The sequence below is a fragment of the Aquarana catesbeiana genome, linkage group LG04, assembly GCF_042186555.1.
Source record: "Aquarana catesbeiana isolate 2022-GZ linkage group LG04, ASM4218655v1, whole genome shotgun sequence".
In the NCBI taxonomy this organism is placed as follows: domain Eukaryota; kingdom Metazoa; phylum Chordata; class Amphibia; order Anura; family Ranidae; genus Aquarana; species Aquarana catesbeiana.
The window spans coordinates 15,586,363-15,658,039 of record NC_133327.1 but is presented as its reverse complement, the minus strand read 5'-3'; the positions used below and the strand labels follow the sequence as shown (position 1 = coordinate 15,658,039).

Genomic DNA, 71,677 nt, shown 5'->3' with positions numbered 1-71,677 from the left:
AATCTGGTAGGTTGGCAGCACTGCACAGTGATCACATGTCAAATGTACACAATGGCTTATAGTCATAGCCAATCATTGTGTACTGTTGTGATCTCTGTGATTGGTCCCTGTGATCACATGGTACAGACAGGGCTAATCACAGCACACCTGTACCATGTGATAGCCAATCACAGCTATTGCAATAATACATAATGACACATGAATTGATGCCATTCATAAAAAATAAGCGAGTACACCCCTCACATTTTGTAAATATTTTATTATCTTTTCATGTGACAACACTGAAGAAATGACACATTGCTACAATGTAAAGTAGTGAGTGTACAGCTTGTATAACAGTGTAAATTTGCTGTCCCCTCAAAATAACTCAACACACAGCCATTAATGTCTAAACCGCTGGCAACAAAAGTGAGTACACCCCTGAAAATTGTGAAAAAGTGAAAATGTCCAAATTGGTCCCAAAGTGTCAATATTTTGTGTGGCCACCATTATTTTCCAGCACTGCCTTAACCCTCTTGGGCATGGAGTTCACCAGAGCTTCACAGGTTGCCACTGGAGTTCTCTTCCCCTCCTCCATGACGACATCACAGAGCTGGTGGATGTTGGAGACCTTGCACTCCTCCACCTTCCGTTTGAGGATGCCCCACAGATGCTCAATAGGGTTTAGGTCTGGAGACATGCTTGGCCAGTCCATCACCTTTACCCTCAGCTTCTTTAGCAAAGCAGTGGTCGTCATGGAGGTGTGTTTGGGGTCGTTATCATGTTGGAATACTGCCCTGCGGCTCAGTCTCTGAAGGGAGGGGATCATGCTCGACTTCAGTATGTGACAGTACATTTTGGCATTCATGGTTCCCTCAATGAACTGTAGCTCCCCAGTGCTGGCAGCACTCATGCAGCCCCAGACCATGACACTCCCACCACCATGCTTGACTGTAGGCAAAAAACACTTGTCTTTGTACTCCTCACCTGGTACCACCACACAGGCTTGACACCATCTGAACCAAGTAAGTTTATTTTGGTCTCATCCCCAAAAATGGGGATATTTATTACAGCAAAAAGTACAAAATATTGTTTTTTTTTCAAAATTGTCGCTCTTTTTTTGTTTATAGCGCAAAAAATAAAAACCGCAGAGGTGATCAAATACCACCAAAAGAAAGCTCTATTTGTGGGGAAAAAAGGACGTCAATTTTGTTTGGGTGCAACGTCGCACGACCGCGCAATTGTCAATTAAAATGACGCAGTGCCGAATCGCAAAAAATGGCCTGGTCATTCAGCAGCCAAATCTTCCAGGGCTGAAGTGGTTAACCACTTGTTTACTGGGCACTTAAACCCCCCTCCAGACCAATTTTCAGCTTTCAGCGCTGTCGCACTTTGAATGACCATTGCGCGGTCATACAACACTGTACCCAAATTAAATTTTTATCATTTTTTCCCACAAATAGAGGTTTCTTTTGATGGCATTCGATCACCTCTGCGGTTTTTATTTTTTGTTAAAAAAATTTAAAAAGACTGAATTTAAAAAAAAATATATATTTTTTTTATATTTTGTTATAAAATGTTGCAAACAGGTAATTTTTCTCCTTCATTGATGTACGCTGATGAGGCTGCACTGATGGTCACCAATAGGCTGCACTGATAGGCACCGATGGGCTGCACTGATGGGCACCGATAGGGCGGCACTGGTGGGCACTGAGAGGTGACACTGAGAGGTGGCACTGAAGGGCATTGATAGGTGGCATTGGTGGGCACTGAGAAGTGGCACTGATAGGTGGCACTGATAACTGGCAGTGATGGGCACTGATAGGTTACACTGAAAGGCAGCACTGCTAGGTGGCACTGATTGGCACCACTGGTGGGCATTGATAGGTGGCACTTGTGGGAATTGACAGGTGGCACTGGCAGGTGGCACTGGCAAGCACAGAGGAGGAGGCAGATGTGCCTCCTTCCTCTTCGGGACCGATGTCCCTTGAACATAAGCCGGTGATCAGCTTTTTTTTCTCCTCACACTGTCAGCGTGAGGAGATAAAAAAAACAATTACCGAGCTTTTGTTTACACACGTGATCAGATGTCATTGGCTGACAGCTGATTACGTGGTAAGGGGCCGCGATCGGCCCCTTACTCGGATCGGTGATCACCCGAGTCTCGGTTAATCACGCCGCGCGTGCCCTGCAGGGGGAGCGCTGGGAGCGCGCAAAGGGGAGGACGTCCTATGATGGCCTCCCAGAAATTCAGGTCAACGCTGGGGCCATCATTCGGCTACAGCACGGACCTCAAGTGGTTAAAGTATAACTAAAGGCAAAACTTTTGTTTTTTGTTTTTTTTTTTTTAGATAGAGGGCAGAGAGATTAGAACACCTGTCAATTTTGATTGCTGTCTCTGCCCCCATTATGGAGATTCTCCCTCTGTTTGTCCTGTTTACCATTATCATTGAAAAGGAAAAAAAAAAGGAGATCCCACATTTTTGGATTGTCCCCTGAAAAGTAATAGAGGGGGAAATCTTCCAATGGGGCATGAGTTCTGGTGACCTGGGGGTCCCCAAGGGATTCCCCTCATTTTCTGGTATTTCCTCTCACTTCCTTTTTTGGCTATGGGACAGGAAGTGAAGGGAAGTCTCCCTGCATTGGGACACAAATGGTGAAAAAAAAAAAAAATCTGACAGGGGTTATCATAGTTGCCAAGATTGTAAAAAAAAAAAAAGTGGAACACTTTTGTGGCTGTAGGCGGAGCCGTACAATAATTAGGGGGAGAGGGGGAAAGGGGAAGAGGGAAATGACGCGACAGCAGCCCCAGATCCTACACAATAAAAATATGTGTATTCTAGAAAGTTTAACAATCAGCAGATAAAGTCACTCCAAAGACATGTTGGTAGGTTAATTGGATCCTGTCTAAAATTGTCCCTAGTATGTATGAATGTGAGTTAGGGACCTTAGATTGTAAGCTCCTTGAGGGTAGGGACTGATGTGAATGTACAATGTATATGTAAAGCGCTGCGTAAATTGACGGCGCTATATAAGTACCTGAAATAAAATAAATAAATAAATAAATAAAGTTACTCCAAACACCTGGTGTTAGCACTTCAATCATCCCGGCACCATGGTTGTTATGGTGTCAGGATGATTAAAGAGCCCCCACCTCACACCAGGAGTCCCCGGCGGAGCCCCCCCTCACACCAGGAGTCCCCGGCGGAGCCCCCCCTCACACCAGAAGTCCCCGGCGGAGCCCCCCCTCACACCAGGAGTCCCCGGCGGAGCCCCCCCTCACACCAGGAGTCCCCGGCGGAGCCCCCCCTCACACCAGAAGTCCCCGGCGGAGCCCCCCCTCACACCAGAAGTCCCCGGCGGAGCCCCCCCTCACACCAGGAGTCCCCGGCGGAGCCCCCCCTCACACCAGGAGTCCCCGGCGGAGCCCCCCCTCACACCAGAAGTCCCCGGCGGAGCCCCCCCTCACACCAGGAGTCCACGGTGGAGCTCCCCCTCGCATCAGGAGTCCTCGGCGGAGCCCCCCCTCGCATCAGGAGTCCCCGGCGGAGCTCCCCCTCGCATCAGGAGTCCCCAGGGAAGCCCCCCCTCGCATCAGGAGTCCCCGGCGGAGCTCCCCCTCGCATCAGGAGTCCCCGGCGGAGGCCCCCCCTCGCATCACGAGTCCCCGGCGGAGCCCCCCCTCGCATCAGGAGTCCCCGGCGGAGCTCCACCTCGCATCAGGAGTCCCCGGCGAAGCCCCCCCTCGCATCAGGAGTCCCCGGCGGAGCCCCCCTCGCATCAGGAGTCCCCGGCGGAGCCCCCCTCGCATCAGGAGTCCCCGGCGGAGCCCCCCCTCGCATCAGAAGTCTCCGGCGGAGCCCCCCCTCGCATCAGGAGTCCCCGGCGGAGCCCCCCCTCGCATCAGGAGTCCCCGGCGAAGCCCCCCCTCGCATCAGGAGTCCCCGGCGGAGCTCCCCCTCGCATCAGGAGTCCCCAGGGAAGCCCCCCCTCGCATCAGGAGTCCCCGGCGGAGCTCCCCCTCGCATCAGGAGTCCCCGGCGGAGGCCCCCCTCGCATCAGGAGTCCCCGGCGGAGCCCCCCCTCGCATCAGGAGCCCCCGGCGGAGCCCCCCTCGCATCAGGAGTCCCCGGCGGAGCCCCCCCTCGCATCAGAAGTCTCCGGCGGAGCCCCCCCTCGCATCAGGAGTCCCCGGCGGAGCCCCCGCTCGCATCAGGTGTCCCCAGTGGAGCCCCCCTTACGATTCCCAGAGCTTTTCTTCCAATAATAATAATCCAAAAAGTGACAAAAAAAACAAACGAAACTCCATATTAAGTGTAACTAATGAATCCATAGAACCACTGTGCAAATAGAATATAAAAAAGCAATAAATACGACACTCTAAAATAAGTAATGGTAGTGCAACTAGGTGATCTGTGCAATAATAATATAGAATAAATATATATAAATAATGACAGATAAAAATCCACACAAGTGCAATAAATAATAATTAAGTCCAATGGTATCAAAAAGGTGCTTAGATCAGTGAAGAAACGTGCCCTTGGTAAAAAGGTCCCATAGACGATACAATCAAAATTGATAAAACAGCTCCACGATCCTCCTCAAAATGACTCTCCTAGGGATCTCTCGTCCTAACACCGCATAGGATTTTCCCTATAGAACCTCCATTCACGTGGTTGTTTTACATTTCTATTATATTCATTTTTTTGAGCAATATTTATTATACTTTTTTGAGCGTCACTTAATCATCAGTTTTTTACACCATTTATATTTTAATTTGATTGAGCGCTACATTCATTTAATATTTTGTTACCTACATTTACTAGCGCCTGGGTTGTCCACTATTTGCGCCTGAATTATGCCTACTCTACATGAATGGGTGCCCGGATTGCGCCTACTTGACCCCTATTAGCGGCTCAGTTGCTGCTGCTCTGTACCAGCCGATTTAGATAGCTACAGCTTGTGCGCAAGTGTGGTAGAGCAGAGAGCGCCCCTTCAAGCCCAGCAGCGTGCGGGTGTGATTTCCAATGCTGCCTATCAGTGCCGGGACAAGGTCACCCAGTGCCCAGGGCGAACATACCAGATTGCGCCCCCCCCCCCCATTTACAGTGCAAGGGTTCAGTAGCAAGTGATGCAGAGCTCAGGAATGGAAAAAAAAAACATATTAAGGATTGTGGAAATAGGGTTCAGAAGACTGGTATAAAACCCAATATGTTATATATTGCAGTTTAACAATCATTAGATGTGGTGGCTGCATTAGTTTTATTTTAGGCTTTTCCCCTCTGTTTTCACCTGGCGATCTGGCCAGTGGCATATGTCCTGTATTAGAGTGCCCCCAATCTGGATAAAGGAGCACAGAAGGCACAGCTGATAGCAGCATAGTCAGTCTGGGAAGGAGGGTAGTGTTAGATGTACTAGCAGATTTAGCCAAACTCAATAGCCTATGAAAAACAGGATCACACATTCTCCACACTTCAGCACACTGGACTCCTCTACTTTCTGCTCTGCTGTCTAAAGTCAACATGGGAAAGAGAATGAGGAGGACACGCTCTGACACACAGGGGGGCTCTGACACACAGGGGGCTCTGACACACAGGGGGGCTCTGACACACAGGGGGGCTCTGACACACAGGGGGGCTCTGACACACAGGGGGGCTCTGACACACAGGGGGGCTCTGACACACAGGGGGGCTCTGACACACAGGGGGCTCTGACACACAGGGGGCTCTGACACACAGGGGGCTCTGACACACAGGGGGGCTCTGACACACAGGGGGGCTCTGACACACAGGGGGCTCTGACACACAGGGGGGCTCTGACACACAGGGGGGCTCTGACACACAGGGGGGCTCTGACACACAGGGGGGCTCTGACACACAGGGGGCTCTGACACACAGGGGGGCTCTGACACACAGGGGGCTCTGACACACAGGGGGGCTCTGATTCCCAACAACATCGATGGCATTTGCAGCTTGCTGAAATAATGTTTCCCCAGCCTTTATCCCCAGTCTGCACATGTACAGAGCTCTATGCTAACACCTCAGCTCTTTTCTGGGAATGTGGGGCTGACAGAGCAGGGGAGGGCTCAATAGACTGACAGGAGACTGAGCTAATAGGGACAGGTATTTATTTTTTCATTGCACCCAGCTTATATCAGGCAAATAATATAGTAAGTACACTGCTGTTAGTGAGACATATCCTGTGTTTAGGATGGGAGACAGCTGGGGGGAGTTAGTTAAGCACTGGATCCCCTCCCTATACACAAGTACTAGATGGATCAGCAGAGAACATTAACAAATGAAAAGTCCCAGTATATTCCCAACATATATAAGAATTGTTCTTCACTTTTTGTAAACCTGCTCTGCAAAGTACAGGGCGAGTTTACAGCACAGCCAGGTAGAGTTTGGAAGGCAGAGCAGTGGGGACTCACATGGAAGAAAACTAACATCCATCCTGTGAGATCTTCATGTTGGGAGAGCTGTATGATGTATGCAGGGGGCGGAAAGCAATGATCGGAACTGCACTGTTGTATCATCTTGCTCCGCCCACCTGTAGAGGAGCTCTCAGTGTCACAGCCCGATCCAGCCAGCCAGACTGATGAGAAATCAAGGCCAGTAGAATGAATTGTTCTCCCTCTGTGCCAGAATGTGGTTGCCGCTGTAGAGAGGAGGCAAGCAATATGTATGGGTGCATCCTCAGCCCACTTTTTGGGCAGACTGTACAATTGAGTGGAGCCATAACCTAAATATTCTCTGCATGCTCATGCTGCTGTCGGCGACCTAGAGCCCCCTCCCACACTCCTCCCACACCCTGCCCAGGGCAGCCGATCCTCCCGCCCACCCCTTGTACCGGCCCTGCTGCCTATAGATGGCAGTGCTGAGCCGATGACGTCACTGAGAATCCAGCTTCAAGATAAAGAGAGCACTGTTATAACCTCGCCTGACGCGGTGGCGTGTGTCCATAATCTAAGCCAGGCGAAGACGAGCTGAGCCAGGGATTTGTCGGAAGCTGTCTTGCACGTCCACGAGTTCTAGTCTACCCAGGGCTATGTGGATAGGGTTGTGCAACACACACATTTTTTTCCTACATTTTTTTAATTAGTCATTTTATTTATGGTATTTATGATTTTCATTTATTATTTTTATACCCCTTTATATTTATTCATTATTCATTTCATCAAGCACCCATTTTTATACACCATTATTTATTTTTAGATTTACCCATTATTATATATTTTTTTTCTTTTTCTACACCATTTTTTATTTTTCATATGCATTTATTATTTTTATACACCCTGATTCATAGTTATTTTTATATTTATTAATTATTATCCTCATTATTTTTCTTTATTTTTATACACCCTTATTTAGAGTTATTTTTATATTTATTAACTATTATATTTATCATTATTATTTATTTTATACACCCTTTTTTTTTATCTTTATTCTTTAAATTTATTCATAAATGTATCCTTTTTTATTTTTTTATATACATTTTTATTCATTATCTTTATTTTTTTATGTATATTTATACTCTCTTATTTTTTTATTTTATATTACTTTTATTTGTTTATATTTTTAACCTATTTTTTTCCATTCACAATCTTTTATTTATATTTATTTATTATTAATGTCATCGCACACCCATTTTTATTTTTATACACCGTTATTTATTTTTAGATTTACTCATTATTAAGAAAGCGGGGCCCCATTCACAGGGGCCCTGGGGCCCAGGAACCATTCCTAACAAGGAAGAGACCTGGTGTAGTATAAAAGGGGTTTTTAACCGATTCAGCCCTCGGAAGATTTTACCCCCTTCCTGACCAGAGCACTTTTTACGATTCGGCACTGCGTCTCTTTAACTGACAATTGCGCGGTCGTGCGACGTTGTACCCAAACAAAATTGACGTCCTTTTTTTCCCCCCACAAATAGAGCTTTCTTTTGGTGGTATTTGATCACCTCTGTGGTTTTTATTTTTTGCGCTATAAACATAAAAATAGAGCGATAATTTTGAGAAAAAAAAAGCAATATTTGTTTACTTTTTGCTATAATAAATATCCCCCAAAATATAAAAAAAACCCTTTTTTTTCCTCAGTTTAGACCAATATGAATTCTTCTACGTAATTTTAGTTAAAAAAAATCGCAATAAGCGATTGGTTTGTGCAAAATTTATAGCGTCTACAAAACGGGACAGATTTATGGCACTTTTATTAATTATTTTTTTTTAATTAGCAATGGCGATCTGCGATTTTTACCGTGACTGCGACATTATGGCGGACAATTTTGACACTATTTTGGGACCATTGTCATTTATACAGCGATCAGTGCTTTAAAAATGCACTGATTACTGTGTAAATGACCCTGGCAGGGAAGGGGTTAACCACTAGGGGGCAGTGAAGGGGTTAAGTGTGTCCTAGGGAGTGATTCTAACTGTTAGGGGGGGATGGGCTTCAACACACAGGACAGTGATCACTGCTCTCGATGACAGGGAGCAGTGATCTCTGTCATGTCACTAGGCAGAACGGGGAAATGCTTTGTTTACAAAAGTATCTCCCCGTTCTACCTCTCCGTGACACGATTGCGGGCATCCGACCGACATCGAGTCCACGGGACCCGCTGTCACGGAGGACGTGGCACTCGCGCGCCCGCAACACCGCTTCTTAAAGGGGACATACCTGTTTGCCCTTTTGCCCCCAGTGCCATTCTGCTGATGTACATCAGCGTGCGCTGGTCAGCAAGCGATTAAAATAGAAATGGTAAGCAAAACATTTGTGTATAGATATAAAAAATAAAAAAATTATAAATATCTTTGTTGCCTTTTTTATAAGTGATCACATTCCCTCTGTTCTCAGCTGCATAAGAGCTTGGGGAGGAGAAGCAGCAGCACACTGATCTTCTCAGTGAAAAGCTGTGCAGTGGGGGGGGGGGGGGTGTCAGGACAAGTCTGATCATTGGAGGAGAGCAGGCTGAGTTCCCATCATAGCTAGAGAACTGACCACGCTGTGCTCTCCTGCTTAGTGTGGTCAGTTTTTATTAGGAAAGCAGAGGGACTGACAGACACACCAGGGATTTCACATAAAGGAAGCAAAACAAAGAGAACAGGAGACTTTCTCATACAAGTACATGGTACAGCAGGCACATATCAGGAATAGGAAATGACTAGGAATAGGAAATGACATTGTTGCCAACCATCAGTATTTATACTGGCAGCCAGTAAAAAACAGGCACTTTTCTACTGCCAGTAAATGCCAGTGACAGGAAGAAGTTGCCAGTAAAAAAAGTCTGACGGTTGGCTTGATACTGCACATGTACAATTCTGGTCTGGAGCCGGCCGAGACTATTGAAGTGCCTGCTACAGTGTGTTCGGGCAGCACCGGCAGGGGCGGGTCTACCACAGGTGTGCCTGAGCATGTCGTGTGATGGTGCAAGGGAGCTGAGCAGAGCGGCCGGAGCCTCGTGTGCAGGTCTGTGGGACAGGAGTGGGGCTGTCAGTGCTGTTTGGACTGAAGGGACCACCTGGTGTGGAGAGAGACTGTGATTCAGGAGGAGACGCGTCGTGTCGTTGAGGTGTCCTCATCATCTGTGCTGCTGCACACTGCTGTCAATGTCATTGTGAGAGTCAGTTTCATGTGTGTGCGTGCCTCCCCATTCTTATTTCTTGCCCCGTGAGCTACTTACTATATCAAAAATAAGATAGAAATATATTTTTTTGAAGTTAATATCTACTTTTGGAAAATTCCAGTAAAAACTTGGCTGTGCCAGTAAATTTTGGATGTTGTGTCAGTAAATTTCAATCTGGTAGGTTGGCAGCACTGCACAGTGATCACATGTCAAATGTACACAATGGTTTATAGTCATAGCCAATCATTGTGTACTGTTGTGATCTCTGTGATTGGTCCCTGTGATCACATGGTACAGACAGGGCTAATCACAGCACACCTGTACCATGTGATAGCCAATCACAGCTATTGCAATAATACATAATGACACATGAATTGATGCAATTCATAAAAAATAAGCGAGTACACCCCTCACATTTTGTAAATATTTTATTATCTTTTCATGTGACAACACTGAAGAAATGACACATTGCTACAATGTAAAGTAGTGAGTGTACAGCTTGTATAACAGTGTAAATTTGCTGTCCCCTCAAAATAACTCAACACACAGCCATTAATGTCTAAACCGCTGGCAACAAAAGTGAGTACACCCCTCACACCAGAAGTCCCCGGCGGAGCCCCCCCTCACACCAGGAGTCCCCGGCGGAGCCCCCCCTCACACCAGAAGTCCCCGGCGGAGCCCCCCCTCACACCAGGAGTCCACGGTGGAGCTCCCCCTCGCATCAGGAGTCCTCGGCGGAGCCCCCCCTCGCATCAGGAGTCCCCGGCGGAGCTCCCCCTCGCATCAGGAGTCCCCAGGGAAGCCCCCCCTCGCATCAGGAGTCCCCGGCGGAGCTCCCCCTCGCATCAGGAGTCCCCGGTGGAGGCCCCCCCTCGCATCAGGAGTCCCCGGCGGAGCCCCCCCTCGCATCAGGAGTCCCCGGCGGAGCTCCACCTCGCATCAGGAGTCCCCGGCGAAGCCCCCCCTCGCATCAGGAGTCCCCGGCGGAGCCCCCCTCGCATCAGGAGTCCCCGGCGGAGCCACCCCTCGCATCAGAAATCTCCGGCGGAGCCCCCCCTCGCATCAGGAGTCCCCGGCGGAGCCCCCCCTCGCATCAGGAGTCCCCGGCGGAGCCCCCCCTCGCATCAGAAGTCTCCGGCGGAGCCCCCCCTCGCATCAGGAGTCCCCGGCGGAGCCCCCCCTCGCATCAGGAGTCCCTGGCGGAGCCCCCCCTCGCATCAGGAGTCCCCGGCGGAGCTCCCCCTCGCATCAGGAGTCCCCAGGGAAGCCCCCCCTCGCATCAGGAGTCCCCGGCGGAGCTCCCCCTCGCATCAGGAGTCCCCGGCGGAGGCCCCCCCTCGCATCAGGAGTCCCCGGCGGAGCCCCCCCTCGCATCAGGAGTCCCCGGCGGAGCCCCCCTCGCATCAGGAGTCCCCGGCGGAGCCCCCCCTCGCATCAGGAGTCCCCGGCGGAGCCCCCCTCGCATCAGGAGTCCCTGGCGGAGCCCCCCCTCGCATCAGAAGTCTCCGGCGGAGCCCCCCTCGCATCAGGAGTCCCCGGCGGAGCCCCCCCTCGCATCAGGAGTCCCCGGCGGAGCCCCCCCTCGCATCAGGAGTCCCCGGCGGAGCCCCCGCTCGCATCAGGTGTCCCCAGTGGAGCCCCCCTTACGATTCCCAGAGCTTTTCTTCCAATAATAATAATCCAAAAAGTGACAAAAAAAAACAAACAAAACTCCATATTAAGTGTAACTAATGAATTCATAGAACCACTGTGCAAATAGAATATAAAAAAGCAATAAATACGACACTCTAAAATAAGTAATGGTAGTGCAACTATGTGATCTGTGCAATAATAATATAGAATAAATATATATAAATAATGACAGATAAAAATCCACACAAGTGCAATAAATAATAATTAAGTCCAATGGTATCAAAAAGGTGCTTAGATCAGTGAAGAAACGTGCCCTTGGTAAAAAGGTCCCATAGACGATACAATCAAAATTGATAAAACAGCTCCACGATCCTCCTCAAAATGACTCTCCTAGGGATCTCTCGTCCTAACACCGCATAGGATTTTCCCTATAGAACCTCCATTCACGTGGTTGTTTTACATTTCTATTATATTCATTTTTTTGAGCAATATTTATTATACTTTTTTGAGCGTCACTTAATCATCAGTTTTTTACACCATTTATATTTTAATTTGATTGAGCGCTACATTCATTTAATATTTTGTTACCTACATTTACTAGCGCCTGGGTTGTCCACTATTTGCGCCTGAATTATGCCTACTCTACATGAATGGGTGCCCGGATTGCGCCTACTTGACCCCTATTAGCGGCTCAGTTGCTGCTGCTCTGTACCAGCCGATTTAGATAGCTACAGCTTGTGCGCAAGTGTGGTAGAGCAGAGAGCGCCCCTTCAAGCCCAGCAGCGTGCGGGTGTGATTTCCAATGCTGCCTATCAGTGCCGGGACAAGGTCACCCAGTGCCCAGGGCGAACATACCAGATTGCGCCCCCCCCCCCCCCCCCCCCCCCATTTACAGTGCAAGGGTTCAGTAGCAAGTGATGCAGAGCTCAGGAATGGAAAAAAAAACATATTAAGGATTGTGGAAATAGGGTTCAGAAGACTGGTATAAAACCCAATATGTTATATATTGCAGTTTAACAATCATTAGATGTGGTGGCTGCATTAGTTTTATTTTAGGCTTTTCCCCTCTGTTTTCACCTGGCGATCTGGCCAGTGGCATATGTCCTGTATTAGAGTGCCCCCAATCTGGATAAAGGAGCACAGAAGGCACAGCTGATAGCAGCACAGTCAGTCTGGGAAGGAGGGTAGTGTTAGATGTACTAGCAGATTTAGCCAAACTCAATAGCCTATGAAAAACAGGATCACACATTCTCCACACTTCAGCACACTGGACTCCTCTACTTTCTGCTCTGCTGTCTAAAGTCAACATGGGAAAGAGAATGAGGAGGACACGCTCTGACACACAGGGGGGCTCTGACACACAGGGGGCTCTGACACACAGGGGGCTCTGACACACAGGGGGGCTCTGACACACAGGGGGGCTCTGACACACAGGGGGCTCTGACACACAGGGGGGCTCTGACACACAGGGGGGCTCTGACACACAGGGGGCTCTGACACACAGGGGGCTCTGACACACAGGGGGGCTCTGACACACAGGGGGGCTCTGACACACAGGGGGCTCTGACACACAGGGGGGCTCTGACACACAGGGGGGCTCTGACACACAGGGGGGCTCTGACACACAGGGGGCTCTGACACACAGGGGGGCTCTGACACACAGGGGGGCTCTGACACACAGGGGGCTCTGACACACAGGGGGGCTCTGACACACAGGGGGCTCTGACACACAGGGGGGCTCTAACACACAGGGGGCTCTGACACACAGGGGGGCTCTGACACACAGGGGGGCTCTGACACACAGGGGGCTCTGACACACAGGGGGGCTCTGACACACAGGGGGCTCTGACACACAGGGGGGCTCTGACACACAGGGGGGCTCTGACACACAGGGGGCTCTTACACACAGGGGGGCTCTGACACACAGGGGGGCTCTGACACACAGGGGGCTCTGACACACAGGGGGCTCTGACACACAGGGGGGCTCTGACACACAGGGGGCTCTGACACACAGGGGGGCTCTGACACACAGGGGGCTCTAACACACAGGGGGGCTCTGACACACAGGGGGCTCTGACACACAGGGGGGCTCTGACACACAGGGGGGCTCTGACACACAGGGGGCTCTGACACACAGGGGGGCTCTGACACACAGGGGGGCTCTGACACACAGGGGGGCTCTGACACACAGGGGGCTCTGACACACAGGGGGCTCTGACACACAGGGGGGCTCTGACACACAGGGGGCTCTGACACACAGGGGGGCTCTGACACACAGGGGGGCTCTGACACACAGGGGGCTCTGATTCCCAACAACATCGATGGCATTTGCAGCTTGCTGAAATAATGTTTCCCCAGCCTTTATCCCCAGTCTGCACATGTACAGAGCTCTATGCTAACACCTCAGCTCTTTTCTGGGAATGTGGGGCTGACAGAGCAGGGGAGGGCTCAATAGACTGACAGGAGACTGAGCTAATAGGGACAGGTATTTATTTTTTCATTGCACCCAGCTTATATCAGGCAAATAATATAGTAAGTACACATAGTTGCCAACATTGTAAAAAAAAAAATGTGGGACACTTTTGTGGCTGTAGGCGGAGCCGCACAATAATTCGTTTGTAGGCGTGGCTTAGAAAAATATACAAGTGCGGCGCAGCGAAAAATGGGCGTGGTTTACGCGGCATTGTGGGTGTGGCTTAAATGGGCGTGGCTCAAGAGGGTGTGGTTAGAGTCTGAGATGAATGAGGGATGGAGAGGGAAAGGGGGAGAGGGGGAGAGGGAAACGACGGGACAGCAGCCCCAGATCCTACACAATAAAAATATGTGTATTCTAGAAAGTTTAACAATCAGCAGATAAAGATACTCCAAACACCTGGTGTTAGCACTTCAATAATCTCGGCACCATGGTTGTTATGGTGTCAGGATGATTGAAGTGCATTATTTCTATTATTACATTGTAATATAAAATGAAATCATTCAACTCACCATAATGCAGAATTAGTGGGAGCCCCGAGTGTGTCACCTGCCACGTCGCCTGCCACCAGCTGTCCGTCCTTGCATCAGGTGCCCCCAGCAGAGTCCGTCCTTGCATCAGGTGTCCCCAGCAGAGCCCCCCCTCACACCAGGTGCCACCAGCGGAGCCCCCACTCACACCAGGTGGCCCCAGCGGAGCCCCCCCTCACACCAGGTGCCCCCAGCGGAGCCCCCCCTCACACCAGGTGCCCCCAGCGGAGCCCCCCCTTACATCAGGTGTCCCCGACAGAGCCCCCCCTTACATCAGGTGTCCCCAGCGGAGCCTCCCCTCACACCAGGTGCCCCCCCTTACATCAGGTGCCCCCAGCGGAGCCCCCCCTCACATCAGGTGTCCCCGGCAGAGCCCCCTCTCACATCAGGTGTCCCGGCAGAGCCCCCCTCACATCAGGTGTCCCCGGCAGAGCCCCCCCTCACATCAGGTGTCCCTGGCAGAGCCCCCCCTCGCATCAGGTGTCCCTGGCAGAGCCCCCCCCTCACATCAGGTGTCCCTGGCAGAGCCCCCCCTCACATCAGGTGTCCCTGACAGAGCCCCCCCTCACATCAGGTGTCCCTGGCAGAGCCCCCCTCACATCAGGTGTCCCTGGCAGAGCCCCCCCTCACATCAGGTGTCCCTGGCAGAGCCCCCCCCCACATCAGGTGTCCCTGGCAGAGCCCCCCTCACATCAGGTATCCCTGGCAGAGCCCCCCTCACATCAGGTGTCCCTGGCAGAGCCCCCCTCACATCAGGTGTCCCTGGCAGAGCCCCCCTCACATCAGGTGTCCCCAGTGGAGCTCCCCTTACATCAGGTGTGTCCCCAGTGGAGCCCCCATTACAAATTCCCACAGCGGTGCGCCCCCCTCCCCTACCTCAGAGGTGTCCGCCAGTGTCTTCTCGAATACCGCATGGCAAAATCCCCGCCCCTTTCCATAACAGACTGTCAGCGGGGCGGGGGTAGGCGGAGTGAGGCGGGGCGGAGCGGAGGGTGGGCGGCGACGGAGGAGCTCCGTCTAGCCCCCCCCCCAGCCGTCTTCCTGAGCTTCTTCAAGATGGCTGACCTCTAGCGGCAGCGGGCGGCGGCGGGGAAAATCAAAAACCGGATTTTTCTGGACATTTCCCGGGACACAAAAAATTTGGGAATGGAGTGTAAGTCCCGGGAATGTCCCGAGAAATCCGGGACAGTTGGCAACTATGTTAATGTAATGCACCTTAACACATTAAAAAACACTTTGCTATTGTGTGACCCTATTGAAGTGTCTTGAAGGCCATTCTTGACTCCCTCTATAAATTTCAAGTTGACCACCACTGGTTTTGGAGGTTTAGCATGTGAAGTGTATCTGAACTCTGCAGGCCGCACTATTTGTGAATCCTAAAACATTAAAACGTTGCTTGATTAGGTATGTATGTATTGGGTGTTCAGAGCTGTGAGAAAAACACGCACAGCATGCCCCAAGCGCTTCCTCTCCTGTGTATTCTGGTCCAAATGCAGTGAAACCAGGCCCGGACTGGGACAAAAAATAGGCCCAGGCCTGGGCATTCTAAGCTGAGCAGGCCAATTTTTTTTTTAAACCAAATTACAAATAATGACAACCTGTTTCTCGATGTAATTTAGCTATATTTAGCCTGCTTCAGTCACTGTAATTTGCATATATTTACGTCAGACGATATCTGTGCAGTGGTTTTTCAAATCCAAATTTTTTGGGAAAAAATACACTTTAATGGTTTTTAGTGCACAAAGACACAATATAATACCCAATTGTTTGGTAAATTATAAAAGATGATGTTACTCTGAGTAAATAGATACCAAACATGTCACACTTTAAAATTGCGTCCGCCCATGGAACAGGGCCAAATTACATTACATAAAAACACCCATGGGCATTGCTTTAAAAGTCTTTACAAGTTATCAGTTTAGAGTTACCCAGGAGGTCTGGTATTAGAATGATTGCTCTCACTCTGATGTTTGCGGCGATACCTCACATGTGTGCGATCGCCGTTTACATATGTATGAGGGACCTACATGTGCATTTAAACGTGAGCATGGGGGAACTTTAAATTCTTTTTTTTTTTTTTTTTCATTTTGTAATTTTTTTTTATTTAAAACACACAGAGGTCGGCGGCGGGTGAGCAGGGCTGGTCTAAGCAGCTGCCTATGGAGTCAGAGCCGGGACACAAAATGACATGCGATCTGGCAGCCCAGGACCATCGGGCATATGGCCAATCCGGGCCTGAGTGAAACCATTCCATGTGCCAAGGCTTGCTGAGATTTGTAGTTCCATTGCCTCTATGGGGCTTCAACGTTGCCTAAGCATTTCTCAGGAGCTATCCCGTGACTATGTACAAATCCTGTGAAATTTGTAGAAAATAATAGTTTGGAGAAGTGAATGATTTTGGGCACGTTGCAGATATTGGATTGTTTCTATGGTGGCCTGAGTTAACCTGTCACGGTTGGGAGGTCACCCACCTATTTACACAGCCACCAGCTGGTGTCTTCCCGTGCCCTTCTGTCCTGGGAGTTTCCAGCTGCTGGACAACCCCTCCTTCCTACTCCTGTCTGTCTCATTGTCAGGTGTAGGACAGGATCTGCTCTCACCATGTGGACTCTTGGCCGGTCTCTGCATCTCAGGTCTTCCCTGGTCCCCCTTCCATCCTGGACTCTGTCATTGACCTGTATAGGAAGGTCTTGTCACAAAGCGCCAGCTCAAGGGGCGAGCTCCACGCTGAATTTTTCTGATGGAAGGGTCTTCAGACTGAAGAGCCGCTGGGAAGTGATGAGGGGGCTTCTTATATTTCGGATGTGCTCCTTCCCCAGCCTGGTGAAGAATTCTGAGAAGGTAGGTCACTTTTTGTGGAAGAACTACAGACACCATGAAGAAATGAAGCTCCTATATCACTGCGGTAACTTTCATTTGAATCTGCAAAATTCATTCTGTTTAGCTACGCTCTACAGAGAAAGGGAAGCAAGCCAAGCAAGTTTGTAAAGAGGCTTCAATATGGAACTCTCAGTGGTATAGATACAAAATGTATTAATTGAGAAAAGGCAAAACAAATAACATATGGCTAATAGCCAAAAAACTGTTAAAACCTTCACCTACATTGTTAAAATATCATGACAATGTTGTCCCAATAAAAGAATGGAGATAAAACAACCCGGGCTAACTTTTATACACACAAACACTCTTCACACATACTGGGGGAGGGGTGGATGTTAGACTTGATGTTGAAACAAATATGAAGTTCTTACATTGGTGATCAGTGGGAATAATGTCCCTTACTTTAGTGATCAGTGGGAAGAATGTCCTTACATTGGTGGTCAGTGGAACAAATGCTCCTTACATTGGTGGTCAGTGTAAAGAATGATCCTTACATTGGTGGTCAGTGTAAAGAATGATCCTTATATTCTTTCCCTGGAAGTGGGAAAAATGTCCCTTACATTGGTGGTCAGTGGGAAGGAGGAGGAGGAGGACACACCCAAGGAGCTCTTTGTGAGAACCAGCCTTTTTCAAGCCTGGGCCTTGCCTGCTAGCTTGGCCCAGGAATAATGCCTGATCCTGGGGGAGGCCCTTGGAGGGATTCCCCTGATGATACAGGGCCTAGTGAGGAGAAGGACGTGGAGGATTGGCTGTGGGTCCAGGCCCTGGTGAGAATGTGGATAGTTACAGACAGAAGATCATTGACCATTTTCGGGCAACTGGAAGGGCTGAGGAGAAACTTAAATGTTTAAAAGATGAACATAAAAACTTCAGGGCCAAGTATTTCCAGGCCTGGAGTAAGAATCGTTTGGCCATGAAGCCAGAGTTACAGCAGATGGAGGAGAAGGTAAAGAAACAATCTTTATTTTTGGAGAAATTGAAAGATAAAAGTGGAGCTTTTGCAGAAAAGTTTAAAAATGACAGAAGATTTGCCAGCCAGACATTGGTGAGTTCTGTGGATCAGCAGCTGCAGGTAACAGACATACCGGCTTCATCTGCCTCTGCACCTCTCCCCCCATGTCAGGCTGGGGAATCGCCAGCGGCAACCAGCCAGGGGGTTGAGAGTTAACATGGCACCCTAAAGTTCATCCAACAGATGGAGTCACCCCTAAGGGCAGACAGGTCTGTTGGTGAACCATCGGAAGTCCCTGAGGATGAGCAGAGGGGTTACAGATCAGCAGAGCCAGCACTGGTGGAAAAATCCCAGTGCGCTGTGCTGCCTTCTTCCCACATGTCTGCCCCACTGGCTGTGGTGGATGGTGTCCCGGCTGAGGAACAGAAAGAGAAGGAGCTCTGCAAACAGCTGCCTGTTGGAGTCTCTGCTGTGGAGAAACCTTCTGCAGACATAGAGGGAAAACCCCTGACAGAGGTGTCATCAGACCAACAGAGTAATGTGGATGGATCTGCATTATGCACCCCGGACATGGATTTTGCTGCTCCTGCTGAGACCTGTAGTTCTACAAGCAAGATGGCTGCCAGCTCCAAAGAGCCTATTTCACCTTCACCTGGGCTGATTGATGCAGGTGGGGGAGGGGAGCAGCGCGTGGAGACAGCCATGGAAGTCTCCTGCAATGATTCACCTGTTGCTGTATTAGAACAACCTTCACTCTGCTCATCTAAAAGTCCTGTCCTGATGGAGGAGAAAAGTCTGCCTGGAGGTGATGTGTGTATGGGGACAGCAGTAGGGTGCTCATGTGTCCCGGATTGCCCGGGATTGTCCCTTAATGCATATTTGTGTCCCGGGCACCTTCATTCCGGCACAATACAGTGTCCCGGAATGGAAAAAAAAAAAAAAACATTCCGCCACCCTGATAAACATTGCCTCGCTCAGCTGAACTAACTGATTGCTAGGGCCGCCCCGCCTCACGTCTAGCAACCAGTGACGTCTGCAGAGCGAGGCTTACCCAGTGCTGCCCTGCGCTGAGCAGCGCGCCTCCACCGCGCTTTTGCCGATCCTCGGTCCACCTCAGCCCCGCCCCCTAATTCTGGCTCCCTCAGTTCCTCTCTCTGCATGCAGAGCAAAGCAGCGGCCGCCCTGAACCCCTCGCACCTGTCAATGCAGCGCTCTTGCAGGAGCCCAGCAGAAGGAGCTGCCAGTTTACAGGGAGCAAGTGCAACCCACAGAGTATAGAACGGGACAGCAGGAGAGAGGTATGTACAGTCCATTACTGTCCCCCTGTCCATGCCTCCGTCCCCCTGTCCATTTCACTGTCCCCCTGTCCATCCCACTGTCCGTCCATCTCTGTCCGTCCCCCTGTCCGTCCCCCTGTCCGTCCCCCTGTCCGTCCCCCTGTCCGTCCATCTCTGTCCGTTCCACTGTCCCTCTGTCCATCCCACTGTCCCTCTGTCCGTTCCACTGTCCCCCTGTCCATGCCACTGTCCCCCTGTCCATGCCACTGTCCCCCTGTCCGTTCATCTCTGTCTGTCCCCCTGTCCGTTCATCTCTGTCTGTCCCCCTGTCCGTTCATCTCTGTCTGTCCCCCTGTCCGTTCATCTCTGTCTGTCCCCCTGTCCGTTCATCTCTGTCTGTCCCCCTGTCCGTTCATCTCTGTCTGTCCCCCTGTCCGTTCATCTCTGTCTGTCCCCCTGTCCGTTCATCTCTGTCTGTCCCCCTGTCCGTTCATCTCTGTCTGTCCCCCTGTCCGTTCATCTCTGTCTGTCCCCCTGTCCGTTCATCTCTGTCTGTCCCCCTGTCCGTTCATCTCTGTCTGTCCCCCTGTCCGTTCATCTCTGTCTGTCCCCCTGTCCGTTCATCTCTGTCTGTCCCCCTGTCCGTTCATCTCTGTCTGTCTCTCTGTCCGTTCATCTCTGTCCGTTCATCTCTGTCTGTCCCCCTGTCCGTTCATCTCTGTCTGTCCCCCTGTCCGTTCATCTCTGTCTGTCCCCCTGTCCGTTCATCTCTGTCTGTCCCCCTGTCCGTTCATCTCTGTCTGTCCCCCTGTCCGTTCATCTCTGTCTGTCCCCCTGTCCGTTCATCTCTGTCTGTCCCCCTGTCCGTTCATCTCTGTCTGTCCCCCTGTCCGTTCATCTCTGTCTGTCCCCCTGTCCGTTCATCTCTGTCTGTCCCCCTGTCCGTTCATCTCTGTCTGTCCCCCTGTCCGTTCATCTCTGTCTGTCCCCCTGTCCGTCCATCTCTGTCCGTCCCACTGTCCCCTCCACTGTCTGTCCCCCCTGTCCGCCCCCCTGTCCATTCCACTATCCCCCTGTCCATCCATCTCTGTCCGTCCCCCTGTCCATCCCACTGTCATCCTGTCCCCCTGTCCGTCCCACTGTACCCCTGTCCGTCCCACTGTCCATTCCACTATCCCCCTGTCCATCCCACTGTCATCCTGTCACACCCCCGTCCGTCCCCCTGTCCCCTCGTCCGCCCCCCCCCGTCCGTCCCGCTGTCGTTCACCCCCCCCCGTCTGTCCCGCTGTCCTCCCCCCCCATCCGTCCCACTGTTCCCCCGTCCGTCCATCCCACAGTCCCCCTGTCCATCCCACAGTCCCCCTGTCTGTCCATCTCTGTCTGTCCCCCTGTCCATTCCACCGTCCGTCCCACAGTCATCCCGTCCCCCTGTCCGTCCCACAGTCATCCCGTCCCCCTGTCCGTCCCACAGTCATCCCGTCCCCCTGTCCGTCCCACAGTCATCCCGTCCCCCTGTCCGTCCCACAGTCCCCCCTGTCCGTCCGTCCCCCTGTCCGTCCCACCGCCCCCCGTCCATCCCACCGCCCCCCGTCCATCCCACCGTCATCCTGTCCCCCTGTCCATCCCACAGTCCCCCTGTCCGTCCATCTCTGTCTGTCCCCCTGTCCATTCCACCGTCCATCCCACAGCCATCCCACTGTCCCCCTGTCCGTCCCCCTGTCCATCTCACTGTCATCCTGTCCCCCTGTCTGTCCCCCTGTCCATCTCACTGTCATCCTGTCCCACTGTCCGTCCCACTGTGCCCCCGTCCGTCCCACTGTGCCCCCGTCCGTCCCACTGTGCCCCCGTCCGTCCCACTGTGCCCCCGTCCGTCCCACTGTGCCCCCGTCCGTCCCACTGTGCCCCCGTCCGTCCGTCCCACTGTGCCCCCGTCTGTCCGTCCCACTGTGCCCCCGTCTGTCCGTCCCACTGTGCCCCCGTCTGTCCGTCCCACTGTGCCCCCGTCTGTCCGTCCCACTGTGCCCCCGTCTGTCCGTCCCACTGTGCCCCCGTCTGTCCGTCCCACTGTGCCCCCGTCTGTCCGTCCCACTGTGCCCCCGTCTGTCCGTCCCACTGTGCCCCCGTCTGTCCGTCCCACTGTGCCCCCGTCTGTCCGTCCCACTGTGCCCCCGTCTGTCCGTCCCACTGTGCCCCCGTCTGTCCGTCCCACTGTGCCCCCGTCCGTCCATCCCACAGTCCGTCCGTCCCCCTGTCCATCCCACCGTTCACCGCCCCCCCTGTCCATCCCACCGCCCCCCCTGTCCATCCCACCGCCCCCCTGTCCGTCCATCTCTGTCTGTCCGTCCCACTGTCCCCCCGTCCGTCCGTCCGTCCCACTGTCCCCCCGTCCGTCCGTCCGTCCCACCGTCCCCCCGTCCGTCCCACTGTCCCCCCGTCCGTCCGTCCGTCCCACTGTCCCCCCGTCCGTCCGTCCGTCCCACTGTCCCCCCGTCCGTCCGTCCGTCCCACTGTCCCCCCGTCCGTCCGTCCGTCCCACTGTCCCCCCGTCCGTCCGTCCGTCCCACTGTCCCCCCGTCCGTCCGTCCGTCCCACTGTCCCCCCGTCCGTCCGTCCGTCCCACTGTCCCCCCGTCCGTCCGTCCGTCCCACTGTCCCCCCGTCCGTCCGTCCGTCCCACTGTCCCCCCGTCCGTCCGTCCGTCCCACTGTCCCCCCGTCCGTCCGTCCGTCCCACTGTCCCCCCGTCCGTCCGTCCGTCCCACTGTCCCCCCGTCCGTCCGTCCGTCCGTCCCACTGTCCCCCCGTCCGTCCGTCCGTCCGTCCCACTGTCCCCCCGTCCGTCCGTCCGTCCGTCCCACTGTCCCCCCGTCCGTCCGTCCGTCCGTCCCACTGTCCCCCCGTCCGTCCGTCCGTCCCACTGTCCCCCCGTCCGTCCGTCCGTCCCACTGTCCCCCCGTCCGTCCGTCCGTCCGTCCCCCCGTCCGTCCGTCCGTCCGTCCCACTGTCCCCCCGTCCGTCCGTCCGTCCCACTGTCCCCCCGTCCATCCGTCCCACTGTCCCCCCGTCCGTCCGTCCCACTGTCCCCCCGTCCGTCCGTCCCACTGTCCCCCCGTCCGTCCGTCCCACTGTCCCCCCGTCCGTCCGTCCCACTGTCCCCCCGTCCGTCCGTCCCACTGTCCCCCCGTCCGTCCGTCCCACTGTCCCCCCGTCCGTCCGTCCCACTGTCCCCCATGTCCGTCCGTCCGTCCCACAGTCCCCCATGTCCGTCCGTCCGTCCCACAGTCCCCCATGTCCGTCCGTCCGTCCCACTGTCCCCCCGTCCGTCCGTCCCACTGTCCCCCCGTCCGTCCGTCCCCCCGTCCGTCCGTCCCCCCGTCCGTCCGTCCGTCCGTCCCACCGTCCCCCCGTCCGTCCGTCCGTCCCACCGTCCCCCCGTCCGTCCGTCCGTCCCACCGTCCCCCCGTCCGTCCGTCCGTCCCACCGTCCCCCCGTCCGTCCGTCCGTCCCACCGTCCCCCCGTCCGTCCGTCCGTCCCACCGTCCCCCCGTCCGTCCGTCCGTCCCACTGTCCCCCCGTCCGTCCGTCCGTCCGTCCCACTGTCCCCCCGTCCGTCCGTCCGTCCGTCCCACTGTCCCCCCGTCCGTCCGTCCGTCCCACTGTCCCCCCGTCCGTCCGTCCGTCCCACTGTCCCCCCGTCCGTCCGTCCGTCCCACTGTCCCCCCGTCCGTCCGTCCGTCCCACTGTCCCCCCGTCCGTCCGTCCCACTGTCCCCCCGTCCGTCCGTCCGTCCCACTGTCCCCCCGTCCGTCCCACTGTCCCCCCGTCCGTCCCACTGTCCCCCCGTCCGTCCCACTGTCCCCCCGTCCATCCGTCCGTCCCACTGTCCCCCCGTCCGTCCGTCCGTCCCACTGTCCCCCCGTCCGTCCGTCCGTCCCACTGTCCCCCCGTCCGTCCGTCCGTCCGTCCCACTGTCCCCCCGTCCGTCCGTCCGTCCGTCCCACTGTCCCCCCGTCCGTCCGTCCGTCCGTCCCACTGTCCCCCCGTCCGTCCGTCCGTCCGTCCCACTGTCCCCCCGTCCGTCCGTCCGTCCGTCCCACTGTCCCCCCGTCCGTCCGTCCGTCCCACTGTCCCCCCGTCCGTCCGTCCGTCCCACTGTCCCCCCGTCCGTCCGTCCGTCCGTCCCACTGTCCCCCCGTCCGTCCGTCCGTCCGTCCCACTGTCCCCCCGTCCGTCCGTCCGTCCGTCCCACTGTCCCCCCGTCCGTCCGTCCGTCCGTCCCACTGTCCCCCCGTCCGTCCGTCCGTCCGTCCCACTGTCCCCCCGTCCGTCCGTCCGTCCGTCCCACTGTCCCCCCGTCCGTCCGTCCGTCCGTCCCACTGTCCCCCCGTCCGTCCGTCCGTCCGTCCCACTGTCCCCCCGTCCGTCCGTCCGTCCGTCCCACTGTCCCCCCGTCCGTCCGTCCGTCCGTCCCACTGTCCCCCCGTCCGTCCGTCCGTCCGTCCCACTGTCCCCCCGTCCGTCCGTCCGTCCCACTGTCCCCCCGTCCGTCCGTCCGTCCGTCCCACTGTCCCCCCGTCCGTCCGTCCGTCCGTCCCACTGTCCCCCCGTCCGTCCGTCCGTCCGTCCCACTGTCCCCCCGTCCGTCCGTCCGTCCGTCCCACTGTCCCCCCGTCCGTCCGTCCGTCCGTCCCACTGTCCCCCCGTCCGTCCGTCCGTCCGTCCCACTGTCCCCCCGTCCGTCCGTCCGTCCGTCCCACTGTCCCCCCGTCCGTCCGTCCGTCCGTCCCACTGTCCCCCCGTCCGTCCGTCCGTCCGTCCCACTGTCCCCCCGTCCGTCCCACTGTCCCCCCGTCCGTCCGTCCGTCCGTCCCACTGTCCCCCCGTCCGTCCGTCCGTCCGTCCCACTGTCCCCCCGTCCGTCCGTCCGTCCGTCCCACTGTCCCCCCGTCCGTCCGTCCGTCCGTCCCACTGTCCCCCCGTCCGTCCGTCCGTCCGTCCCACTGTCCCCCCGTCCGTCCGTCCGTCCGTCCCACTGTCCCCCCGTCCGTCCGTCCGTCCGTCCCACTGTCCCCCCGTCCGTCCGTCCGTCCCACTGTCCCCCCGTCCGTCCGTCCGTCCCACTGTCCCCCCGTCCGTCCGTCCGTCCCACTGTCCCCCCCGTCCGTCCGTCCGTCCCACTGTCCCCCCGTCCGTCCGTCCGTCCCACTGTCCCCCCGTCCGTCCGTCCGTCCCACTGTCCCCCCGTCCGTCCGTCCGTCCCACTGTCCCCCCGTCCGTCCGTCCGTCCCACTGTCCCCCCGTCCGTCCGTCCGTCCCACTGTCCCCCCGTCCGTCCGTCCCACTGTCCCCCCGTCCGTCCGTCCCACTGTCCCCCATGTCCGTCCGTCCCACAGTCCCCCATGTCCGTCTGTCCGTCCCACAGTCCCCCATGTCCGTCCGTCCGTCCGTCCCACAGTCCCCCATGTCCGTCCATCCGTCCCACAGTCCCCCTGTCCATCCCACTCTCATCCTGTCCCCCTGTCCATCCCAGGAGGAAAGATTTATCAGGTGTGCAATCCAATCTCAAATCTGTGCAATCATCTGCCAAAGTTGTTTTTGATGTTTCTAATCGCACAGATGGATCCTCTGCAAGGAGGAATATGGGGAGTTATGCGTCTGTTCTGGGGAGTCGCACCAAGGAGGGTGGAGGGAATTTTGTAAATACTAGTCACAATTTGGGGAGGTTTGGTGGTGGGATGGTTGGTGGGTACAGGAGGAGGAATGTGGTTCAGTTGAAGTGGGAGGGGACCCCACCAGTAAGGGGGAGGGTGGCTGAGTTGGTTTTAGAAATGGGGTTTAAAGCCTTGGATATATTTGCTTAGATTTGCCCAGTGGGGAGTTATGAGTATGATTTGTCCTTTTGTAAAGCCTGAGGGTCTGGATTTATTTTGGGAGAGGTATAGTAGGTGCAAGGGCCTTCCTCAGTGGGTGGTTTGGTGCCAAAGGTGATTTTGAGGCAGCCTCTGATAAAATCGGTGACGATCCTGATGTGTAATGAATCCATACCAGAGGCTGATTTGATAGTATGGCTACGCCGATATGGCGAGGTCCTCGCTGCACTGCAGAAGGTCCTTGATCAGCATGGGATATGGACAGGGGCCTCGACAGTGTCAATAAAATTGGGGGTGCTGGGCAATGTAGTTCAACACCTGCCCTGTTCAGCTTTTCTGGGGAGGGATAGGCTGACCATTTTTTACCAGGGTCAGCCTAAGGTCTGTAATAAATGTGGTGACAAAGGCCATTTTGCATCTACCTGTACTCGCAAGAAATGCTCACTGTGCCAGGATTTGGGCCATTTTGGCCAAAGATTGTACAGAGATTCAATGTAATTTGTGCCAGAAGCTTGGTCATGCTTATAGTCAGTGCCCGGAGGCATTACATACCTCGCCAGGATTGGCAGCTGAGCTGCAGAGGCTCGATAAAGAGGATGAGGCCGCTAAAGTTAGGGAGGAAACTGTTATTGCCCCTCCTGTGTCTGTTACATCTGTTCCAGATTCTGTTTGCCCCAGTGATGTGGTCCCTGAGTCTGTCCCTCTTGTGTCTGTTACATCTGTTGTTTCGGATTCTGTTTCCCCTAGTAATGTGGTCCCTGAGTCTGTCCCCCATGTGGTGGTCCCTAATCCTTCTGTATGTAGATCCTCCAGACTAGCAGAAGCTGCTGGGGGGGGCAGGTTTAGCGAATCTTCCCTCTCAGCCTCCAGTCCCTGTCCCTCAACAGCGCAAACATGGTCAGGGGAGTGTGGGGGTGTTGGATGGGGGAGGGGTTGAGGGAAAGGTGTCCATATCCCATGTCTCACCCTCTGTTGAGGGGGATTCGGATGATGAGGGGTGGGAGACGTTTAGGAGGAAGAAAAAGAAGAAGAGGAAGACAAGTAAAGTGGTAATTTCTTCCTCAGAGTCGGACCCAGGAGGGGTTCCTCTTGGTAATACTTTTCAAGTGTTGTCGGATGATGAGATGTCTGATCTATCTTTCTCTTTATCATCCATGGATGACGGGGAGTCAAGTAGTCTAAAGAGAGCTGTTTCTGGTGATGAGAGTGTGGTAAAGGTTAAGAAACGACTACCCCAATTATCCTGATGGCAGTTCCCACGCTGATAAAGGTGGCGACCATTAATGTCGCCAGCATTAAATCTGTAAGAGCTCGTGATATTACCTAAATTTTTGCTCAGCGAGTTTGATGCTGAGATTTTATTTTTGCAAGAGACCTGGCTCAATACTTTGGCCAATGTCCATCTAGCAAAAAGGAAGTGGAGATGCGGTCCCTCCTTTTGGTCTCTTGCGGCTGAGCCCTGCAGCGGAGTTGCAGTCCTTTTTAAAACCAATATGGTAACATGCCGGCGGGTAATTGAGGTAGAAATGGGGAGATGCATGGTTTTAGACGTCTCTGTTAGGGGGCAGGACCTGCGCCTGATCAATATCTATGGACCGCAGTCAAAATGGGGCAGGAAATGCCTCCTCACAGAGGTCAAGCCCTTCCTTTTTATGTCCCAGCAGGTTGTCTTTGGAGGTGATTTTAACACCATAATTAGGCCTGAAGACAGGAGAGGCTCTGTAGACAGGCTGGGTTACGATAGCGTTTTTCTTAGAGATATGGTTAGACAAGCAGGCCTGGTAGATGTGCATTTCAGAGAGGGAATAGTCAGGGTAGGATAGATAGGTTTTTTTTTTTAAAGGAGAACTCTGCTTTCCTGAGTTGAGGGCGGTGGAGTTCTCTGACCACTGTATGCTGTCTGTGACTCTGAATGCCTCAGACACTCCACCCAGGGGAAGGGTTACCTGGAAACTGAATTCAGCTCTCCTGGAAGGGAAGATGTAGAGGTAAGACAATCCTTTGAGGATTTTTTTCAGGCACAGGTTTCTATTCTGGACTTTTGCTTCAGTACATGAGCAGCGCCCACATATGAAAACGGTGAAAACCAGACATGTGAGGTATTGCCGCAATCAGAAGAGCGAGAGCAATAATTCTAGCCCTAGACCTCCTCTGTAACTCAAAACATGCAACTTGTAAACATTTTTAAACATCGCCTATGGAGATTTGTCGCCATTCCACGAGCAGGCGCAATTTTGAAGCGTGACATGTTGGGTATCAATTTACTCGGCGTAACATTATCTTTCACAATATAAAAAAAAAATTGGGCTAACTTTACTGCTGTCTTATTTTTTAATTCAAAAAAGTGTATTTTTACCAAAAAAAGTGCGCTTGTAAAACCGCTGTGCAAATACGGTGTGACATAAAGTATTGCAACGACCATTTTATTCTCTAGGGTGTTAGAAAAAAAATGTGTAATGTTTGGGGGTTCTAAGTAATTTTCTAGCAAAAAAACTTGTTTTTAACTTGTGAACAACACATCTCAGAAAGAGGCTCGGCCCTTAAGTGGTTAACTGATATGACATGTCACAGGAAGCACCCTCATGGCTAACAGAGGACAGAATTAGAAATAGACTTGAAAAACTTAACATTAATAAGTCACCGGGACCAGATGGCTTGCTCCCAAGGGTCCTTAAGGAACTCAGTCAAGTAATTGCCAGACCATTTGTTCCTATTTTTTTTTTTAGTCTACTGACTGGAATGGTACCAGCTGATTGGAGAAAAGCCAATGAAGCACCAATATTTAAAAAAGGGTCAAAATACATCCCTGGGAATTACAGACCAGTTAGCCTAACATCAATAGTATGCAAGCTCTTGGAGGGGATGATAAGGGACTATATACAAGATTTTAGCAATAAGAACGATATCATTAGTAGTAATCAGCATGGATTCATGAAGAATCGTTCTTGCCAAACCAATCTATTAACCTTCTATGAGGAGGTGAGTTGCCATCTAGATAAAGGAAGGCCCGTAGACGTGGTGTATCTGGATTTTGCAAAAGCATTTGACACAGTTCCCCATAAATGTTTACTGTACAAAATAAGGTCCGTTGGCATGGACCATACAGTACATGATGAGTACATGGATTGAAAACTGGCTACAACGGCGAGTTCAGAGGGTGGTGAAAAATGGGGAGTACTCGGAATGGTCAGGGGTGGGTAGTGGGGTCCCCCAGGGTTCTGTGCTGGAACCCATACTATTTAATTTGTTCATAAACTACCTGGAGGATGGGGTAAACAGTTCAATCTCTGTATTTGCAGACAATACTAAGCTAAGCAGGGCAATAACTTCTCCGCAGGATGTGGAAACCTTGCAAGAAGATCTGAACAAATTAATGGTGTGGGCAACTACATGGCAAATGAGGTTTAATCTAAAAAAAAATTAAAATAATGCATTTGGGTGGCAAAAATATGAATGCAATCTATACACTGGGGGGAGAACCTCTGGGGGAATCTAGGATGGAAAAACACCTGGGGGTCCTAGTAGATATAGGCTCAGCAATGGCATGCAATGCCAGGCTGCTGCAAACAAAGCAAACAGAATATTGGCATGCATTAAAAAGGGAATCAACTCCAGAGATAAAACGATAATTCTCCTGCTCTACAAGACTCTGGTCCGGCCGCACCTAGAGTATGCTGTCCAGTTCTGGGCAACAAAGCTAATAAAGGGTCTGGAGGATCTTAGTTATGAGGAAGGATTACAAGCACTGAACTTGTTCTCTCTGGAGAAGAGACACTTGAGAGGGGATATGATTTCAATGTACAAATACCGTACTGGTGACCCCACAATAGGGATAAAACTTTTCCCACAAAAGGGATTTTAATAAGACATGCGGCCATTTACTAAAATTAGAAGAAAAGCGGTTTAACCTTAAACTGCGTAGAGGGTTCTTCACTGTAAAAGCAGTAAGGATGTGGAATTCTCTTCCGTAGGCGGTGGTCTCAGCGGGGAGCATCGATAATTAAAAAAAAAAAAAAAAGATAAGCACCTGAACGACCTCAACACGCAGGAATATACAATGTAATACTGACATAAAATCACACACATAGGTTGGACTTGATGGACTTGTGTCTTTTTTTTCAACCTCGCCTAACTATGTAAATATATTGGTGACCAGTGGGAAGACTGCCCCTTACATTGGTGATCAGTGGGAAGAATATCATTGCTATCAGTGGTTACTTATCTAAGAGGCAGAAATTGCAATGGGTCTCTAGCAACCTCTGGAGGTACCATAGATGAAAAAGTCTGATGTTAACATATTTTACATGAAAAACTTTTGAAACTTATGTAATTTTTAAGGTTTTACTTTTTGCTCTTCATATATATTATGTCGTAATGTAAGACTTAACTGTCATTTAAAAAGCTGTATGTTGGAAAGTGTACTGTATAACTGACCCATTTTACTATCTCTCCAGCTCATGACAGTCTCCCGCAGGCTTATGGGTCGCCGCGTCTTCGAATGGGGTATGAGAGGCACCGTGTACGGACAGTTTGTTGCTGGGGAGAACCTTACGGAAATTCAGGCGTGTATGGAAAGGTTGAGAAAATTAGGTATTCGGCCCATGTTGGCTGTGCCCATTGAGGAAGACCTGGGAGAGGGCAAAACTGGGTAAGCAGCAATTTTCAAGCTGATAGCCAAGTAGACAACTAAATACACTATTGAAATGCAGATACAGTAACTGTTGTGCCTGCCAAAAGTTGGAATTCTTGTGATCAAGGCCCATTGGCCCCGCTCGGGACCAGGCCAATGTCATGGCAGAAAATCTGGTCACCTTGGGTGCTTCAGCAGGACTTGCAACCAAGACGTTCATAGTTCATGGCGGAAGGGGAACATTTGGTCCTTTTTTGCCTTGGGTCCTTGTCCCAGCACTGGCCATACTACATTATTATTATTATTATTATTATTATTATTATTATTATTATTATTATAATACAGGATTTATATTGGGTCAACAGTTTGTGCAGCACTTTACAACATGAGGGGAGACAGTACAGTTAAAATTCAATTTAAAACAGAAGGATTTAGAGGTCCCTGTTCGTTAGAGCTTACAATCTAGGATAATTTGCAGTTCCCACTTTTCTTTACTGCAGTTTGCTGGTCATCACCCTGTCCTCAAGCTGTTATTGACAAATGTAAGAGAAGCAGCACACTCATAAGGTCAACATTCTACTCTTTCCCCTAGATTAGTTTGGAGTGCTGCCTATAGAATCCTAATATAAAGGCCAGACTGAAGCCAAACTTTTTTTTTTTTTTTCCAGTTTCATAAAGAGTACACAAGTATTAGAAGCTCTGCCAAGTTTTCATTGCTGTCATTGGAGATATTACCCCCTTATTTTCTGTCTTGGTGACCACACAGGAAGAGAGGGTAATCAGATCAATGGGGGAGGTTCTACTTATCCTCACTGTACTGAACAAATGTATTTTGTTTAAGGCAATTGAGGATAGGTAGAACTTCAACTGTATAGAAAGTAGGGATGCACCGATACCATTTTTTTTTTTCCAATGAATACGAGTACCACCGATACATATTTTTTTTTTTTTGTACTCGCCGATACCTACCGCACCTGTTTTGTTTTCACTTCAGCTGTCAGCAATGGTACAAAGCATTGAAAGTTATTTACAAATGAAATAAATAGATTTTTTTTTTTTTTTATTTTACGCTTTTTCAATGTGAAATGTGTAAATATATGTTAATATATATGTGTAAAATATTCACTAACAAAGCAAACAAAATAAAGTTGTAACTGTTTATCGTTTATAAAATAGATGTGAAAAAAAAAAAAAAAAGCAGGAAACAAATTAAATGGAGGAGAATAGGGAGTTAATTAAGGCTAATTAGAGAAAATTAAGGTTTAATAAGGGGTTAAACAGAGGAACATTTGTTCATCCCTTTGATCTGCAGATGAAGAAACAGATTCAAAAAGAAACATGGTTTCTTTTTTATTTTAATGTTTCAGCAGCTGAGCAATGTTGTTAATAAACATTCCTGGCTGCTTTTTTTTTTTTTTTTTTTTTTTTTGACAGCTCCAATTACCAGACTTCTTTAACACTTCAGCTGTCAACAGGGGAGACCCACTGACAGCTCAAAGAACCAAGCCTGAAAGTATTGGTTTCAGGTATTGGTGCATTTTGCAGGCGTACCGATACTTGCGCAAATACTCGGTATTGGCACCGATACTAGTATCGGCGCAACCCTAAAAGAAAGTAAATGAATCGGCCGTAGCAAATAAATCCCTTTCTCCAAGTGCACACAAAGTACAAACATATGCAATTATACTATTCAAGAGAAAAAAGAGTTAATTGCACAATCAGCGGCTGCTATAAATCATTCATAATATGTGCTTCAAAATTGAAAATCACAGCATTAGCAGTGCTCCTCAGGTATAGTTCACCCTATGAGTCTTTAAAAGTCCAAAATAAAACCATAAAATGTCCTAAAATAGTTCATAGGGATCAAACACCAGATTCCATCCAAGAGTCCCATCACCGCACCTCGTGAGAACCTCTCCCTTTGGATATTGAGCTCACCAGATCTCTGTATATAATGAGCCGGAAAAGTAGTTCCTTTCTGCCTTTGGGGTCCTCTATGTGCGAGATGTTCCTCCCATCTAGATGTCTCCATTATCAAAGAAAACATGCTCATAGCGTAATTCCATCTTAAAATTACTTTAATTGTTGTTTGTGACTCCATTCAGAGAGATCCCTCCCACTTCCTGTCCAGCCCCAGTGGGGGTCACAGGTGCCAATAAAAATCTGATATAGGTTCTAACCTTTTCGCACACTATCGGAAACTTAAAAATGAAAGGAAAAACTTTTTAGCCAGGAGTTGGCTTTTAAGACTCATATTCTAGTGCTAAGAAAAAATCAATTCTTTTAATTTTTAATGAGTACATAAGTGGGTTAAGAAATGTTTATATATCTGCTGGGTGTTCCTCTTAAATGTCTTCGAAAAATGATAACATTTCTTATTAGATTTTGTGTAACATTATAACTTTGTATATTTTCCAATGTTATATAATACAAAGAGAATTATAAAGTAAAACTTAATTTGTTGCACTCTCCTGTAGAGGTCGCTGTTGCTGGCAGACTCCATTGCCACCTCTTGGTGATAAGGAGTACTGCACTCTATTTATAGTGCCTAAAACAAATAGACGTTCACTATGATATGCCAAAGTCTTCAGCTTGCTTAATATGTATATTGGTACATTTTATCCATATCTTTTCTGATTGGCAGGGAGCACTGGTACAAGCAGAATGAAGATGTCATGCTGAACTGCGTGGATCTCTCGTCCTTGGGTGGTGATCGCCCCATGATGCAGTTGAAGATCACGGCGCTCATGAGTGCTGATCTGTGTGTGAGTGAGAGACTGATGATGAGCAGTAGGAGGATAAGTGGGAGGAAATAGATGGAGAGCCTAAAGTGAGAGCACGATGGCAGAGGCGGGACAGGATCTTCTAGCACCCAAGGTGAAAAGTGCGCCTCCTCCCTTCATGAGCTGATAACTACATCAGCAGTACGGATTGCAGGCCTTGCCCTTTTTGCGCCAACCTCATACGGAAGTGTTCAAGGCTGTCACTTATACAGCCTACCCCTAGGGCCCAACCCTGCATAAGAGCCAGTGGTGGGTTACAATAATGGGCTACAATAAGGGCAAAATGGGCTGCTGCCCAGGACTCCAGACTCCAAATCAACCCTTAGGTTGAAGACTGTTTTAGTACGTAAGATTTTTATTCAGAAGGAGGTCAGCAATCACAGACTTAGCACCTAGTAACAGGGTCCTATTCAAAATGAATGATTCCAGTAAACCCATGAACTGAGTGCAGCCCGGGGACCGAAGGACAAGTAATCCACAGCTGATAAAGGCTCCCTTTCTGTCTAAAGTTGATGTAAACTCAAACAACTTAAAACTCATATAATCTTTATAGTTATAAAAAAAATAAAAAAAAAAGTTACAAAAACTTAGTCTAAAGTTAAAAACATTTTTAACACATTTAATTTGATCTGCTTAAGTTATAATATTGAGCCTTCGTTCACACTGAACAAGACTTTAGGTCCATGCGACTTCGGGTGCCACCTCCCAACTATGTCAAAGAATACCAAGTATAAATCAATGGACTTTAAAAGGTACACAGGGACTACGTCTGAAAAAAAGTAAAACTTTTTATTATTTCTATATCATATAAAATCAACATATATACTTATTCCAATGCATAACAAAAACCCTTCTTCATGATGGATCCCCTTCAAGTATATATGTAGCACCCTCTCAGTTAGGCCACTAGACAAATTTAGTTTTTGCCCATTTCTGTAATCAGGGGAGCAGTGGTTTGGTCTGGTCTGTTTAGGGCTTCACAGGCTGAGAGTTTGATTGTTCCCCCCTGATTCTACAAGGAGATTCTGGAGCTTTGGGAAGGAGAATTCAGACAACCAGCCTGAATATTGAGCAGGGTCCATCCCGAGATGGAGGGGGGTGCCCATATGGTGGCTGGTACAAATATAGTCTGGAGCCCTGGAGAGATTGTCTTTTTTTTCCCTCCTGAGCGAATTTATTGGTGACCTGAGAAGGGGGGGGGGGGGGTGCTGCTTGCTCCTGGAGCCCTTTGGATGTTGGAATACTTCACAAAAGGCTGTACCTATGGACTGATTTTGTGCCAGGATCCTGTGAGTAGAGTCTCATACTTGTGCTCAAGCCACTGTACTTCATGGTCCCCAGCCATGACCCGTAGACCTTTCCAGTCTGCCTTTACCTGTGCTAAAACTACTTAGTGGTCCCCAGCTATGAACTGTAGACTGTTCTAATCTGACTTTACCTGTAAAGCTACTTCGTGGTGCCCAGCCATGAATCATAGACTGTTCTAGTCTGCCTTTACCTGTGCTCAAGCTACTTCACCGTTCCCAGCCGTGAACCGTAAGACTGCTCCAGTCTGCCTTTACCTGTGCTATAGCTACTTCATGGTTCCCAGCCATGATCTGTGGACTGTTCCAGTCTGACTTTATCTGTGCTAAAGCTACTTCATGGTCCCCAGCCGTGATCCATTCATTGTTGCAGTCTGTCTTTACCTGTACTCAAGCTACTTCATGGTCCCCAGACATGAATCGTAGACTGTTTTAGTGTGCCCTCACCTGTGCTCAAGCTTACTTCATGGTCCCCACCATGAACCGTAGATTGTTCCAGTCTGCCTTTACCTATGCTAAGAAGACTTCGTGGTCCCCAGCCATGAACCATAGACTGTTCCAGTCTGCCTTTACCTGTGCTCAGGCTACTTCATGGTCCCCAACCATGAATCGTAGACTGTTTTAGTCTGCCTTTACCTGTGCTCAAGCTACTTCACGGTCCCCAGCTGTGATTGATAGACTGTTTCAGTGTGCCTATACATGTGCACAAGCTACTTCATGGTCCCCAGCCATGAACTATGGACTGTCCCAGTCTGCCTTTACCTGTGCTCAAGCTACTTCATGGTCCTCAGCTGTAAACCTGTAGACAGTTCCAAATATACCTGTACTTGTGCTACTGTTACTGAGTGAGAAGTGTCCTCTGCCAGGTATACCTCATGTTTTGAAGTATCACATACCACCCTAAACCTCCTCCTGTTACCAGTTCTACAAGTAAATAAACTTTAAAAAGGCAACCCCTAGACTGTTTACTGAATTAGATGATTGGACTGTTGCTGTGTGCCTGGCTGCCTCTGCACTGCTTGGGAAAGAACCTGTTTAATCCACAGCGGCCCCTACAGGGAGTAGTACTACATATATATGTTGATTTTATGTGATATACGTAAAAAAAAAAAAAAAAAGCTTTGTAAAAAAAAAAAAAACAATGTTTAGGTGTAACCCCTGGTTACCTTAAAAGTCCATTGATTTAAACTTGGTATTTTGATCTGCAGTTTTCATTTAATGAAAACTTGGTGATCTTGCTATGAAGGTCCCTGTGCTGGCACTTCTTGTTTAGAAGATGGGTTATGTACCAAAGGGTTCTAGGCTTTTGGCCCATCTGGATGGGAAAATGCAGCTTGCTCCCAAAGTATTCCATTCCATAATTGCATTTGCATCAGTTTGAGATGCAGATGTGATGATCCATTGACAGGTGCATTTTAACTGCTTCTAAGTCTCATCAATCTGCTTCAAGCTGCTTTTGTATTCCCGTTGATTTATATGGGAAAAGCAACAGTTCTGATGCAAATAAGAAGCAGCACATTCCTTTCAATCAATATAGCGCTTTCCTTTGGTGGTATTTAATCACCACTGGGTTTTTTATTTTTTGCTAAACAAACGAAAAAAGACCAAAAATTTTGATAAAAAAAAAAAAAAAAAAACATTTTTCATAGTTTGTTATAAAATTTTGAAAACGGGTCATTTTTCTCCTTCACTGATGGGTGCTGATGAGGCAGCACTGATGGACACTGATAAGCTGCACTGATGATGAGGCACTGATGAGAGTGCACTGATAGGTGGCACTGATAGTCAGCACCGATGGGCACTGGTAAGTGGCACGGATAGGTGACACTGATGGTGGTGTTGGACTCTTCCACTGTTCCATCTGGTGCTCCTCTCGTCCTTCACGCACTACTTGGTGTAGGACAGGTTCACTTGAATAGATACATACTGGATCAGAAAATGCCACTGATTATATTTTCCATTCATTTAGAAAGTTCTGTCTGTGTGTTTGTCTGATCCATCTCGGAGGAAGGAGCTTAGTCCACACAGGATATTGTCCATCATGGAGGGCGAGGTGAGTGTCTATGACCCGGAGAGAATAGCACACTTGTACATCGGTGGTCAGTAGCTCTGATACAACCAAACACTTCCACACCTTTCCCATCTTTGCTGCAGGACTCCACTTTCTCCTTTCTGTCGGAGCAACAGAACCGCCACCTACAGAACTCCGTTCGCAGGCTCAACCGGGTTGGAAAGGTAGATACAATACTATGTTATTATTATTATTATTATAAGTGTAATAGTAGGGATTTGCTTTAAAGTCCAGAGACAATCTACAAAGTCACTTTGTCAGAGCAGCAATGCACAATTCATCTTCCGCTGCTTGGCATAACTGGGAACTTGACCTTTTTTTGCTTCTATTGCTGGCTTGTTACTGGCCTGACTCCACAATTCTCCACATAAAAGAATACATTCTAAACTTGTGTCACCACTGCTGCCTAGAAAATTACTAGCAAATGATCAATGACAATGTAAACATAATAAGTGCTGCAAGGTAGCAATGGTGGTGTGCATGGCCACCATGGTGGACTTCATACACTCCGCCTCTACAGTGGTGGACTCCATACACTCTGCCCCTACAGTGGTGGACTCCAACATCCCCCTCTAGTGTCACAGTTGTGGACTCCAAACACTCCGCCTCTACAGTGGTGGACTCCAACACCACCCCCCCCCCCACAGTGCCACAGTTGTGGACTCCCTACACCCCTCCAACAGTGAGTGGTGGATTCCAACATTCACCCCACAGTTCCACTATGGTGGACTCCATACACCCCCCACCCGCCCTACAGTAATGGACTCCAACACCCCCGACAGAGCCACAGTGGTGGACTCCTTACATCCTCACACCCTGCCCTATGGTAGTGGACTCTAAAACCCTCCCCAACAGCGCCACAGTGGTGGAATCCATACACCTCAATCCTAAAGTAGTGGACTCCAACATTTCCAACAACAGTACCATGGTGATGGACCTTATACACCTCCCCCTACAGTGGTGGACTCCAACCGCCCTGCCCCCCCCCCCCAACCTCCCAGAGTGGCCAACTTCCACAGCCTAGGCAGGCTGCTTTTGGCCTGCCGACGTTCCTAGGTAACACCCATATGCGATGATGAGCCTCTATGATTGAAAATGAGATTCAGTCAACGAAAGAGGCAGGGCAGGGAAAATCAGGCTGGGGAGTGCCACATGATGCTGTTCTCCAGCCAGGAAATTAGGTGGGTTCTATCCGACTTGCTGGAGCTTCTAACTGTTTAGTAATAGGGGAGGTATAACACAGCCCCAAATCATCTCCTGTTTTCTTTCCCAGCATGCCAAGCAGAAACAAGTGCGTGTCTTGGTGGACGCGGAGTATACGTACATCAACCCCGCTCTCAGTCTGATCACCATGGCCATGATGGCTCAGTGCAACCGCCAGGAGCCGTGGATCTGGAACACCTACCAATGCTATTTGAAGGTACTTCCTGTGAATTATAGCCTAGACATGTATAAACTGAGGTTGCCTCGTGCAAATTTAGATAAAAATTAAAAAAGTTATCAAGCTTGATAAGTAAGGATACATTTTTGGGCTTCTTTGGTAATAAGCCATTAAAGAGAACCAGCCTCTAATCGGTATTCATACTTATCTCCACTCATGTATTTTTATATACAAAATAAACAATCTGTGTTAGGCTATCAAAATAAATATTAATTCATATCAAGTGCTCATCACAAACAAAATAAATACTTAAAAATAATGTGCATATATAAACACATAAATAATGAAAGAATAGCAAGTGAAAGTATTCTACTCACTTATCGTAAAAAGCGTGATCATCTCTGTGGCCCCCGTCACGATGTCCGTTCAGACGAAACGCATAGAGAGGAGCTACATCCTCTTTTATATGGTATATGTGTGTTGATCGATGGAATGGTGGTCAGACACTATAGCTGGCTACTGTGTTCTTCTCCTATAGCAGCCCCCCTCCCCATAAGGGAAGCAGGCCTACAGGTACTTGTTTGCCCCCAGGTCTTATACACAATGCTGTAGTGCCTGGCCACCATGCCAGGGCAAGCACGAACTGAGCAAAGCAAACAGGTACTTGCGGTTGGCAGATAGGCAAAGTGGTTCTATGACAGTCCAGGTAAAAGACAGGCTGAGTTTAGGGAATAGTCCAATATCCGGTCCAAGGTCATACACAGGGAAATCCAAACTAACAGAGCAGGGCAGACAGACGGGGGGCTTGATCACTAATTACACACGTATCACTCTCTATCGCAAGCATGCGAGTGAGTGTTTGGCTGGCTTATAGTTTTGGTTTCCACCCAGAGACTGACCACATCAATCACCTTGCAGGTGAATAAAGACAGGGAGAATGCCATAGCCAAAAGCAGGATGCTGGAACGAGGAGCAGGAGCGCTAGACGCTCCTGACACATACGTGTTTCGTCTGAACGGACGTTGCCACAGGGGCCACGGAGATCATCTTGCTTTTTCCTGATATGTGAGTAGGATACTTGCACTTGATGCTTTTTCATTATTCATGTTCATATATGCACATTATTTTTAAGTATTCATTTAGTTTGTGATATGCACTAAAAAACTGGTCAGCCTTCATTGGGTCCTTACAGCTCAACACTGGGTTGGCATTGCTGACAAGGAGAGAATGTAGGTGAATAAAAGAACACACAGCTGTCCCTAAGAGGTAACAAACACAGTCCACAAAAAAGCATGCTCTACCGTGGATTACCTGGGTCACTGGGAACCGGTACTCTGGCCCAAATGCCTTTGGAATCTAGCAACAATCCTAAATACAATGAAGCCGGTTACTCAGTAACATCCATTTGAACAATTCCTTATTGGTTACATAGCAGGGTGTAGCAGTAATATGCTAACGCATTTTGGCCAAAGCCTTAGTCATAGGGGGAACTGCAGCTTAACCACTGCCGGACAGTCCACCGTCGTTATACGTCGGTACTTTGAATAGGGGTATCGTTGTTATGGCAGCAGCTAGCTGCCATAACCCCGGTATTCTCTTCTTCAGCGGGCTGTCCGCTTCAAGATAAGTGGTCTCTGCGGCGGATTCGCTGTGCGATCACTTTTATCAGTGGCAGGGGAGGTAGGGCCCCCCCTTCTGCGCGCTCCGGTGAGGGAGGGTCCCCCTTCTGCGCGCTCCGGTGCCCTCCACCACTTACCGGAGCCGTCGGCAGCGGCGGAGGCGATCGGATCCTTCTCCTGACATGGGAACGAGTGACGGGAAGATGGCCCCCACCCGTCTCCATATCATTGCAGGGCGGAAGGGACTTTTTTTTTTTTTTCTTTTTTTTTTTTAAATGACATTTTTTTTTTTTTTATTGCATTTTAGTGTAAATATCAGATCTGAGGTCTTTTTGACCCCAGATCTCATATTTAAGAGGTCCTGTCATGCTTTTTTTCTGTTACAAGGGATGTTTATATTCCTTGTAATAGGAATAAAAGTGACAATTTTTTTAAAAATAACAGTGTAAAAAAAAATTATTTTTTTAAAAGCGCCCCGTCCCGCCGAGCTTGCATGCAAAAGCGAATGCATACGTGAGTAGCGCCCGCATATAAAAACGGTGTTCAAACCACACATGTGAGGTATCGCCGCAATTGGTAGAGTGAGAGCAATAATTCTAGCACTAGACCTTCTCTGTAACTCAAAACATGCAACCTGTAGAATTTTTTAAACGTCGCCCATGGAGATTTTTAAGGGTAAAAGTTTGTCGCCATTCCACAAGCGGGCGCAATTTTGAAGCGTGACATGTTGGGTATCAATTTACTCGGCGTAACATTATCTTTCACAATATAAAAAAAAAATTGGGCTAACTTTACTGTTGTCTTATTTGTTAATTCAAAAAAGTGTATTATTTCCCAAAAAAGTGCGCTTGTAAGACCGCTGCACAAATACGGTGTGACAGAAAGTATTGGAACGACCGCCATTTTATTCTCTAGGGCAGTGATGGTGAACCTTGGCACCCCAGATGTTTTGGAACTACATTTCCCATGATGCTCATGCACTCTGCAGTGTAGTAGAGCATCATGGGAAATGTAGTTCCAAAACATCTGGAGTGCCAAGGTTCGCCATCGCTGCTCTAGGGTGTTAGAAAAAATATATATATAATGTTTGAGGGCGCTAAGTAATTTTGTAGCAAAAAAAAAAAACTGTTAACTTGTAAACAACAAATCTCAGAAAGAGGCTTGGTCCTTAAAGAGGAGGGCCCATTAAAAAAAAAAAAAAATTAAAAGTCAGCAGCTACAAATACTGCAGCTGCTGACTTTTAATTGGACACTTACCTGTCCCAGAGTCCAGCGATGCGGGGGATCGAAGCCCCGCTCATCTCCCTCCTCCGTTTGGCGGTGCCGGCATTGCAACTGTGGGCGCCGGGCTGTGGTTTCACAGCCGGGCACCCACAGCGCATGCGCGAGCGGCGCCGTGATTGGCCGCTCAGTCACCTGGGTCCTGTAATGGGTCCCAGATGATTGACAGGAGGGAGGGAGCAGAGCTGAGCCCTTCCTGTGCCGAGGGGAAGTGATGTCACCAGCCCAGGCACTGAAAAAGGCAGACTACGAGGGACCTCCTAGCAACAGGCATTTAGAGGTGAGTAAAAAAAAAAAAAAAATTCCAAATATTTTTTTTTTTTTAGGAATTTTTTTTTTCTTTTGGGTGGAACACCACTTTAAGTGGTTAAGCTGAATTTTTGTAAGCTGCAGGCGGTGCCATTTTTGATTAAAAAAAGAGCCCGGGGTTAAGATCTAATGACTCAGTACAAGCTTTGCCCCTGTAGGATTCAATACGGAACCTGTCCCAGGATTTGGACACGGCGGTGGGTTTGGGACTGTGTTTCGGGGTGAAGTTGGTGCGTGGGGCGTACATGGACAAGGAGAGGAAGTTGGCTAAAGTAAAGGGGTACCCCGACCCCATACAGCCAGACTGGGAAGCCACTAACAGAAGGTATGCTTACTTCATATTCTCTGTCTTCTATGGCAATGCCTCTTTTCCATAATCCATTTTCTCGTGACTTTTTTAACCTTTTTATATTCTTTAGTTACAATGGCTCCCTGGATAAGTTGCTGGATCTGATTGGACGGGAGGGGCAGCGTTATAATCTCATCATCGCCAGTCACAACGAGGAGTCCGTTCTTCACGCAGTACGCAGGTAAGTACAAGCGGCAAAATTCTGACAATTCTTCACTGACAGTGATTCTTCCACTCTGGACTACAGAACTGCTCCGCCTCATGTTATGGAGAACAGTGGATGGGAGGGGGGTGGGGGTTCTGTAGTCCAGCAGAGGAGAACTCAGGCAGGGCTGAAAACACTGTTTGAGATTTCAGTGTTGTCGGCTCAAACAAGAAGTTAGGAACTCATTGGCTTTCTGGCAAATCAACAAATATTTTTGGTTTTATGTGTCAGATTGTTTGGTAGAGCTGCACGATTAATCGTTTAGAATCGTTATCGTGGATTTTTTTTTCCCCGTTGCGATCTTGAAAAAAGTATTTCCCGATTCTTTCTATGCAAAGAATTCTCTCTGCTCTGCTAAAGCCGTCATAAGAAAGGAAAAAAAAAAAAACGGGCAGTCTGCCAAGAATCACAACATTCTTTAGCAGTGGAACTTAAGTATAAACATTGTAACAATTTGTCCTTTAGAACAAAGGAATACACTTTGGTGTGAAAATGAGGGAAGTTTAACCACTTAAACACTAAACCTTTTTCTGACATTTGTTGGTTTCATTTCATTGGATTGGATTTTTTTTTTTGCTAGAAAATTATAAAACCCCCAAACATTATATATATATATATATATATATATATATATATATATATATATATATATATATATATATATTTTAGTAGAGACCCTAGAGAATAAAATGGTGGTTGTTGCAACATTTTATGTCACACTGTATTTGCGCAGCGGTCATTCAAATGCAATTTTTTGGGAGAAAATTACACTTTAATTAAAAAACAAAAAAAAACTAACCAGTAAAGTTAGCCCAATTTTTTTTTTGTATAAAGTGAAAGATTTTACGCCGCGAGAATCGTGGTCTTTTTATTCCAAGCAAAAAAAAAATCGTGATTCTCATTTTGGCCAGAATCGTGCAGCTCTATTATTTAGTGGAAGATATATTTGTGTATTTGGCAGTTGTGTTACAAATCAGTAAGATGTGATTTTTTTTTTTTTCCGATTACAGGATGACGGAACTCGCCATTGACAAGCACAGCGGTGCGGTGTGTTTCGGACAGTTGCTGGGCATGTGTGACCACGTCTCACTCACACTGGGTATGTTTCCTGTTAGGACACTCCATATCTAGATATTAGAGGCTTACAAATATCTAAAAGGATCCCTGCTCTCTGTGTGGAAGCAGCGGTCTGTCTGAGGAGGTCCAATGCACCCCTTGATGTGTCAATGTTAGAGCTTCCCAATCAGCATTAACTTTACGGCTTGGAAGAGATATTGGCAGATTGCGTTTCAGACTTCTGCAGAGAGAGACCACTGCTTCCACAAAGAGAGCAAATGTCCTTCTCTGCAGCATGCGGGCGGAGGGACAGGCTTATCTACTCAGGCTGTGGCTGCTTTCGAGTGAAAAAAAAAAAATGCAAGGCTTTGGACACCTTTTTATTTTGGTGCACCTGGAATGTATTTAGATAAATTTAACCTGAAAGTTAACTTAGACTTTAAACAGATCAATGTAACAATAAGGGCACTTTCACACTGGGGCGTTGGCGGTAAAGCGCCGCTATTTTTTACCGACGTTTTAGCGGTGCCTTTCAGCCGCTAGTGGGGCGCCTTTAACCCCCGCTAGCGGCCAAAAAAGGGTTAAAAGCGCCGCTTTTGATTTCAATGCATTGATTTCAATGGGCAGGGGGCGCTGTGAGAGCGGTGTATACATACCGCTCCTAAAGCGCCTCAAAGATGCGGCTTGCAGGACTTTTTTGACGTCCTGCCAGCGCACCGCCCCAGTGTGAGAGCACTCGGGCTTTCACATTGGAGTGAGAGGAGAGGCGCTTTACAGGCGCTATTTGTAGCGCTAAAGCACCTGTAAAGCACCTCAGTGTGAAAGGGGTCTAATGGATAAAAAAAAATCTTAAATGGCCAGTCCACCCGGATTTGATGTTTTAGTTATAAGTGAAACCTAGTGGGCTGAGGTAACCCAGACCTTTTTACTTACCCTAACAGTAAGGCTGCATTCACACCTGAGCGTTTTCAGCTCGTAAAACGCCCGAAAAACGCCCAACAAACAAAATCCCATTCATTTCAATGGCACCTGTTCACATCTGAGCGTTTTGTTACCTGAAGCAAAACACCTGAAAAACGCCCTAAGCGCAAGAAAGAACATGAGCTTCTTTGGGGCAGATTACAGGTGTTTTTCTGCCTTTTACATTGGTGACCTGAACAAAATCGCGGCAAAAACGCGCGACTTTGATCCCAGATCTGCTCCTATTCTCCTGGGAATTTTGGGTGTTCCATCTTCTGTTACATTTTAAATAAATAAAAAATACAGCAGAGATGATGGAACCCGTCATAATGGGCACAGCAGGTATACAGACCCGGCAACTCAGCACAGGGATGGAAGGTACCCTCACAATGGGCATGTTAGGTGTGCAGGCCCAGTACCCAGCACAGGGGTGGTGAGAACATCTCATAATGGGCACAGCAGGTGTACAGACCTGAGAACTGAGCATAGGGATGGTAGGTACCCTCACAATGGGTACAGCAGGTGTACAGGCCCAGTACCCAGCATAGGATTGGTGGGAACCTCTCATAATGGGCACAGCAGGTGTACAGACCCAGAACTCAGCACAGGGATGGTGGGAACCCCTCATAATGGGCACAGCAGGAGTACAGACCTGGGAACTCCACACAGGGATGATGGGAACCCCTCATAATGGGCACCGCAGATGTACATTGCTGGGAACTCAGCAGAGGGATGGTAGGTACCCTCACAATGGGCACATCAGGTGTGCAGGCCCAGTACCAATGATGTATCCTGGTGTAGGCCGACAAGTCCCAGGCCTAGGGCAGCACTTTGCAGGGGGGCAGCACGGAAAGAGTCCCTGCCGGCTTGCACTGTTAGTGTAGTGCCAGTCTTATGGGCCAGACTGGGCTGAGAGGCAAGCAAGTCTAGTGCCCCCATAAAGCGGCCGTACTGCTTCCGGTATGCAGGCGGCCGGCATTCCGCAACTGTGGGGGGTGGGGGCGCCACTTCTAATTTTGACTGTCCCATCATCCTGGACCACAAACCTCCCTCACTGTGCTATATGTTTTCTGCTGCACCATTGGCATGGTTTTATCTTCTTAGTCCTCTCCATAAAATTATCAGAAATTTGTGCTTAATGTAGAACAATTTTTTGTTTCATTTGGGAAAGAGTAAGGGAGGGTTATAGCCCGTCAGTTTATTTTTTACCATCCTTGTCCCATTGCAGAGATTTCCCTTCACTTCCTGCTCCATAGCCAAACAGGAAGTGAGAGGAAATCTATGCAAATTAAGGGAATCCATTGCCCCCCTCCACCCCACCCCCCAGGCCCTTAGAACTAGTGTACCCACTCGAAAATTTAGAGGTGGGTCTTAAACAGCAAGGGGTGTGGCCTTGACATGAAGGGGTGGATCATATTTAAATTAGGGGGTGCACGAGTCTAGTCAGGCCTAGGGCAGCACAAAACCTAAATACACTACTGCCCAGTACCCAGCATAGGGTTGGTGGGAACCCCTCATAATGGGCACATCAGGTGTACAACAATGGGAACTCCCAAACAAGCAGACGAAACTGTCAGCATCTACCAACAAGTTTGCGTGAACTGGATCTTTGAAAGGTATGATCCAAAGAGCATGGGCTCCTGGCCTTTTTCTCTATGTACCTTATTTGATTTAATAGATATACTATATATTATTCTATTCTCCATTTTTTGCACTCTTTATTTTACTTATTTCTATCCCTCCTCCAGGTCAGGCAGGCTATTTGGTGTATAAGTCTATTCCATATGGATCAGTGGATTCTGTGCTGCCCTATTTGATCCGGAGGGCCCAAGAGAACCAGAGTGTCCTACAAGGGATCCGAAAGGAGAGAGACCTCCTACATAAAGAGTGGAGGAGACGTCTGTTTGGCCGAAACTAGAACCATCCAACAAGGGGACCCGAGACCCCCCCCCAGACAGGAGGAGGATATTACAGGGGACTTTGTACATACATGGCCCATCCTGAGGGTTCCCCTGGAAGGATTCTCATCACCCCGAGCACAGTCTAGAGTTCTGCTCACTGATGTGTTACACTCAGAAATGTATTTAGTATCCATGCTGCCGTATATGATGATACCATTTTCTACAAGCTCTGCCCCAATGTGTCATGTGACTATTTCAATAAAACTTTTTCTAGAATGGGGTCTACTTTATGTTACTTACACACTTGAGGACCACCCACTACCTTTTTATTGCAGCAGGGTGGCCCAGCTGCGCTGGATTGTATGTGAGCCAACATTTCTGGCCAGGGGTCGCTGTCATTTACTACAGCACAAGTCGGTTAGCAGGTCCTGGCCAATGATGTATAGTTTGGGCCTGCTGAGCGGCTTAGCGAATGACAGTACAGAGTCCTGTGTTTATTAACAACACAGAGCTCTGTACACAGAGCAGAAATGGGATTGTGTTTTCTCCCTGCTTTGCACAGCCACATCTATTAGTAAAAGCAGCGCACATTACACACTGTTAGGCACACAGTTAACCCCTTGATTGCCCCTAGATAGTAACCCCTTCCCAACAAATGTCATTAGTACAGTGACAGTGTATAGTATTATCACTGTATTAGTGTCACTGGAGATGTCAGTGTCTTAATTCCCACTCAGTGTTAGTTAATGTCAGATTTTCCGCCACACCACTCTAAGTTGCTGATCACCGCCATTACATAGTAGGTGAGGTTGAAAAAAGACACAAGTCCATCAAGTCCAACCTATGTGTGTGATTATGTGTCGGTATTACATTGTATATCCCTGTATGTTGTGGTCATCCAGGTGCTTATCTAATAGTTTCTATCTAAGTTTTATGAAAATATTGATGCCCCCTGCTAAGACCACCCCCTGTGGAAGGGAATTCCACATCCTTGCCGCTCTTACAGTAAAGAACCCTCTACGTAGTTTAAGGTTAAACCTCTTTTCTTCTAATTTTAATGAGTGGCCACGAGTCTTGTTAAACTCCCTTCCTCGAAAAAGTTTTATCCCTATTGTGGGGTCACCAGTACGGTATTTGTCTTCTCCAGAGAGAATAAGTTCAGTGCTCGCAACCTTTCCTCATAACTAATATCCTCCAGACCCTTTATTAGCTTTGCTGCCCTTCTTTGTACTCGCTCCATTTCCAGTACATCCTTCCTGAGGACTGGTGCCCAGAGCTGGACAGCATACTCCAGGTGCGGCCGGACCAGAGTCTTGTACAGCGGGAGAATTATCGTTTTATCTCTGGAGTTGATCCCCTTTTTAATGCCAATATTCTGTTTGCTTTGTTAGCAGCAGCTTGGCATTGCATGCCATTGCTGAGCCTATCATCTACTAGGACCCCCAGGTCCTTTTCCATCCTAGATTCCCCCAGAGGTTCTCCCCCCAGTGTATAGATTGCATTCAGATTTTTGACACCCAAATGCATTATTTTACATTTTTCTACATTGAACCTCATTTGCCATGTAGTCGCCCACCCCATTAATTTGTTCAGATCTTTTTGCAAGGTTTCCACATCCTGCGGAGAAGTTATTGCCCTGCTTAGCTTAGTATCATCCGCAAATACTGAGATTGAACTGATTACCCCATCCTCCAGGTAGTTTATGAACAAATTAAATAGGATTGGTCCCAGCACAGAACCCTGGGGAACCCCACTACTAGCATAAAAAAAAAAATAAAAAAATAAAAAAATTCCCGTATATATACCATAGTTTGTAGATGCTATAACTTTCATGCAAACCAATCAATTATTGTGATTTTTTTTTTACCAAAGACATGAAGCAGAATACATTTTGACCTACATTTATAAAGAAATTAGATTTTTTTTTTTTTTTTTTTTATTGGATATGTTTTATAGCTGAAAGTAAAAAAAAAAATTCTAAATTTTTGGCCTTTTTTTGTTTATATAATAATTAAAAAAGCAGTGGTGATCAAATACCACCAAAAGAAAGCTCTATTTGTGTGAAAAAAATGATATAAATTTATTTAGATTTTAAATTTCTATAAATTTCATTTGTGTAGTGTTGCATGACCGCGGGAATCGACAGTTAAAGTTGCGCATTGTTGAATAGCAAGAAATAGTCTGGTCATGAATGGGGTAAAACCTTCCGGAGCTTAAGTGGTTACTGTATGGAGCACCAGGCAAACCGTAAGAAGAGAAAAAAAAAATCATAGCAAAGATCTCCTCTACCAGTGTTGCCAACTTACCAGATTGAAATTTACTGACAAAACATCCAAAATTTACTGGCACAGTCAAGTTTTTACCGGCATTTCCAAAAGTTACAAAATGACAGTTTTACGTGCAAATTTCAGTATTTAGACAACAAGTACAATATGCAGTCAGCAATGTGATTGAAGGTAGATAAAAACGTATTTCTTATTTTATTTTCGATATAAGGCCTCTTGCACACTGTAGCTTTTTTTACTGAGCTAAAATACAGCCCATTACTTGTAATGTGCCTATGCATACAAGTGTCGTGCATTCTTCAGTAGAAAAAAAAAAAATTTTTTGAAAAATCTGCATTTTTGGTCAATAATTTACTCCTCATGCGTGCAAATGCCCATTCACATATTGAGCAGAACAAAACCGTGAGAATAAGTTTTCACGCATGCACGTGAATTTGCGGAAATTGCGCAAACACATACGCGTGAAAATGCACGCAAATATAGAGAAAAAAAAAAAACTTCTGAAAAAGTAGATGCTCAAACAGGAGTATCGTGTGCAAGAGGACTAATAAGTAAGTAGCTCTGGGACAGGACTAAGGAGGGCAAATAATTAGAATGGACAGGCACATTTGGCGCCCTTGAACCATGACATTATACAACACGCTAAAAACACCCTGGGCTCTGCCAGAGGCAAACACCCCGGGGTCTTCTGGAAGCAAAAACACCCCGGGGTCTTCCAGAGGCAAAAACACCCAGTGTCTTCTGGAGGCAAAAACACCCTGGGGTCAGTGGGAGACAAAAACATCACAGGGTCTGCAGGAGGCAAAAATATCACGGAGACTTCCGGAGGCAAAAACACCCCGGGGTCTTCTGCAGGCAAAAACACCCCGGGGTCTTCCGCAGGCAAAAACAGCCCGGGGTCTTCCGCAGGCAAAAACAGCCCGGGGTCTTCCGCAGGCAAAAACACCCCGGGGTCTTCCGCAGGCAAAAACACCCCGGGGTCTTCCGCAGGCAAAAACACCCCGGGGTCTTCCGCAGGCAAAAACATCATGAGGTCAGCAGGAGGCAAAAATACCCTGGCATCAGCAGTAGGAAAAACTGCTCTCGGGTCAGCAGAAGGCAAAAAGATTACAGGGTCAGCGGGAGGCAAAAAACACCCTGGGGTTGGCCGGAGGCAAAAACACATCACAGGGTCTGCCAGAGGCAAAAACACCCTGGGGTCAGCAGGAGGCAAAAACATCACAGGGTCTAATGGAGGCAAAAACACCCTAGGGTTAGCCAGGGGCAAAAACGCCCTGGGGTCAGCAGGAGGCAAAAACATCATGGGCTTTGATGGAGGCAGAGCAGAAAGCTAAATGCTCCAGCTGGAGGCAAGAGTGCCCCAGGGTCAGCAGGTAGCAAAAATGCCCCAGCATCAGTGTAAGGCAAAAGCAACCCAACATCAGTGGAAGTCAAAAATGCCCCAGGGTCAGCAGGGAGCAAAAACTCCCTGGGGTCAGCATGAGGCAAAAAAAAAAACGCCATGGCGTCAGTGGAAGGGGAATGGGTGCAGCACTGGACAGAGGTCTGGCTTTTTACAGATACTAGTAAAATGGTGGAGACATGGGTAGGGTTGCCACCTCATCCCTTTAAACCCGAACACAAATTAATTACACGGGTTCTGTGGCTGATTAAGGTGGTAATTAAACTCACTTGGTGCCTTATCTGCATTAAATCAGCCTCAGAACCTGTGTAATTCATATGTGTTTGGGTTTAAAGGCATTCGGTGTCAAGCCTAGACATGGGATGGGTCATCAGGCCCCTGGATTTTTTTCACATCCCGGGACAATCCCGCAGACAGTGGGATGAATGAGAAGCGGTGGCGGCTGGTGCTCAAAATTTTTGAGGGGGCGCCAACAAACTGAAAAATTCTGAAAAATACTTTAAAAAAAAAACATCAATTGCAGCCTCACTGTGCCCATCAAATGCAGCCACTGTGCCAGCAAATGCAGCCCCTGTGTCCATCATTTGCAGCCACTGTGACCACCAAATACAGTCACTGTGCCCATCATGTGCAACCATTGTGCCCACCAAATACAGTCACTGTGCCCGTCATGTGCAGCCATTGTGCCCACCAAATACAGTCATTGTGCCCATCATATGCAGCCACTGTGCCCACCGACCCCCCCCCACTCTCGGGGGGCTCGCGGCTCTGGTAGCACCCTCAACCCCCTTGTGCAGCAGCTCCAAGTGCACCAGAGCGGCAGCCACTTCCGCTCCAGCATGTGTCTCCTGGCCTGACGCTTAGGCCAATCAGGAAACAGGTCTGACGCCCTGCCTCCTGATTGGCGGGGAGGAAGGTTAGTGTGAAAAATAGCGAAAATTAATTTGCTTATTGTCACACAATTGGGTGGGATCAGGGCGCACTCTCTGCGCCCCGAGCCCACCCTAATTTGAAGCCTATTAGAGCCTCTGGCTCTAATCAGGTGCTTCAAAAAGTACCAACCCCTGCCGCCCCCCGCCATAGGAATCCATGCATCCGGCTTTCTAAAGGGGCGGGGCGCATGGATGGGAGGGGGAGCAGCGCCCGTGCAACCACGATTTACACGGGCCGCCACGGATGAGAAGTATGTACAGTGTAAAGTCACACCCTTCACACAACATTTGCAGAAAATCAGGGATCCTGGCTTTGCAGATATTACAATATGCATAGGTCTAAGTTGGCGAATTGCATCAAAACAATCAAATGCCGCATAATATGCGATGCGAACCACGGATTCCTGTTTGATGCAAACCATTGCTAGAAATATATCATATAAAGGGTTCATTCAGAATCTATAGGGCAGGGATATGCAGTTAGCGGACCTCCAGCTGTTGCAAAACTACAAGTCCCATCATGTCTCTGCCTCTGGGAGTCTCGCTATGCCTCATGGGACTTGTAGTTCTGCAACAGCTGGAGGTCCGCTAATTGCATATCCCTGCTATAGGGTTACCATGTGGTCACACCCCTGCAGCGTCCCATATGTTATATGTGAAGTATCTGGATCTGAGCACAGACCTATCTTCATTATTATTATTATTATATTCTTTTATTTATAAATACAAAGTATCTTTTCATTCCTCGGCCCCGGACTCTGCATTGAGTATAACAATGGCTCATGTTGGTGAATGGATTAGACTCAGCAGCTCTTGTGTGTTCTCTGATTGGTGAACTTTGATCCATGGCGGTGGTTGTTTGCTGGCTGGGGGCCCAGATTGGCTCCTGATATAGAAACTCCCAGTGCTGACCTTATAGAGAGGAGACCCCGGAACCAAATCCCACAGGAGGGGGAGGGGAGAGGAGGACTATCATTTAGAGAGGAAATCATGGAGTAGAGGGAAGTTTACAGAGAAGAAAACGACAGAACTGTTCTTCATTCCTCCATCCAGAAAACCCGCCATGGACGCCAAGTAAGTGAGAACCATATGATATATATATATAGATAGCGCTGAGATGGACGCACGGGTTAAAGTGTAACTAAAGGCAAAACTTTTTTTGTAGACGAGATCGGGTGCTTTCAGGGTAATGTGGTCGTAGGCAAAAATATAAAAAAAAAACAAAAAAAAGTTTTTTTTTAATACCATATATATCTCTCTGCAAGAAAAGCGGCTTGCTAAAAGAATGGTATAAGTAGTTCTACTTGAATCACAATGTAGATTGCAGCACTAGGAAAAAAGATATGTGACTCCTTCTATGTGATATTGCAGCCGGGGCTCACAGAGTCCTTGTGAAGAAAGAACCACCACCGGGAGCTCCAGGTGACAACTCACCAGTGGGGACCAGTTCAGGAATGTCTGTGAAAGCTGTCAAAGCCAACAGCCAATCCTAGGAGGAGGAGGCCTTCTTCGCTCCATAGCCGAACGTATGCAAGGCTGCCTATGATTGGCTGTCGGCTTTGACAGCTTTCCCTGGCGGCATAGGTCAGGCAGGTGCGGACTTGTATCCAAACATGCTTGAGGTTATCCCTACTCCCCAGTAGTGATGAGTGCAGACATGTATAGATCCTAGTCTGAACCTGCCTGAGCTTTACTGCTGGGAAGCTGTCACTGCAGACCAGGGCTGGGACAAGAGGTGGGCAGGAGGGGGCGGCCTCCCTGGGCACTTTGGGTGAGCAGGAGGGGCGGCCGCCCTGGGCATTGTGGGTGAGCAGGAGGGCCGGCCGCCCTGGGAACTGTGGGTGAGCAGAAGGGGCGGCCGTCCTGAGCACTGTGGGTGGGCAGGAGGGGCAGCCGCCCTGGGCAATGTGGGTGAGCAGAAGGGGTGGCCGTCCTGAGCACTGTGGGTGGGCAGGAGGGGCGGCCGCCCTGGGCAATGTGGGTGAGCAGAAGGGGTGGCCGTCCTGAGCACTGTGGGTGGGCAGGAGGGGCGGCTGCCCTGGGCAATGTGGGTGAGCAGAAGGGGTGGCCGTCCTGAGCACTGTGGGTGGGCAGGAGGGGCGGCTGCCCTGGGCAATGTGGGTGAGCAGAAGGGGTGGCCGTCCTGAGCACTGTGGGTGGGCAGGAGGGGTGGCCACCCTGGACATTGTGGGTGAGCAAGAGGGGCGGTCGTCCTGGGCACTGTGGGTGAGCAGGAGGGGTGGCCGCCCTGGGCACTGTGGGTGGGCAGGAGGGGGCAGCCGCCCTGGGCAATGTGGGTGGGCAGGAGGGGCGGCTGCCCTGGGCACTGTGGTATCATGTGAGATTTGAGGTGCCACAAGGAGATGGGGGGGGGGATTTGTATTCAAAGGGGAAATTTGAGGGGCTGCAGGGGCTATGTTCTAGGAGGGAAACCGAGCACATATTAATTACACAGGTTCTGTGGCTGATTAAGGTGGTAATTAAACTTGGTGTCTTATCTGCATTAAAGGGGTTGTAAACCTTTGTGTTTGCATCCTATGCATTAAGGTGAAAGAACACCTGGCAGTGTGTTGTTGTTTTTGGAGGGGGGGGGCATTTAAGCTGGGGGGGAGATTTGGATTTGGGGGATGGGGTGGTGCAATCATTTGTGCTGAGAGGGGGGATTTCAGCAGGGGGGCGGATTTATACTGGGAGGAGGGAGATTTATGCTTAGAGTGCAAGCATGCAGATTAGTGCTCAGTGTTTTTTGTGGGGGGAATTTTGCTGACACATATTGGTCATAAATCTTGAGGGGGGGGGCACCGTTTGGCATGTTTGCCCCGGGCTCTAGATGACCTTGTCCCGGCACTGCTGCAGACCGCCAATTAACAGCGGCCAAGGAATTCCCGATCACTGTTGCCCGTTACTCTAGCAATTAGAGTTCTAGCTACAAATTATTGGTAATCATTGATTGATCTATCTGATATCAGCTCAGCGAATGAGTTTGAAGAACATTTCATTTCAGAAACCCTCATTCTGCATTCACTCACCTGGCTTAGCTACATAATCACTGCAATCTTTGCTTCTGTATACAGGGTGCTGTGATGTTATCAGGAAGCTATGTACAGCACTCTTTTCCGGTCCCTCCCACCAGCCATAATCTGCTAGACACGTGCAATTCGCTTAGTTCTCAATTCGTTTTTTAACGAATTTTGACAAATTTGTTAATTTCGAATTTTGGAATTCTGAAATTCGGAAATTCAAAGTTCAAAATTCAAAGTTCAAAATTCAAGATTCAAGATTCAGAATTCAAAATTCAAGATTCAAAATTCAGAATTCGGAAATTCGAAAAAATTCGAAATTTGGAAATTCGAAAATACGCATTTTCCCAATTTCTGAATTCCAAATTTTCAAATTTTCCGAAAAAAAACAAAAAAATGAATAAAACAAAAACGAACAAATTTTTTGTCAGTGCACATGTCTATTATCTGCCTGCATTGTGTAGAGAAGCACAGAGACCTCGTCTCTGATATCACTCGTCAGTCAGTTGACATCACTGGATTAAATGAGGTATGCAAATTTTCGAATTTTTCGAATTTCCGAATTCGGAAATTCTGAATTTGAAAATTCGGAAATTCGGAAATTTGAAAATCCGAATTTTCGGTTTTCCGAATTTCTGAAAAAAGCAAAAAAAAAACGAATGAAACAAAAAACGAAAACAACAATTTTTTTTGTCAGTGCACATGTCTATTATCTGCCTGCATTGCGTAGAGAAGCACAGAGACCTCGTCTCTGATATCATTCGTCAGTCAGATGACATCACTGGGTCTGAAATGAGGTATGCAATAAAAATGGAAAGGTTACTTTTCATTTTAATTTCTATTTAAATAAAAAAATTCATTAGCATGTTGATTGGTGGGGAGTGGGTCAGGGAAGGCGACATATGAGCAGATTAAACTTTAACCACTTCCCACCCAAGGTACATCACATGACCTCCTGGACTTTGACATGTTGAGTATCTATTTACTCGGCGTAACATCATCTTTCACATTAAACAAAAAAATTTGGCTAACTTTATCGTCTTTTTTTTCTGTTGTTTTTTTTTCATGAAAGTTTAAAAAAAACGTGTTTGAAAAATCGCTGCGCAAATACCGTGTTACGTAAAAAGTTGCAACGATCGCCATTTTATTCCCTAGAGTCTCTGCTAAAAAAAAAAACCTATATAATGTTTGGGGGTTCTGAGTAATTTTCTAGAAAAAAAAAATGATGATTTTTACATGTAGGAGCGAAGTGCCAGAATTGGCCCGGATGGGAAGTGGTTAATTCTTCCTCTATAAATGAGAACACCGGCCTATGTGCAGCTTTTATTGGCAGGTTTTCCTTGAAAGCCCAAATTTTATGGCCCAGCCCTCCCAAAGTTGTATAATTCTAAACCTGACGTGCTTTGTGTGTTCCAGTGCACCGTCCTGCGACTTGTACGTGACGGCCATGCTGCTGAGTGCCGCAGGGGACGCTCTGGGCTACAGGAACCAGCTGTGGGAATACTGCAAATCCGGAGCCCAAATCCACAGGGAGCTGACAGAACTGGGGGGGCTTCCGAAAATAACCGCGTCTCTACCGGACTGGCCGGTCAGCGATGACACCGTGCTCCACCTAGCAACCGCCGAGAGCCTGGCCACAGGTGGGGGAAGGATTGTATTATTCAGATACATGCTGAGCCGCTGAAAAGGGGGTTGCCCCTGTCCTCCTGCACAGGGCCCTGGCCAGCAGGGGGGCCCAGGAGGAATCAGATGTGGGCAGGAGTGGGGGGGCATTGGTTCAGTAGGGAGCAAATTCAGGAACCAATCACCTGTATGTCTCTTCCTACAACTGCTGACATCCGGCTTCTTCTCCACTCCCTCCCGCCAGCTTTTAGCTGCTGAAAAGAAAGACGCACAGGATATTGATTCCTTTAATTGATCCCCCCTGCACTGATTATCCTCTCTGTGCACCATCCTCGCTCCCCTGTGCGCACCCCACCCTCCCCCCTGCACAGATCACCCTCTCTGTGCACCATCCTTGCCCCCCTGTGTGCACCCCACCCTCCCCCCTGCACCGATCATCCTCTCGGTGCATGATCCTCGCCCCCCTGTGTGCACCCCAACCCCTCCCCTGCACCGATCACCCTCTCTGTGCACCATCCTCACCCCCCTGTGTGCACCCCACCCTCCCCTACACCGATCACCCTCTCTGTGCACCATCCTCTTCCCCCCCTGTGTGCACCCCACCCTCCCCCCTGCACCGATCACCCTCTCTGTGCACCATCCTTTTCCCCCCTGTGTGCACCCCACCCTCCCCCTACACTGATCACCCTCTCTGTGCACCATTCTCTTCCCCCTGTGTGCACCCCACCCTCCCCCCTACACCGATCACCCACTCTGTGCACCATTCTCTTCCCCCTGTGTGCACCCCACCCTCCCCCCCTACACCGATTACCCTCTCTGTGCACCATTCTTTTGCCCCTGTGTGACCCCGCCTTCCCCCCTGCACCGATTACCCTCTCTGTGCACCATTCTCTTCCCCCTGTGTGCACCCCACCCTCTCCCCCTGCACCGATCACCCTCTCTGTGTACCATTCTCTTCCCCCTGTGTGCACCCCACCGTCCCCCCTACACCGATCACCCTCTCTGTGTACCATTCTCTTCCCCCTGTGTGCACCCCACCCTCCCCCTACACTGATCACCCTCTCTTTGCACCTTTCTCTTCCCCCTGAGTGCACCCCATCTTCCCCCCCTGCACCGATTACCCTCTCTGTGCACCATTCTCTTCCCCCTGTGTGCACCCCACCCTCCCCCTACACTGATCACCCTCTCTTTGCACCTTTCTCTTCCCCCTGTGTGCACCCCATCTTCCCCCCCCTGCACCGATTACCCTCTCTGTGCACCATTCTCTTCCCCCTGTGTGCACCCCACCCTCTCCACCTGCACTGATCACCCTCTCTGTGCACCATTCTCTTCCCCCTGTCTGCACCCCACCCTCTCCCCCTGCACCGATCACCCTCTCTCTGCACCATCCTCACCCCCCTGTGTGCACCCCACCCTCCCCCTTACACCGATCACCCTCTCTGTGCACCATTCTCTTCCCACTGTGTGCACCCTACCCTCCCACCTGCACTGATCACCCTCTCTGTACACCATCCTCGCCTCCCTGTGTGCAGCCCACCCTCCCCCCTGCACCGATCACCCTCTCTGTGCACCATTCTCTTCCCCCTGTGTGCACCCCACCCTCCCCCCTACACCGATCACCCTCTCTGTGCACCATTCTCTTCCCCCTGTGTGCACCCCACCCTCTCCCCCTGCACCGATCACCCTCTCTGTGCACCATTCTTTTCCCCCTGTGTGCACCCCACCCTCCCCCCTGCACCGATCACCCTCTCTGTGCACCATTCTCTTCCCCCTGTGTGCACCCCACCTTCCCCCCCTGCACCAATTACCCTCTCTGTGCACCATTCTCTTCCCCCTGTGTGCACCCCACCCTCTCTCTGCACCATCCTCACCCCCTGTGTGCACCCCACCCTCCCCCCTGCACCGATCACCCTCTCTGTGCACCATTCTTTTCCCCCTGTGTGCACCCCACCCTCCCCCCTGCACCGATCACCCTCTCTGTGCATCATTCTCTTCCCCCTGTGTGCACCCCACCTTCCCCCCCTGCACCGATCACCCTCTCTGTGCACCATTCTCTTCCCACTGTGTGCACCCTACCCTCCCACCTGCACTGATCACCCTCTCTGTACACCATCCTCGCCTCCCTGTGTGCAGCCCACCCTCCCCCCTGCACCGATTACCCTCTCTGTGCACCATTCTCTTCCCCCTGTGTGCACCCCACCCTCCCCCCTGCACCGATCACCCTCTCTGTGCACCATTCTCTTCCCCCTGTGTGCACCCCACCCTCCCCCCTGCACCGATCACCCTCTCTGTGCACCATCATTTTCCTCCATGTGTGCACCCCACCGTCCCCCCTACACCGATCACCCTCTCTGTGCACCATCCTCGCCCCCCTGTGTGCACCCCGCATTACAGCAAGTGTGAAACAACACTAAAAATAGAAGGGAGAGATACAACAGGGTGTTTGGTTAGAGTAGTTGTAGAACAGAAGCAGTAGAAGATAAGATATCCTATGGTGGGATGAGTATTTGTTGATAAAATAACAAAGAGTGTGATGGTCCGTTTAACTTGGAAGGTGGGGAGTGGTGGTGTTATGGGGAAAGGAGTTCCAGAGTAGAAAGCAGCACAGGAGAAGTTCTCAAGGCTTTTTTTTTTTTAGCTTTAGATAGATTGGGAAAGGGTTAGGTTTTTTTATTGCTGTGTCCCTGCTGGGGAGGTTTGGTTGGTTTTTGGCTGGAGCTGGGCACTAGATGGCATGCTGTGAGTAGTAATTCCAGGCTGCAGGTTGAGCAGAACGAATCCACCACTAGAGACCGTATTCATGTATGAATGATGCTGCGATTCACAGTCTCCTTTTTTCAAAAATGCTTATTGCAGGGAAGCTGGATGAGGACTTGTATCATGAGCTCGCTAAGAGATACGTGTCTGCCATGTCCGATATGGAGGGGAGGAAGCCTGGACCCACCAGTATTCTGGGTAAGTTGTCACCTCCCGGCCGAGCCTCCGACTCCCAGAAAACCTCCATCTGGTCCTGTAGATTGAAGCCTTATGCAAAATGCAACATGTCCCGCACTGGCAAATCATGCATAAGGTGCCAAATATCCCTGATCTACGGCACAGGATCTCAGCGTTGTATTATATTGGAACCCAAATTTTTTATTTATTTATTTTTTTTAACCCCTAGCAAAGTACAACTTTCACCAGATCATATAATCATCAGGCTGGGTTCACCCCTTTTAGCTCGATGCATTTTCTATTGAAATCGATTGAAACTCTTTGACGTGCGTCAACGAGCGCCATGCTACACGATGTTGCGTCATAAGGCATGTAAGCGCATAACGCATGGTATAATGTGTGTTCACAATCAATACAATTGGCATTGCAGCACACATTGTGATACATCTATTCATTTCAGTAGGCAGGAATCCAATATTAGAATTTAAGGACTCTAAAGTAGTCATAAATATTTGATCAGAGCTAGTATGACTAGAAAAAGTTCAAATTTTCTTTATACTAGAGAAAAAGCCAGTTTCTTCAAAATACAAAACTTGTAAAAAAAATATACATGTTGGCTGACGTTCGGACAGTGCCACCATGGCCATACCAGATTTAGCCTCCATCATCTTAAATTATACAACTCACTAAAAAGGAAGTGATGAATACTACAAAGAAGAAAACCATCTGTATGAAACTTCTCACATGGGTGAAAAGGGATGTCTCTATTAACAAAAAACAAAAAAAATAGCTACATAATAAAATTCTTAAAACCGAACCAGCCCCTTGAAAACGTCTTGTATGACTAAACGCATTAGGGTGGAGCCTGTGCTATTAGGTTTTGTTTGTTCACTCACAGACTTTTTTTTTTTTTAGCAAGCTTTTGTTTTGTATTGCTTAAAATGGACAGTGGCACAACAAATATGTGTGGTGTGTGTGTGTATGTGTGTGTGTATATATATATATATATATATATATATATATATATATATATATATATATATATATATATATATATATATATATATATATGGAGTGAAGTTGGAAGATGCGGACAATTTTAATATATTATTATTATATATATATATATATATATATATATATATATATATATATATATATATATATATATATATATATATATATATATATATAAAAATTATCTGCATCTTCCAACTTCACTCCATTGTCTTAAGGGGTTAGTGATGGAGCATAAATGAAGCCAGGGGCCGATTAAGCCCAACAGTGAGCTCTGCCGGTCATATTTTACAATTTCACTCCTGTCCTCCTGTAAGTTTTGGGATGTTCTGGGTCACTTTGTGTTCCAGTTCCTCCTCATTCTCAATATAAAATTTTAGAAAATCCAGCAGGGATGGTGGGAGCCCTTCATTATGGGCACAGCAGGTGTACAGGCCCAGGAACTCAGCACAAGGATGGTGGGAACTCCTCATAAAGGGTACACCAGGTGTACAGACCGAGGAACTCAGCACAGGGATGGTGAGAACACCTCATTATGGGCACAGCAGGTGTACAGACCCAGGAACTCGGCACAAGGATGGTGGGAACTCCTCATAAAGGGTGTACAGACCTGGGAACTCAGCACAGGGATGGTGGGAACATCTCATAATGGGCACAGCAGGTGTACAGACCCGGGAACTCAGCACAGGGATGGTAGGAACCCCTAATAATTGGCATAGCTGGTGTATAGACCTAGGAACTCAGCACAGGGATGGTGGGAACACCTCATAATGGGCACAGCGGGTGTACAGACCCGGGAACTCGGCACAGGGATGGTGGGAACCCCTCATAATTGGCGCAGCAGGTGTACAGACCTGGGAACTCAGCACAAGGATGGTGGGAACACCTCATTATGGGCACAGCAGGTATGCAGACTTGGGAGAACTCAACACAGGGACCTCACCAAGAGTCCCTCAGGATAGAAGAGACTTTCATGTGGTTTAACTCTCCAGTATCTTTGAAACAATAAAAAAAAACATTTTTGGGGGACTGATCCTTTTAACACTTGTATACTTTTTCAGGGACCTCTCAGTTGCGTCCCGGGGAACCTGGAGGATACCGCATTCCATTTAACCCTTCCGCGACCGGATGTGGAGCAGCGATGAGAGCCATGTGTATAGGACTCAGGTAGTATTAATACTGTGTTACGTGATGTTAATGGTAACAAACTCTTATAAATGGTCACAAATGACCATATCTTGATTAGTCTGTATATCTCAAAGCACCGGTGGCGGTCATAGGTAATATCCGCAAGTCAAGCAGCTTTGAAATGACGAAGGTCATTGGCCGAAGCACGTAAGCTGCTTTTATCTGTCATCACCTTAGCGTAGCGAATAAAGATTTGAACGCGTATGTTTCAAGTTGCCAGCTACATTTATCAGCTTTTGGTACAAGTGATCGGAGAACACTTGGATCCTGAACACCGATACGTTCACACTCCTTATTAGTATTTATTGGGACACTGAATTGAGCACTATCTTCTCCTACTACAAGCAGCTTTGAAATACATACAGTGTTATACCAGCCAAAGGATTTGGAATTCTGTGCAGCCTGTTTTGTCATCCATTCACCCCTGCCACACAGCACAGCCAGTACGAAGTCAGGAACACACCCGCTGCCTGCTAATTGGACACTAAGGGAACAATATCACACTGATGAGGCCATCACTCTGCTCATCCTTCTGTCCCCCCTTGTGAGAATATGTGCATGCAAAAGAGCCTGATTGACTCCTAGTGCAGATTCATGCTCCTATTCTAGTTACATTTGAAATACAATTTTTATTATTGAACACATAGCTGCACTAGTTAATATTGAAAGCTCCACTTTAATTTTATTCTATAGCTGTGTAGCACCCCCTACCCCTGGGCAGTGCAGGATGACCCCCGAGCAGCATGGTAGGATAGCATTCTGGGAATCTCAGGGTGGATCTTTGGCTTGAAGTGGAGAAAAGAAATAGTTGGGCATCAGCTACTTCAGTCTTTTCTATCGTTTAGTTTAGTGGCCTCCAAACTATGGCCCAGGAGCCCTTGAGGCAATATATCATCCACTGACACCAATGATGGGGCACAATTCTTCCCACTGACACCAATGATGGGGCACAATTTCTCCCAATGACACCAACAATGGTGTCATTGGTGTCCTGTCCCTTCTGTATTGTACTGTAAAGTGCTGCCTAAACTGTTGGCGCTATATAAATCATGAATAATAATAATAATAACAATGGGACGCAATTTCTCCCAATGACACCAACGATGGGACACAATTTCTCCCAATGACACCAACAATGGGACACAATTTCTCCCAATGACACCAACAATGGGACAAAATTTCTTCCAATAACACCAACAATGGGACACAATTTCTCCCAATGACACCAACAATGGGACACAATTTCTCCCAATGATACCAACCATGGCGTCCAATAACACCAATGATGGGGCACAATTCCTCCCAGTGACAACAAAGTTGGGGCATTAGTTTTTTCCCATAGATGTTAGGACCTTTTCTACTTCCAATGGCCACAGTCTGAAGGACAGTCTGAGGGACAGTAAACTAGCCCTTTGTTTTTTGAAAGTTTGGAGACCCCTGATTTAGTTGATCAATAAACTTGTGAAGGAAAGTTTGGACGCAGAATATCCAAATATAGCAAAAATATATCCCGGACTTTTTTAGCAACAGCTAAATTTATAGTGGCTCTAATTTCTTTAGTAGTAGCCTCCCATTAGTAATTGTCTCTTTTGAGCAGAAGCAAACAGTTTGGTTGCAGTGAGCCCATACAAGACAGCAGTCGCTGTATTAAATGTTGAGTGATGAGGTCCCCATGCCAAGTCTATCTGGCAGAAGCTTCTCCTAAACTTTCCTGGACACACTCCAGCAAAGCAGACTCTTCTGAAGATGGTCCCTCTGAGTAGCCACTTTCCCTCTTCTTCTAGAGATTCTCCCTCAGGGTAGCCACCTTCCCTCTTCTTCTAGAGCTGCTCCCTCGGGGTAGCCACCTTCCCTCTTCTCGAGATGCTCCCTCTGGGTAGCCACTTTCCCTCTTCTAGAAATGCTCCCTCAGGGTATCCACCTTTCCTCATCTTCTACAGAAGGTCCCTATGAATAGTCACCTTCTTTTTCTAGAAATGCTCCCTCTGGGTAGCCACCTCCTCTCTTCTTCATGGTCCCTATGAATAGCCACCTTCCGTATTCTTCTGGAGATGCTCCCTCTGGGATTCGACCTTACTGTTTCTTGTAGCAAATGCTCCCTATGGATGGACATCTCCCATCAAAGCAACTTGAGTTCCTTAGGCCTCAGCACAGACCAGCATTTATTCCTTGAGTCTTGGCAAAGGCCCTTGGCTGTGGCCAAGCCCCCCTCAGAAGAGACCCTCAAACTAGAATCCTCACTACACAAAAGGCCAGGAGGGAAGGACCCTCCTCCCCAGGCAGAAGCCCAACAGGCAAGACAAACCTTAACAGAAGGTTGCTCCAAATATCTATCCTCCTACGTTCAGCTCACATCACTTAAAAAAACTCCTAAGTGATTGGCTGAGATAAATAAATACTAAATTTAGTTAGGGGTGCTCCAGTGTAAGGTAGGGTCACTACAGCCACAACAGAAATGTTTAGATCTCTATTTCCAACCTACTAAAATATTGTTTGGAGCAAGGGGCTCCATTTTCGAGGTGGAGGAGGGTTGCATTGCAGTGCAACCCCTTGGTTTCCTTTACCTAAACAACCAATCAGCAGCATGTCCTGCACACAAATCCCACCCTTCGGCACACCTGGGCACCGGGTCCAAAGTAGGCTGGGAATCTCTGTAAGGTAGGTGTAAGGGGGGTGGTTTTGCAGATTAGGTTACACATGGTGGGATAATATTCTAGGATCTTGATTTAGCTTAGCTCTGCTTTCATACAGAGCAGCTATGATTCAGTTGCTATAGACATGCAACACTTTCCACCAATTTTTATATGACCCTCAATGTACTTTGCAGAATTTTTCCAGGGCAATAAGTTTGTGTAGGAGTGATGTATGCAGTATAAAATGTTAAAAATGTTCTTTAGCAACATTGCACAGAAAGTCAACGCATTTTGGTGGCCCCAAAATCGCCCCCTTATCAGGGCTTAAAGGTTTAGGAAGTTGCATGAACAAGCTTGACCAACAAAGTCTTTACTGTATTTAGATGCATTCTAATTCTGTTCAGGGCTGTTAACGCTGGAGGGTTCCTGGTTTGAATCAGGACATTATCTGCATAGGGTGTGCACTTTCTCCCTGTGCTTGCATAGATTTCCTCCGGGTACTTTGATTTCCTCCCACACTCCTAAAGGCATGCTGGTAGGGTAAATGGCTCCTGTCCAAGTTGGCCCCAGTATTATGCCCCGTACACACGATTGGACTTTCGGACAACAAAACAGTGGAATTTTTTTTGATGGTTGTTGGCTCCAACTTGTCTGGCATACACACGGTCACACAAATGTCGGCCAACAATTACGAACGTGGGAACATGGTGACGTACAAGACGTACGACGAGCCGAGAAAAAGGAAGTTCAATAGCCAGTGCAGCTCCTTCTGCTTGATTCCGAGCATGCCTGAACTTTTGTGCGTCGGACTTGTGTAAGTTTTGTTGGCGGAAAATTTGAGAACCTGCTAGCCAACATTTGTTGGTGGAAAGTCCGACAACAAATGTTCGATGGAGCATACACACGGTCAGACTTTCAGCCAACAAGCTCACATCCAACATTTGTTGTCGGAAAATCCGATCGCGTGTACAGGGCATTAGAATATAGGCATGTGAGATAGGAACCTTAAGAGGGTAGAGAATGATGTAGATGTAATAAATAGTTTTCCTAAATCCATGAAAGTTTTCAAAACCTTTAATTTTTGTGACTGCCGGGACAGGTTGGCTGTCCTTGTGAAGTTGCTAAAGAACTATTAAAGCATTTTTGGACTCTCCCTTTGGCTTGGTGCTCATGTTGTATTTTTACACTGGAGGGGGATCCTTGTATTATGTGAGCAGTCAAACTGGAGCGATGATTGAATTTGTGTATCTCCATCACTCCTAACAAATAAGTACTGGAAGTCCCAGCACCACTTGAAAATGTTTCTCTGATGTTACACCAATATATATACATACCGGTATACATTTTTATTTGGAGTATATTCTTTTCCCAGATTTCCCCGACCATCAGAGCTGCCTCTCCTGGTTGCTATCAGTGTGGAGAGCGGACAAATGACTCACAACCACCCCACGGGTTGGTCATGTTTCAAGATGGCTGCAGTTGGGTCTTCAGTTATCATGTACCATAAAATATAACAGTCTATCACTATACAAAATATAAATTGTATTTATACTTTCTGCACTTGTACAGATTTTGTATTTATAATACACTTTCGGTGATGTCACATGGTCAATTTTGGTGGATTTCCTACATTTTAGATGTGGCCTATAAGGGGGTAAATTTTAGGGCACTGCACTCAAACACCTCTAGAGAGAATATGGATATTTTGCAATGGCCACCCAGTTCATTCACCCCATCCACAGATAGATACTCTGGTATATTCATATATATTGATCCTTGTCTCTCTATTTTCTCTTGCAGGGTACCTTGGATCTCTGGCATCGGCCCTCTTTACAGCTCTGGCGGTACAGAGGGTCCCCCTGGAATTATGGGGGTTGCGTTTGTTAGAGGCTTTTCCCGTGGCTCTGGAGTATATCCGCTCCACAGGGAAGGATTTTGAGTGCCACGTGGAAGTGTGGGATTACTTCCGAGAAAGCTGGGAGAGGTAAGGGAGTGTACATGATGCTTGTGGTAGTCAGCTGGGAGAGGTAAGGGAATGCAGATAATGCTAGAAGTGAGGGAGTGTGCATGATGCTGGTGGTGTTCAGATGGGAGAGATAAGGGAGTGTGGATCATGTGCTGTCTGGGTCTTGGTGTATGGCGCCCAAATCCTGACCTTTCTGCATTTGAAGCCCCTTGTGCATTCTACGCTTCCTTGCCCATGGCAATTTGTGAGTATGTTATTGGCACTCTTTTTTTATTCTATTAAAATGGTCATTGGGTAAAGCATTAGATCTGCACGCATTTTATTTATTTAATTGATGATGTCATTGTAGTGCGGTTATCACACTTGTGTTTCCTCATTAGGTACCTGTCAGAGAGAGGTCTATCTCAGGGTACTGGACCAGCTGTGTTTCCACCTCTGTATGGTCCTGAAGAGAGGGACAAGGAGTATGCTCGCTGGTGTTTGGATGACTGGGCGGGGAGGAGTGGCCATGATGCTCCAATGATCGCATACGATGCTCTGCTGGGGGCAGGGGACTCATGGGAGGAGCTATGTAGCCGCTCTATGTTCCATGGAGGTGAGCCAATTCAATCCTATTATCAAAAATACATAAGCAGCCTCTGCTTCCTACTTAGTAATGATAATTACTGGTACGTTTTTGAAGACTTTGGTTTTCGGTGTATGAGTTTGTGGTCACATGATCGCCGATCCCTCACGACCCTGAGCCCTTTTTAAAGGGATCCCGGGGCGGATGGGAAAGCATTCATAGTTATTTGTGGACACACTATTCGGTGTACTCTCGTGTTTTGACGTTGTCTTTTTCATTTCTTGCACTTTCAGGTGACAGTGACTCCACAGGTGTGATTGCCGGCTGTTGCTGGGGGGCTCTGTATGGACTGCCTGGGGTACCGAAGGGGAATTACAGTGAGTTGGAGTACAGAGAACGACTGGAAAACGCAGCTAGATCACTGCACAAGCTGGCCTGGCCTGGACACTGAGCGTGGAGGAGCCGCTCATCTCTCAAGATAGCCCATTGATGCCTATCCTGATAGAGGCCTGACCTCAGCCTTACGATGGCCTAGATCAATGTCAATCCAATTAAACACCCATTTATAGACTAATCTGTTATTAAATCATCAGCCCACCCAAATGGGACACTCCAGTGATGGCTGAAGTCTAGTAGGTTGGGTCACCCACAGGGTTCGTCTATCTTGTGGAGACTCCCCATTATAATTTAATCTTCTGTTTCTACTCATTGTGAAGTTTTGGGTGTTCTGAATCTTGTCCCATGTCTCCATAATATAAAATCCAACAGGAAGGACAAGACTACTCATAATGACCATGGATAATGCAAAGCAACACATATTCATCTTCTTTTCCCGGAATGTGAAAACTCTGAGTTGATCTAGTTGAAGCTTACACAGGCCTAAGTATGGTCTGTTCCCCCAAATGTGACAATATCGGGCCAATCACAAGCACTCTCCCATGAGTGGAAAGTGATTGAGTCCAATGCTTCCCAGATGTAGAAGTATTTTCTTACCTCATATCAGGTGAAAAGAATGGTGAGGGACTGAATGATAGGTGAGTTTGTGCCACTAAGAGGGAGGCATTAAAGTGTTTCTCCAGACAAAAGCAAATATTCACTTTCTTTTATATCCCTTTGATGAACATTAATTACAGCAATGGCCACGTTTCACCTCCTTTCATATCCCTTTGAAATTACCTGTTGATCCTGCCAAATTCCAGTTGTGCTTTAGACTTTTGGTGAAGGGCCGACAATGCAGAGACCATTTCAGTGGCAGCCAGAAAGTGTTGTCGGCCCTTCACCAAAAGTCTAAAGCACAACTGGAAACTGGCAGGATCAACAGGTAATTTAAAAGGGATAAGAAAGGAGGTGAAACATGGCCATTGCTGTAATTAATGTTCATTAAAAGTAATATACTACCCTGGTAGTCTCCAAACCGTGGCCCTTTGCTTGCCCTTATCTGGCCCTTTGGGCATTATATCACTGACACCAGTGATGGAGCATTCTTCCTTCCACAGATACCAACGATGGGATTATTTCTCCCACTGACAATGGCGATTTGGCACCCTTCCTCCCACAACCACCAGCGAAGGGGCCCTATTCCTCCCATTGATACCAATGATGGGGCGTTGGTTACATCCACTCCCACTAGACAAAGTCTGGCCCTCCTAAAGTCTGAAGGACAATAAACTGGCCCTTTGTTTGGAAAGATTAGAGACTCCTTCGTTGTGTGCTGCCCATTCATGTCTGTTTCTTTTGATGCACATGTGCACAAGCTCCGACAGTAAAGGCCAACCCCTACAGCCGAGGGACGCAAGTCTATTGCAATACTGTTCCTGCAGTAGATCACTTCCTTCCTCAACATTAGCCCCTGAAAGTCCAAAACCACCACCCAGAGAGAAAGAAAGATTAGCCAAAGGGTCAGCAGTCATGCAACCATAGATAAAAGGTATCTACATAGCAATTTTTATATATTGACTCAAGAGACTGACAAATCAGTGCAGGAGGTCTCATTGGGCTGATTGTCATATGTGGCCTTTGTGACTAATTGAAAGAGAACCTGTTGCTTTGCCCTGGATTGGTTTGTTCAGGTTTGCTATACATTTCTAGGCATAACTGTACAGATGTCAATTGTCAAGGAGTATTTGAGGATCAGAGAGCCACAGCGGGAGATAATTAGTAAACCCAAGGCTCTGTATAGGGGTGCAATACATTATTTAAGATGAGAAGGAACAGATTATAACACACATTGTAGCTATGCACAGTATTACTTTTATTCTGTAAAATCTCCTGATTTATTTTCCTTTGTAGAAATAAAAGGAACTTTACAACCTTTTAGATGTCCAGGTCATAGCGATGATGCACAGATGACAGATCTTCTCACTGGAATCAGAGGACGGGTTTTGGTTTCCAAATAGAACATGAATTGCTACAAAACGGTTTATTAGTGGCACACACACAATGCAAGTCGGGAAGAGCATTCCGTGAGTTGTACACTATATGGCTCGATTCACATCTATGCATGTTGCTTTTGAGCGTTTTTGGAGTTTTTTTTGTGATGCTTGCCACGTTTTTGAGCAGCGTTTTTGTAGCATTTTTACAGCGTTTTTGCGGCATTTTGCGTTTTTTTTTTCTTTACAGTTTTTTTTAGACTGTATACAGTTAAAAAAAAAAAAAAAACACCAAAAATGCATCAACAAGGCTGTAAAAATGCTGCAAAAACGCTGCACTTGCGTTTTTGATGCTGGTCCATTGAATTCTATTACATACAAAACGCTGCATTTTGCATGAAAAAAAGTCCCCGACCCTTTCCAAAAATGCAGAGGTACAAAAAGGCATTGATGTGAACATGTTCCATAGGAACCCATGTTAAAAAATTCCCATGCATTTCTGCAAAATGCAAAATGCATCAAAAAACGCACTAGTGTGAATGGAGCCTTAGTCAGATTTATAGAAGTTGTACAATGGGGTGATTGGCCCATGCTGACCAGATTTAGCAGCTGAGAGCCACAGATTTTTAGGCTGGATTCACACCTATGCATTTTTATTGCTTTTTGCATTTTGAATCCAGCCTTAGGCTCTATTCACACTAATGCGTTTTTTGATGCATTTTGCAGAAATGCATGGGAATTTTTTAACATGCGTTCCTATGGAACATGTTCACATCAATGCATTTTTGTGCCTCTGCGTTTTTGGAAAGGGTCGGGGACTTTTTTTCATGCAAAATGCAGCATTTTTCATGTAATAGAATTCAATGGACTCTCATCCAAAACGCAAGTACCGCGTTTTTACTGCGTTTTTGGTATGTTTTTACCGTGTTTTGCGTTTTTTTTTTTTTTTCTTTCTTTTTTTTAAACACTATATTAAATGGATTTTTGTGCCTCTGCGTTTTTGGAAAGGGTCGGGGACTTTTTTTCATGCAAAATGCAGCGTTTTGCATGTAATAGAATTCAATGGACTCTCATCCAAAACGCAAGTACCGCGTTTTTACTGCGTTTTTGGTGTGTTTTTACCGTGTTTTGCGTTTTTTTCCTTTCTTTTTTTTTAACACTATATTATATACAGTATAAAAAAAACACTGTAAAAAAAAAAACGCAAAACGCGGAAAAAACGCATTTTCACAAACGCGGCAAGCACCGCAAAGAGCACTGCAGAAACGCTCAAAAGCAACATGCATAGATGTGAATCAAGCCTAACAGTGCAAATGACAAAAAAAAAAAAAAATTCACATTAGAACAAAGCTGATTGGCTGCTAAGGGTCAATACACTGTCTGCGCTGTTCTTTGATTTATTAGGGATGAGCTTGATGTTCGGGTCGAACGTGTTCACCGAAGAGCGAAAATTATGGGGCGTTTGCAGCAAATTCGAGCGCCGCGGAACGCTCCATAATGCACTGCGAGATAGCAGAGCATTGCTGTGTGATGATTGGCCAAAGCATGCACCCGACCTGAGGTTTCCCCCCATCCAATTCACATGACAGGTAAGTGTGAGCGGCTCTGAATGAAGCCAGTTCACGCAGGTCAAAATTCGGACCTGAATCGCACCTGAACCGATGAACAGACACGCAGCGGTCCCCAGGCACAAACCCGCGGCAGCACATATGTGAACCCGGCCTAAAAGAAAGCTCTATTTGTTCGAAGAAAAAAATAATATAAATGTAATTTGGGTACAGTGTTGCATGACCGCGCTTTTACCAGTTAAAGTAGCGCAGTGCTGAATATCGCTGTGGGGATCATGAAAAGGGGTTAAACGTTCCAGAGGTCAAGCGGTTAATGCATTGAATAAATGGCATAGCAAAACGCCTCCCCTACAAGATTGTTATTACCCCCGCCCAAAGGAAAAAACAAAGTAAATCTGAGAAGAATAACAGACATCCTGATAAATATCACATTCATTACAGACAACCTTAAAGCGGAGCTCCACCCATAACGGGAAGCTCTGCTTATTTGCCTCCTCAAATGGTCCCCAGTCATCTCTATGACCTTCGGAGGCCCGGGCGCGACGTTATGACGTCACATAGGTTGGACTTGATGGACTTGTGTCTTTTTTCAACCTCACCTACTATGTAACTATGTGACTATGACATCACGTCCGGGCCAGCGGACGTAAACATTGCTGGGGACTCGGCTGGAAAGGCCGCGATCGTTTATTTATTTATTATTGATCTCAGTCTTTCCAGCCTGGAGGAGAGATGTGGGGTCTTATAGATCCCACATCTCTCCATAAAGAGGACCTGTCATGCACTATTCCTATTACAAGGGGTGTTTCCATTCTTTGTAATGGGAATAAAAGTGATCAAAAAAAAAAAAAAAAATTTAAAGAAAAAGTGTAAAAATAAAAAAATAAGAGTAAAATAAGCAATAAGAAAAAATTATTCAAAGCGCCCCCGTTCCCGCGTGCTCAAAAAGAAACAAACGCATACGTAAGTCGCTCATACACATATGTAAACGGCGTTCAAACCACACATGTGAGGTATCACCGCGAGCGTTAAAGCGAGAGCAATAATTCTAGCATTAGACCTTCCTTTGTAACTCTTTTTTTTTTTTTGTTTAACATAGTAGGTGAGGTTGAAAAAAGACGCAAGTCCATCAAGTCCAACCTATGTGTGTGATTATATGTCAGTATTACAAAACTCTAAACATGTAACCTGTAAAAAATGTTAAAGCGTCGCCTTTGGAGATTTTCTAAGTACCGAAGTTTGGCGCCATTCCACAAAAGTGCGCAATTTTAAAGCGTGACATGTTAGGTATCTATTTACTCAGTGTAACATCGTCTTTCACATTATACCAAAAAATCGGGCTAACTTTACTGTTTTGTTTATTTTTTAATTCAGGAAGCTGTTTTTTTTTCCCCCAAAAAACTTTGCTGCACAAATACCATGTGACATAAAAAGTTGCATCGATCGCCATTTTATTTCCTAGGGTCTCTGATTAAAAAAAAAAAACATGTTTGGGGGTTCTGAGTAAATTTTCTAGCAGCAAATTATGATTTTTTACAGAGGAGTGCCAGAATAGGGGTGGTATGGAAGTGGTTAAAAAAAAAAAAAAGCACAATGATGACCCCCAAAAAGTGAAATCTTATTTGGTGGACGGACCCCGCTGTAACGGACACAATTTTACATCTACATTTTACAAATGTCTCCCCAACACTGAGGATCTAAATTATTCTCATTGTTCTTTGACTAACCTTCCCTCACCTGGAACAGAGAAATGAGAAGCATGTGGCCAGTGTTAGACCCCCTGTATCTCCCAGAAATCCCTATTCTTAGGTGTCTGCTGGGACTTATAGTTCTTCCACCAACTTGATCTGTTACATCGCTGCCCCTCCTCCTCCTGTATTTTCTGCCTGTCTCACCTGCACGTTCTCCTCTTTCCTCCATGTGCCTTCTTTTCCCATAGCTTCCTAGATCCCCAGCATGCTTTGCGGCTTCCCGCATGTCCATGTCTAAGGACTACATATCCCATGGTCCCTTGCTGCCTGCAGGCTGTGACTTCCTGTCCTGACTCCTCCCCCTCCCAGCTCCTGTGTAGTACAAAAGGCAGGCTCTGGGAAAGGTGTGACACAGCAGTGCTATCACAGGACACACAAGGCGAGTGTACAGAGGGGGAGGAGGACAGCAGAGGCGGCTCTCCAATTAGGCAAATTAGGCGATCGCCTCAGGCCTCGCCATCATAGGGGCCTCGCCATCGCCGAATTTGCCTGATATATGCCGCCGGCAAATGACAGGAGCGGGTCCGAGGAGATCTCCTTCACCCCCCTGCTCGAGCCGCCGCTAAAAAAATGGAGGGCATTCCCTCTCTCTCTGCTTCCTGCCCATCCCTCCTCCTTCCTCCTGTCAGAGTTGAGCAGAGCAGCAGAAAAACAGAGCAGCTGTCTGTGTCTGTGTGGAGAGAGAGAAGCTGCTGAGGGCTCTTCTCCCCCCCCCTCTCCTCCTCTCACCACGGTACTGTGTTTCTTTCCCCTCCTTCTTATTGGACAAGGGGGAAAAAACACTAAAATGAAACAGAGGAGGATTGTGGGTAATGTAGTCTCGAGTGGTGGACATTGCAAAACTAAGGGAAGAAACTGCAGCCCCCAGCATGCCCAGCTGAAGAGGAGGGAGAGAGATCCAGAATCCCGGGGGAATTTTGGGGAAGTGCACCCAGAACTCCATCAGAGAGAGAGAGAATCCCACTGCACCATCAGAGAGAGAGAATCCCACTGCACTGCACCATCAGAGAGAGAGAATCCCACTGCACCATCAGAGAGAGAGAATCCCACTGCACCATCAGAGAGAGAGAATGCCACTGCACCATCAGAGAGAGAGAGAATCCCACTGCACCATCAGAGAGAGAGAATGCCACTGCACCATCAGAGAGAGAGAATCCCACTGCACCATCAGAGAGAGAGAGAATCCCACTGCACCATCAGAGAGAGAGAATCCCACTGCACCATCAGAGAGAGAAAATCCCACTGCACCATCAGAGAGAGAGAGAATCCCACTGCACCATCAGAGAGAGAGAGAATCCCACTGCACCATCAGAGAGAGAGAATCCCACTGCACTGCACCACCAGAGAGAAATCCACACTGCCT

General features: G+C 48.2%; 2 protein-coding genes across 2 annotated transcripts; both read left to right on the top strand.

Moving 5' to 3' along the window:
* Positions 1-16,756: 16,756 nt before the first annotated feature.
* LOC141139073 (hydroxyproline dehydrogenase-like) lies at positions 16,757-45,337 on the top strand. Its single transcript, XM_073624868.1, has 10 exons — positions 16,757-17,076; positions 29,667-29,860; positions 32,487-32,607; positions 35,899-35,982; positions 36,084-36,164; positions 37,274-37,420; positions 40,749-40,915; positions 41,010-41,120; positions 42,155-42,243; positions 44,909-45,337. Exons 1-10 carry the CDS (start codon positions 16,837-16,839, stop codon positions 45,076-45,078), a joined length of 1,404 nt encoding a protein of 467 aa, XP_073480969.1. The 5' UTR covers positions 16,757-16,836; the 3' UTR covers positions 45,079-45,337.
* A 5,185-nt stretch (positions 45,338-50,522) lies between these two features.
* LOC141139072 (ADP-ribosylhydrolase ARH1-like) lies at positions 50,523-65,200 on the top strand. Its single transcript, XM_073624867.1, has 8 exons — positions 50,523-50,754; positions 54,117-54,340; positions 57,180-57,278; positions 59,336-59,441; positions 63,468-63,547; positions 63,896-64,079; positions 64,442-64,656; positions 64,920-65,200. Exons 1-8 carry the CDS (start codon positions 50,744-50,746, stop codon positions 65,075-65,077), a joined length of 1,077 nt encoding a protein of 358 aa, XP_073480968.1. The 5' UTR covers positions 50,523-50,743; the 3' UTR covers positions 65,078-65,200.
* Positions 65,201-71,677: the final 6,477 nt, after the last annotated feature.

Bases quoted from the DNA above. Each gene is read 5' to 3' on its own strand.
- LOC141139073 (XM_073624868.1), top strand. From the start codon at position 16,837: ATGTGGACTCTTGGCCGGTCTCTGCATCTCAGGTCTTCCCTGGTCCCC. The intron at 29,861-32,486 runs GTAAGCAGCAAT...TCTGATTGGCAG, and splicing joins CTGGGAGAGGGCAAAACTGG to GGAGCACTGGTACAAGCAGA. The intron at 40,916-41,009 runs GTATGCTTACTT...TATATTCTTTAG, and splicing joins TGGGAAGCCACTAACAGAAG to TTACAATGGCTCCCTGGATA.
- LOC141139072 (XM_073624867.1), top strand. The intron at 59,442-63,467 runs GTAGTATTAATA...TTCTTTTCCCAG, and splicing joins GCCATGTGTATAGGACTCAG to ATTTCCCCGACCATCAGAGC. The intron at 64,657-64,919 runs GTGAGCCAATTC...TTGCACTTTCAG, and splicing joins CCGCTCTATGTTCCATGGAG to GTGACAGTGACTCCACAGGT.